Source organism: Zea mays, chromosome 5, assembly GCF_902167145.1.
Source record: "Zea mays cultivar B73 chromosome 5, Zm-B73-REFERENCE-NAM-5.0, whole genome shotgun sequence".
Lineage (NCBI taxonomy): Eukaryota > Viridiplantae > Streptophyta > Magnoliopsida > Poales > Poaceae > Zea > Zea mays.
This window is the reverse complement of record NC_050100.1, coordinates 75,488,450-75,559,013: the sequence shown is the minus strand read 5'-3', so window position 1 is coordinate 75,559,013 and position 70,564 is coordinate 75,488,450. Positions and strand designations below refer to the sequence as shown.

Genomic DNA, 70,564 nt, shown 5'->3' with positions numbered 1-70,564 from the left:
GAGAAGGCCCGGCGTGGTTGTCCCTGAAGATATAAGAGCCGATGTGAATGCTGCCCCTGATTCCTCGAATCGCCCTTCTTCGTCAGTCGTTCCTGAGAAAGACACTGGAAAATAAAGAAACAGTTCGCGTGCTCTGAGCACGCAGTTAGCATGATCAAGTACTCGTTAGAGGTTATCGGCTTATCATTCGAATGACGTCATCACTTTCTTATTGTATCCGAATTTTGAATTTGTGGTAACGCTACACGATGATTATGAAGTTTGTTTGCGGGATATGGAGATCATCCCTTGAACTGCATAAGCGCGAGTATGCTATACCGGTTTAAGCCGTCAATGACTTTTAGCCGGTAACTCCGTTAGTTGGGTATAGTGGTCACCCTAGGTAAAGTAAGCGTGAGCATGTTGCACCGCCTTAAGTCGTTGTCGACTTAAGTCGATTGCTCCGTTTGTAGGGCATAGTGGTCACCCCGAGTTAAGTAAGCGTGAGCATGTTGCACCGCCTTAAGTCGTTGCCGACTTAAGTCGATTGCTCCGTTTGTAGGGCATAGTGGTCACCCCGAGTTAAGTAAGCGTGAGCATGTTGCACCGCCTTAAGTCGTTGCCGACTTAAGTCGATTGCTCCGTTTGTAGGGCATAGTGGTCACCCCGAGTTAAGTAAGCGTGAGCAAGTTGCACCGCCTTAAGTCGTTGCCGACTTAAGTCGATTGCTCCGTTTGTAGGGCATAGTGGTCACCCCGAGTTAAGTAAGCGTGAGCATGTTGCACCGCCTTAAGTCGTTGCCGACTTAAGTCGATTGCTCCGTTTGCAGGGCATAGTGGTCACCCCGAGTTAAGTAAGCGTGAGCATGTTGCACCGCCTTAAGTCGTTGCCGACTTAAGTCGATTGCTCCGTTTGTAGGGCATAGTGGTCACCCCGAGTTAAGTAAGCGTGAGCATGTTGCACCGCCTTAAGTCGTTGCCGACTTAAGTCGATTGCTCCGTTTGCAGGGCATAGTGGTCACCCCGAGTTAAGTAAGAATGCAAGTCAATCATAAATGAGCCAAGTATCTTTGAAATCTCTCTTTATTGATGACGTATTTCCATTATACAGAATACATGGTCGTCCTGGCTGTTTTGAGATACAGCTAGGGGTAAAACTTTCGGAGGTGCTCTATGTTCCAGGAGTTCCCAACTTCTGTGCCATCCATCTGGGTGAGGCGGTATGATCCGGGACGAGTGACCTCTGCTACTATGAAAGGTCCTTCCCATAAGGGTGATAACTTGTGCCGTCCCTCCCCCGTTAGAATTCGGCGGAGGACGAGGTCTCCCATCGAAAAGAAACGTTGCCGCACAGCTTTGTCGTGGTAGCGCCTTAGAGTCTGCTGGTATCGTGCTGATTGAACCACTGCATTCAGTCGTTCTTCCTCAAGTACGTCAATATCCTCCAGCCTAGTGGCTTCGGCTTCTGCTATGCTTTCGAAGATCAATCTTGGCGCCCCAAACTTGAGATCAGCGGGTAGCACTGCCTCCGACCCATAGACCATGAAGAAAGGAGTGTTCCCATGCAGGGCCCGGCTAGGTTGAGTTCTCAAGCTCCAAACAACATAAGGCAATTCTCTTATCCATTTTCCTGCGAATTTTTCATTTTTATCAAAGACTCTTTTTCTAAGTGCCTCCAATATCATTCCGTTGGCTCGCTCAACCTACCCGTGGGCTCTCGGATGGGCTACAGATGCATACTTGATCTGAATGCTTTTTTGCTCGCAGAAGTCAAAGAATTCTGAAATGGTGAAGTTGGATCCCAAGTCAGTGATGATACTGTTTGGTATCCCAAATCTAAATATTATGCTTTGTATGAATTCCACGGCTTTAGCAGAGGTTAAAGAGGCAATGGGCTGGAACTCTATCCATTTAGTGAATTTGTCAATTGCCACCAATACATGGGTGTATCCTCCTTGAGCTTTCTTGAAAGGTCCAATCATATCCAATCCCCAGCATGCGAAAGGCCAGGTTACTGGTATGGTTTGTAGCTGCTGTGCTGGCATGTGCTGTTGCTTTGACAGGTATTGGCAAGCTTCGCATCTCTGAACTAACTCGGCTGCATCATTCTTCGCCGTCGGCCAATAGAATCCTGACCTGAAAACCTTCCCGACTAATGTTCTGGATGCTGCGTGTACTCCACACTGCCCTGCATGGACTTCCTCCAGAAGTTGCTTCCCGGTGGACGGGAGAACGCACTTCATGAGGACGCCTGACGCGCCCCTCCTGTATAATACCTCCCCAATGAGTGTATAGTGAGCTGATTGTCTGGCAATGCGCTCTGCCGAGTTCTTGTCATCTGGTTCTTCTTCATTCTTTATATACTTAATAATCGGTTGCCTCCAGTCATCAGAGTCTGACTCGGGTTGATCTATGATAATGCACTCTTCTATTTGATCCGTCGAGATGCTCGGCTGGAGAATTTCTTGCACGAAGACCCCGGGCGGGACTTGAGTCCGATCGGATCCGAGCTTGGACAGTACATCAGCCGCCGTGTTCCGATCTCTTTCTATATGATGAAACTCCAGACCTTCGAATTTATCTTCTAGCTTTCGGACGGCGGCGCAGTATCTTCCCATTGAATCACTTGAACAATCCCATTCCTTGTTTATCTGACTGATGACTACCAGAGAATCTCCGTACACCATCAGTCTCTTGACACCCAGTGATATGGCGATGTTTAATCCGTGTATCAAAGCTTCATACTCGGCTGCATTGTTAGAGGCCGGGAATAGCAACTGGAGAGCATACTTGAGGTGCTCGCCTCCAGGTGCAGTGAAGAGAATTCCTGCTCCTGCTCCCTGCAGCTTCAGCGAGCCATCAAAATACATTCGCCATACTTCTGCGGTTTCTGGATTATCCGGCACTTGCTGTTCTGTCCACTCTGATACGAAATCGACCAGTGCTTGAGTTTTGATGGCAGTGCGAGGTCGGAACTCGATATCATGGGATCCCAACTCGCAAGCCCACTTGGCTATTCGACCAATGGCTTCCTTGTTGTGAAGAATGTCCCCTATTGGAAAACCAGTAACTACTATGACTTTGTGATCGTCAAAGTAGTGGCGCAGCTTGCGGGCAGTTAGAAGTACTGCATATAATAGCTTCTGAACTTGAGGATACTTTTTCTTCGATGGGCCTAGAACCACACTGATGAAGTAGACAGGATGTTGTAACGGGTAGGCATGCCCTTCTTCCACTCGCTCGACTACCAACGCAGTGCTTACCACGTGAGTCGTGCAAGAGATATATAGCAGCAAATCTTCAGCCGGCTGAGTCGGCGTAGCTCGCCGGGGCGGTTTCAATACTGGCGGTGTTGTCAGGAATTTCTTCAGTGCGTCTAGAGCTTCTTGTGCCTCTGAAGTCCATTGAAACTTATCCACCTTCTTCAGCAGTTTATAAAATGGCAGACCTTTTTCTCCCAGCCTGGATATGAATCTGCTCAGGGCTGCCATACATCCAGTGAGTCGCTGAACCTTCTTTTGCGATCGAGGAGCTTCCATCTTCATGATAGCTTCAATCTTATCTGGATTAGCTTCAATTCCCCGGTGGCTGACAATAAATCCGAGTAACTTTCCTGCTGGTACCCTGAAGACGCATTTCTCAGGATTGAGCTTCCATCTATATCTTCTCAGGCTGTTGAAAACCAGCTGTAAGTCTTCGATGAAGTTTTCCGGATTCTCCGTTTTAATCACCACGTCGTCTACGTAAGCCTCCACACGCTTGCCCCAGTGATCGGCTAAGCATGTTTGAATAGCTCTCTGATAAGTCGCTCCAGCGTTTTTGAGGCCGAACGGCATGGAGGTATAACAGAAAGCACCAAACGGGGTGATGAACGCCGTTTTTTCCTCGTCTTCTTTTGCCAAACTAATCTGATGATACCCGGAATAGCAATCTAAGAAAGACAGCATCGAACATCCAGCGGTGGAATCCACCACCTGATCTATCCTCGGGAGCCCGAAGGGATCCTTCGGACAGTGTTTGTTGAGATCAGTATAGTCGACGCACATGCGCCAATCCACTTTATTCTTTTTTAGTACAAGAACAGGGTTGGCTAACCACTCGGGGTGTAATACTTCTCTAATAAATCCAGCCGCGACCAAGCGGGCTAACTCGGCACGAATGGCCTCTCTCTTGTCGGGCGTGAAACGACGCAGCTTTTGCCGGATCGGCCTCGCCTGAGGATAGACTTTCAATTTGTGCTCGGCCAACTCCCTCGGGACTCCCGGCATATCCGCAGGTTGCCATGCGAATACGTCTCGGTTATCTTGCAGGAACTGGACGAGCGCGCTTTCCTATTTGTCATTTAAACTGGAGCTGATGATGGCCGCCTTGCGCTCATCAGCAAACCCCAAGTTGATCCGCTTGGTGTCTTCAGTCGGCCGCATAGAGGTCGCGGCCTGAGCTTCGTTTGCCGGCACGGCGAGGTCTTCTTCAGGCTTAGAGTTCGCCGGTGTAGAAGGAACCGTTGACGGTTTGGTGGTGAGGGCTGCTTGGATGGCCACTCGGAAACATTCTGCGGCGCCTTGGAAGTCGGCGCGTACAGTTATGATTCCTTGCGGTCCTGGCATCTTCAGTATCATGTACGTATAGTGTGGGATGGCCATGAATTTGGCCAGCCCCGGCCTCCCGATGATGGCGTTGTACCCGCAGTCGAAGTTCGCCACCTCGAATCTCAGGAACTCGGTTCTGTAGTTATCCGGAGTCCCGAAGGTGACCGGCATGTAGATGTGGCCCAGCGGGTATTCCCCTTCCGTCGGCACGATGCCGAAGAAAGGAGTGTCTGACTCGTGGAGCTCTTTGAGGTGAACTCCCAAGCCTTGGAGCGTACGGGGGAAGGTGACGTTGATGCTGCTCCCCCCGTCCACTAGCACCTTCTTCACCCGGCTCTCTCGGATCACCGGATCGACGAGGAGCGGGTATTTGCCCGGGTGGTCGAAGTTGAGCCATTGATCCTCCCGAGTGAACGTGATTGGGTGCTCCGACCACCGGTACGGGGCGGGAGGGCCGGTGGTCGCCACCAGTATCTGGCGGTCGTTGAGCTTTTGTTGTCTCTTGTTCTCCTGCGACCCATGCCCGCCGAAGATGACGTTGACCTCCCTGTCAACGCGCGGGAAAGCTCCTCCTCCCCCCTCCTCCGGCTGATGGGGCTGTCGTGGTTCATCTGGTCCTCCCCTCGGCAGAGGAGGCGGTAGAGGTTGGAAGGGTCGGCCATGCCCGACGGAGTGCTTGAAATCCCGGCAGTTGCGGAGAGTGTGGCGCATGTCCTTGTGGTACGGGCACTGGGCGTCGAGGATGTCGTCCAGCGTGCGTTCGCCTCCACGAGGTCCTCCTCGGGCGCGAGAGGCGGGTGGTCCGGCGGCGTGTACCTCTTCGCGAGGCCTCTTCTCCCAGCGCTTGTCGGGCGGCTGGTTCGCGTCGCGTCGTGGTGCTGCCGGTGCGGGCTTTGCTCCTCCGATGAGGTCCTGGGCCCGCTCGTCAGAGGTGATGTAGAGGTCGGCTTCCCGGAACAGCTCCTCGGAGGTAGTCGGCGCCTTTTGCAGTATGGCTCGGACGAAAGCCGAGTCGTTAGATCCTCTGTAGAAGTCCTCGATCACGGCCGCCTCCGTGACCTCGGGGATGCGGTTTCTCATGGTCTGGAACCTTTTAAGGTATGACCGGAGAGTCTCATCCCCCCGGCGCTTGATGGATTTGAGGTCCCATGGTTGCGCTGGCTTGTCGGAGAGAGATTGGAAGTTGGCGGTGAAACGTCGACTGAAGTCTCCCCAGTCATCGATGCAGTGTCGGGGTAGATGTCGTAGCCACTGCAGCGCGTCTTGCCCGAGGACGATGGGCAGATACGCAGTCATGACGTCTTCGGATGCCCCGGCAGCCCGAGCAGCGGTGGTGTAGACGGCTAACCAACCCCCTGGATCCTGCTTAGGTTCATATTTGTCGACATTGGATACCTTGAAGTTGGGAGGCCATTGGATGGCCCTAAGGCGCGGAGTAAGGGCGGATACTCCGCACGTGTCCTCCAGTCGTCGAGGATGTCGTCTGTCCCGGGGAGGGGAGTGGCGGTGGTGGTTCCTCGACCGTCCCCGGGTGGTTCCACCAGTTGAAGCTGTTGCCGACTCAGTTCGGGTGGCCTGGCTTTGAGTCGGGAAGCCATGATCTCGGTCATACTCCTCCCGTCGGCGAATTTCGTTCTCGTGCCGCCGTTCGCGCGAAGCATTGATAGAGCTTCGCGCGTCTCGGCGACTGTTGATGGCGTGTCGCAAATCGTTCGGCGGGTGAGCGAGCGGTAGAAGATGGTTGGCTGCTTGAGTGAACAGGCGTCGGTATCCCTCGGCGTCGGGAGTCCGAGGAAGTCCGTCAGCTATCCGGGCTAGAACGCCTCCGACTTCGCTCGGCGTGTTCATAGCTCGGGCGAAGTCAGGGTTCAAGTTGCGCCCGAAGAGCGGATTCTCGCGTCGTTGCCTTGCATCTTGCTCGGCTTGCTCCTGAGTCCGACGGCGGTCTCGTCGTCGGGAGTTCCTTCGTTCCCTGAAGACGCGTTCTTCCGGAGTTTCTCCTATCTCTGAGACCTCGTCTCGCGAGACAGGCTGCTCCGGATCCCGTTCTCCAGCTGCGTGATGTCGTCGAACGTTCCTGCGTCGGTTCCTTCGTCGGCGGGATTCTCGCTGAGGCGGTTCTTCTCCAGGCGCGGTCGGTTCATCGTCGGAGACGGCGGGCGACTCTGCTCTCCCAATGAAGAGGACGTCGGGGTAGAACGGTATTGCTGCCGCGGCGACTTTCTTTCCGTTCTCCTTTGAGGTCGGAGGAACGGGAAGAACGACTTGCCTCTCCCTGATCTCCTTCTTTCTCACGACCCGTGACCATTCTTTCGTCGGGGAAGTAGACAGCGGAGTCTTCCGGGTCAGCGAGCTTCTAGCTCCAGCCTCCCCGGAGATGATCTTTTTCCGAAGAGCCGGAGGTAGCGTCTTTCCAGCATTTTCGGAGTTTGTTTGAGGAGACTTCTGTTCCGGCAGATCCGCGAGGCAGTGTAGAATTCCCTCTTCGTCCGCCACGGATGAGATTGTCCCGAAGCAGAATATGGATCCCGGACGCACGGTGATCTTGCTGTGGAAGGTGACGGCCATTGAGCTAGCTTGGATCGTCGACACACCCCCTACCTGGCGCGCCAGCTGTCGGTGTTTTGGGTCCGACCGCACACCGGGGGTTGCCCCTCAAGGTGTTTTTAGGAGTAGGACGGTGTCAACGACTGTAGCAAAATGGTTCGTGCCGATCGCACGAGGGACAATGGACAAGATTTGCAGGTTCGGGCTGCTTAGCAGTGCGTAACACCCTACGTCCTGGTGAGTATACGAGCGTGGTTACAAGAGGGTTCTCTGGATAGAGGGCGCAGAGAGTTTATGTGGGTGGCTAAGTAGAACAGGGTCGATCGATCTGAAGGGGTGCCCCCTAGGCCTTATATACTCGACCGTGGGGCAGTACACGTGAATATGATAACAACAAGTAGCTAAAAGATAGTGAACCTCTTTAGTTTATCCCTACGTACCCATCGCCGACTTATCCTCGCACGGCTCTGTTGCCTGGGGGCTTCAGCGCGGGAAAGTCGGGTCTCTGTTGCGATTCATTCGTCCGGCGTTGTGGGCCGCCTGGGTTTGCACTAATCAGTCTCACGTCTCTTTTGTTGGTTGTCTTTTCCTAGGCCCACGAAAGAATGACCTTACGAATTATCGGGCCCTTGGGCCTTTCGTGAGGCCTTTTACCTCTTTAGTGGACCCAGGGGATATCTATCCCCCACAGGGATATTCTAGTGCAAAAAAAATGGAAAAAGAAATATCTTCTAAGATTTTTTTTCCAGCCGATCCTATCCCCACCGTCACCTTGATATTTTTTCTATCAAAGACGTACAATCTCTCTTCCATCCTGTGCAGCCGTATTCTTGGAAAAAAAATTACAAAATTTTTCCCACGCGCTGTTCTCTCTCCTCTTCTCCTCTGATTTTTCTCCAGGCGTCTTTATCTCTAGCCGCCGCTCGTCCATGGACCATGGAGAAACAAAAATCCGGCCGCCGCTCGTGGATGAAGATCTCACCGCCCTCGCCTGATTTTTCCTCCCAGCTGTGCTCATCTTCTACAGCCACCGCGTCCCTATCCTTATATCCTGCGCGCGATCTTCTCTTGCTTCTTCCTACCTGGCTCGCCGGCGCCCATCCTTGTTCCTCCACTGCTCGCGCCGTGGACGGGAGCTCGCCCCAGCGGTCGTTTCTGCCTCGGCTCGACGTTCCTTCGTCCCCAGCTCGGCGCCCAAGCTCCACCTTCCTCCTTCTCCCTCCCCAGTTTCTCCTTTCTGCTCGGCGTCGGATTTCTGCGCGCTCCTGTTCTGCTCACCCGGCCAGAGTTCCCGGTCGCGCGTCCTGGTGTCTGTTCACGTCCGTCGCTCTGCCCCCAATTTGGATTTCCCTCCTTGGCACTCGGTCTTGCCCCTTGCTTTCCCCGATGCTCCCCTGACGTGAGCCCAGTGCCTAGCCCCAACTCCCCGCCGAGTTCCCTGCGCGCTCGGCCGAAGCTCTGCTCCCCTGCTCCTCTGCGTTGCGCTCCTTGTGCTTGCGCAGCTGAACGCCGTGCCGGGTACTGCGCAGTGTTTTGTCCGATGTCGAGCTTAGCTCGGCCCCATCGCGCCGTCGATCCCGCTTGAGCCCTTCACGTTCATCGAAGCTCCCTGGCTCGACTTTCGCATCCTGCTCATCTTTGCGTCGCGCGCGTAGCGTAGCGTTCCGTTGTTTCTGCGCGTGCTGCTGCGAAGCTCCCTGTTCAGTCTCTTCCGTCGCGTTGTTATGCGCGCAAAGTTTTCTGCTCACGACTGTGGTCGTGTTCATCGAATTCGCCAACGCTTTGTTGCCGATTTGACTGTCGTCGTTCCGCGCGTCAGCAAGAAATTCCAAAAATCGGGTGAAGATGAAGCTTGCAGCGCGATATTCCCCAAGTGCTCGACAAATTGCCTGGATCGGAAAATCGCTACTGATCTCGCGGATTCGAGTCAGCCGTTGAAACAGTAAGCTGATAATTTATTCAGAATAGTTCGATCGTTGGATGAATTAATGTGTTAGTGCGAGGCTCATTAGGGTGCTCGATAAATTGCGTAAGTCACGAAACTCTCGTTGTCGGCGTTTCGAGACAGGGGGTCCCTAAGCCGACGAGTGAGTGTGCTGCGTGCCCCAGCCCAGATGGGTCGAGCGCGTGGGCGAGCGCGAAGGGGGGAGAGGCGAGGTGGCCGGAGTCGGGCGTGAGAGAGGTGGAAGTCCCGCGGCCTTCGTGTTCGTCCCGCGCCCAGGTCGGGTGCGCTTGCAGTAGGGGGGTTACAAGCGTCCACGCGGGTGAGGGAAGCGAGCGGCCCCAAGAGAGCGCCTGTCTCGTCCTCGTCCCCGCGCGGCCAACCTTCTCTAAGAAGGCCCTGGTCCTTCCTTTTATAGTCGCAAGGAGAGGATCCAGGTGTACAATGGGGGGTGTAGCAGAGCGCTACGTGTCTAGCGGAGAGAGAGCTAGTGCTCTAGGTACATGCCAATGTGGCAGCCGGAGAGGTCTTGGCACCTTGCTGGCGTGATGTCGTGGCTGTCGGAGGAGCGACGGAGCCTGGCGGAGGGACAGCTGTTGGAGCGGTCGAGTCCTTGCTGACGTCGCCCTGCTTCCGTAAGAGAGCTGAGGGCCGCCGTCGTCACAGAGCTCGTGGAGCGCCATCATTGCCCATCCGGCGGAGCTGGCCGGATGGGACGCCGGTCTTGTCCTCCGTGACCCGAGTCCATTCGGGGTAGGATGATGATGGCGCTTCCTGTTGACGTGGCGGGCCTGTGCCCTAGGCAGGGCGACGTGGGGGCTCCTCCGTAGCCGAGGTCGAGTCTGTCTTCCGTTGCCGAGGCCGAGCCCGAGCCCCCGGGTCGGGCGAGGCGGAGATCGTTTGGCCGAGGCCAGGGCGGAGTCCGAGCCCTGGGGTCGGGCGAGGCGGAGTTTCGTCGTCTTCCGGGTCTTAGCCCGAGTCCGAGCCCTGGGGTCGGGCGGAGCGGAGTTTCGTCGTCTTCCGGGTCTTAGCCCGAGTCCGAGCCCTGGGGTCGGGCGGAGCGGAGTTCGCCGTCTTCCGGGTCTTAGCCCGAGTCCGAGCCCTGGGGTCGGGCGGAGCGGAGTTCACCGTCTTCCGGGTCTTAGCCCGAGTCCGAGCCCTGGGGTCGGGCGGAGCGGAGTTCGCCGTCTTCCGGGTCTTAGCCCGAGTCCGAGCCCTGGGGTTGGGCGGAGCGGAGTTCGCCGTCTTCCGGGTCTTAGCCCGAGTCCGAGCCCTAGGGTCGGGCGGAGCGGAGTTCGCCGTCTTCCGGGTCTTAGCCTGAGTCCGAGCCCTGGGGTCGGGCGGAGCGGAGTTCGCTATGGCGCCTTTGGCAAGGCCTGACTGCCTGTCAGACTCACTCTGTCGAGTGGCACTGCAGTCGGAGTGGCGCAGGCAGCGCTGTCCTTCTGTCAGACTGGTCAGTAGAGCGGTGGAGTGACGGCGGTCACTTCGGCTCTGCCGGGGGGCGCGTGTCAGGATAAAGGTGTCAGGCCACCTTTGCGTTAAATGCTCCTGCAACTTGGTCAGTCGGTGTGGCGATTTAGTCAGGGTTGCTTCTGAGCGAAGCCAAGGCCTCAGGCGAGCCGGAGGTGTGTCCGCCGTAAAAAGGGGGGCCTCGGGCGAGACGGAAGTCTCTCGAGGTCGGCTGCCCTTGGCCGAGGCTAGGCTCGGGTGAAGCGTGATCGAGTCACTCGTGTGGACTGATCCCTGACTTAATCGTACCCATCAGGCCTTTGCAGCTTTATGCTGATGGGGGTTACCAGCTGAGAATTAGGCGTCTTGAGGGTACCCCTAATTATGGTCCCCGACAGTAGCCCCCGAGCCTCGAAGGGAGTGTTAGCACTCGCTTGGAGGCTTTCGTCGCACTTTTTTGCAAGGGGACCAGCCTTTCTCGGTTGCATTTTGTTCCGGTGGGTGCGCGCGAGCGCAGCCGCCGGGTGTAGCCCCCGAGGCCTCGGAGGAGTGGTTACAATCCTTCGAGGTCTTAATGCCTTGCGTAATGCTTCGGCTGGTCTGGTTGTTCCCTCATGCGAACTGGCCGTAGCCCGGGTGCACGGTCGGGGCCCAAGCTCTCGGGATGGTATGTTGACGCTGTCAACGGTTTGGCCGGAGCCGGGTTTGCGAGAGCAGCCCCCGAGCCTCCGCACAGGGCGAGAGGACGATCAGGGACAGACTCGACTTTTTACATACGCCCCTACGTCGCCTTTCCGCAAGGAGGAGGGGGGGAGTGCGCCATGTTACCCTCGATGGGCACCGAACATGGTGTCTCTGGTGAGCTGCAAGCGGGTAATCCGAGTGGACGTCCGTGCCCCGTTCGTTGGGGGTCGGCTAGGGGCCCAGAGGCACGCCCAAAAGTACCTGCGGGTGATTTGCCGGACCCAGTCCCCTGGCGACGGGGTCCGAGGGCTCGATGCCTCCCTCCGATGGGATTCCGTTACAAGATCGTTCCCGCTGGTCTCGGAAATGTCCTAGGGTACCTCGGGAGCGCAGCCCGAGCCTCGGTTATGTATCGAACGTACCCCTGGTCATCCCTCGCTCGGTGTCTGAGGCGACTGTGAACCCTTCGGGGGCCAGCCTTCGAACCCCTGATCAGTAATGTGCGCGGAGCCCGAGTAGCCTGAGGCGGCCATGGAACCCTTCGGGGGGCTGGCCTTCGAACCCCTGACCAGTAGTGGGTGTCGGGCCCACGCGATCTGTGGCGACTGTTGAACCCTTCGGAGGGCCAGTCTTCGAACCTCTGATCAGTAAGGGGGGGCTCGGAGCCCGGTTCCTTCGCGGAGAAGGATCCTTTTCGGGGTATCCCCCTTTCCCGGTCCCTGTTGCAAGAGATAGAGAAAGAGGAAAAAAGGAAAAGGATACGAAATCGAACGACGTGGCGTACCTTTTTTGACGCGGTTATTGCGGCGAAGGCGAAGCGTCGTCCGCTTCTCCTGCCAGAATCGCCGCCTGTCGCGCCGCGGAGTTAATGCGACGGGGCGAGTGGTTGGCGGGGCGGCCGCTATGCGTGCGCGAGCCGTTCGAGGAACGGATCACGGGTGCACCGTCTTCACGCCGTGGGAGGAGGCTCTCTTGCTGTCCCAGGACGGGACGTGAGCCTGGCTGACGACGTGACTGCTGCGCCCGCCCGCCTGCCACTGCCATTACTGCCGACCCACTTTCGGCCGTGTTGACCGTCGTGCCAGGCTGGCGCCGCTGGGTCGTGCGCTGGTCGCCTCGAGTCGTGGCATAGGCTCCGCAACCGAAGAGGCGCGACGGTGGCACAAGTGGCGGTGCGGTTGCTTGCATGCAGCAACTGGCGCGCCGGTTGCTTGACGCGTGGGCCTGGGCCTCCAAACTGGCGTGTCAGAAGTCGGAGAAGCGCGTCCACCTGGCGCGGTTGCATGCCGCCTGCATGGCTGCCCGCCCCTTCCGCCCGTTGGTCTGGGCAAAAGTGGGGGTCGCTTGTAACCGCTGGGCGGTTGTGCGCACCACGCGCGGCGGTTTGGCTTCTTCTGCCCTGAGCCGGTTTGCATGACATGCGGGACCCAGCCCCCGAGTCGCAGGGGAGGGCCTTGGAGCGTGTTGGAGAAGACTCAGCCCGTGGCGTCTGGGGGCGCACGTAGGGAGAGTCGCCTTTAAAAGGAGGGAGACTCCTTTCAGAAGGCGACCATGTCTTCTTCCTCCCTTATGCGTCGCGTCTTTCCATCTTCCGAGCCCCCGGATGGGGGGTATCCGCCGCCTTTCCCCCTCCTCGTTGGAGGAACGCAACTCCATGGGAGTTGGTACCTCTCAGCCATCGTTCGGCTTCAAGGATTTTCATCATGCAGCCCGGCTGCACCCCTCCACCGGCGGTCACCCGAGATGGCGACCTCCGGCTTGATGGTGGGGGAAAGCGAGCCGGGCTGCGGCCTCTGCCCCTCCCTTAGCCTCAAGGATTTTCATCACCAGGGCTGGGGAGGGGAGTGCGCCGAGTTGAGGTCGGCCCCCGCGTGGGCGGCGGCCCGCTCCTTCACTCAGTGATGGGGGGGAGGAGCGGTTGTTGACCGTGGCGCTGGCAGCTGCAGCGTGCCCGGTCTTTAGACGCGAGTGGCTTCGGAGCCGCTCGCGGCGCCGGCGTCCGCCACGGCAGCTGGAAGAGGTTCTTCCGCCGACGCGACAGCCGGGGCCGGCCACGGACTGACCTCCAACTCTACGGCCTTCTGCCCGTCCTTGCCTCACGAGTTTTGGCGTGGGCGGGGGCCTCCTGGCAGCAGCATCCGCCCTGAGGTCAGTGCTGCCGCTGTTCGACCCCCCGGAGCAGAAGTCGTCGTCGTCGCCGCTGCTGGAGCGGGTGACGGCGCGCCGTTCGTCGGCCTTCCGTTGCTCCGCAGGCCTTCCCCCTCGGAGTGGGGTTGTTCGTACCTGCGGAGGGGGAACCGGAGTTCCGTTTGTAATGGCACTTCGAATGCCAGTGTTTTTTGTTCATTGTGGCTGTCGAGGCCTGAACATGTATGTAATTTTGGCACGGAGCCGTGTTTTTTCCTCATTTTTGAGCACTAAGTCTCGCCTGTTGATTATCTGAACCGCTTTACCAAGCATGAGTCGCCCCGTGTCAAGGTGACGAGTGAGGTATCTCTATCCCGGAGGCGTAGGAATCTCTCGGCTCGATCGGCCTTGTTGTCTGGGGCTCCTCTAGCTTAGTTAAAGAGACCCCTCGGCCGCTCTTCGATGAGCCGAGGCCAGGGGTAGCGATATCAGTATGAACAGAGGCGGAGTTGGCTCGAGAATGGGAACCTGGTTGGCCGGAGCCTAGCCGGGTTGTCCGTCAGCGGAGCCGACGCCGGAGTCGATCAGCCGAGGCCTCGGGTCGGGCTGGCGCCCTTGGAAGCCGGTTGGCCGAGGCCCCAGGGGTAACCGGCCGAGCCGCCTGCTCGGGCCGGATTCCCAGAGAAGTCCTTGATCGCGTCGCCGTCCGAGGCTGGGTCGGACTTTGCTGAAGACGTCGTCGATGCCGGGGGTGCTACAGCTCCCTTCGGCGTGAAGACCCGAGCCTGCAGGATCAGATCGTCTTGTAGTGTGTGCCTTCTGTGGCCGCCGAGGCCAGAAAACACACCCTCGTCGTGCTTGCGAAGCTGCGTCTTTTTTCCTCTTGTTTCGAGCATCTGGACTCTCTGTCGGTAACAGGGATGTTTGTGTGAGCGAGAGTTGCTTCTCGCGGAAGGGACGAGTGAAGTATCCGTATCCCAGAGGCGTGGGAATCCCTCGGCTCGGTCGGCCTTGCCGCTTACGCGTACTTTCACCCGTCCATGTGGCCCTGTCCCCGACTTAGTCGAGAAAGCTTGAAGGACTGCTTCGGCAGGAGAGCTTCCGAACGTGAAGACTTGTTCGGTCCACGGAGTCGCTTTATCCGAACGCGAGTTACTTATCGCAGAAGGTGATGAGTGAGGTATCCGTATCCCGGAGGCGTAGGAGTCCCTCGGCTCGGTCAGCCTTGGCTGCTTACGTGTACTCCGTCGTTTCCAGGATCCGCTTTCCGAAGTAGTCAAGAAGCACGAAAGAAATCCTGCTAAAAAGAGATCCTTTTTCGAGGAAAAATTCGACGCAGAGGGGGTCTCCCCCCTTTTAGCCCCCGAGGGAGGGTCGGGCTTTGCCGAGGCTAGGCCGACCCTTCCTTGACGACTAAACTTTGCGTAGGTGCGAGGTATATGAACAACTTGGAAACATCTTAAGGGTAGAAGCGACGTAGCTGTTTGATGTTCCAAGCGTTGCCGTAGATCTCGCCTTGATTGTTGGCCAGCTTGTATGTTCCGGGCTTCAGAACTTTGGCGATGACGAATGGCCCCTCCCAGGGGGGCGTGAGTTTGTGCCTTCCCCGGGCGTCTTGTTGCAGCCGAAGCACCAGATCGCCCACCTGGAGGTCTCGGGACCGGACCCCTCGGGCGTGGTAGCGTCGCAGGGACTGCTGGTACCGCGCCGAGTGTAGTAAGGCCCTGTCCCGAGCCTCCTCCAGCTGGTCCAGCGATTCTTCTCGGCTAGCTTGGTTGCTTTGATCGGTGTAGGCCCTCGTCCTCGGGGAGACGTATTCTAGGTCAGTGGGCAAGATAGCCTCGGCCCCGTAGGCCAGGAAGAACGGCGTGAAACCCGTGGCATGACTCGGCGTCGTCCTTAGGCTCCAGATCACCGAGGGGAGTTCCTTCATCCACCGCTTGCAGAACTTGTTGAGGTCGTTGTAGATCCGAGGCTTGAGCCCTTGTAGAATCATGCCGTTGGCACGCTCTACTTGCCCATTCGACATGGGATGAGCCACGGCAGCCCAGTCCACCCGGATGTGGTGATCCTCGCAAAAATCCAGGAATTTTTTGCCGGTGAACTGGGTACCGTTGTTGGTGATGATGGAGTTTGGGACCCCGAAGCGATGGATGATGTTGGTGAAGAACGCCACCGCCTGCTCGGACCTGATGTTGTTCAGGGGTCGGACCTCGATCCACTTGGAGAATTTGTCGATGGCGACCAGCAGGTGCGTGTAGCCCCCGGGCGCCTTCTGCAAGGGACCGACGAGGTCCAGACCCCATACAGCGAAGGGCCAGGTGATGGGTATCGTCTGCAGAGCCTGAGCGGGCAGGTGGGTCTGCTTCGCATAGAATTGGCACCCTTCGCAGGTGCGGACAATTCTAGTGGCGTCAGCCACCGCCGTTGGCCAGTAGAAGCCTTGCCGGAAAGCATTCCCGACAAGGGCTCGAGGCGCTGCATGATGGCCGCAAGCCCCCGAGTGTATTTCTCGCAGGAGTTCCTGACCTTCGGCGATGGAGACGCAGCGCTGGAGGATGCCCGAGGGGCTCCGGTGGTAGAGCTCCTCCTCGTCGCCCAGCAAGACGAACGACTTGGCGTGTCGTGCTACCCGCCGAGCCTCGACTTGGTCGGGGGGTAGCTCTCCTCGACGGAGATATTGCAGGTACGGGGCCTGCCAATCTCGATCAGGCGTGGCCCCGCTCTGCTCTTCCTCGACGTCCAGTGCCTCGGGCTCGGGGGCCGAGGGTACCTCGGGCTGAGCCGAGGGTACCTCGGGCCGAGTCGAGGGTGCCTCGGGCCGAGTCGAGGGTGCCTCGGGCTCGGGCGCGTCGTCGATCTTGACGGAGGGTCGATGTAGATCCCGGGAGAAGACGTCCGGGGGGGACCGTCGTTCGCCCCGAGGCTATTTTAGCCAGCTCGTCTGCGGTTTCGTTGTAGCGCCGAGCGATGTGGTTGAGCTCGAGCCCGAAGAACTTGTCTTCCATGCGCCGAACCTCGTCGCAGTAGGCCTCCATCTTCGGGTCGCGGCAGTGGGAGTTCTTCATGACTTGGTCGATGACGAGCTGCGAATCACCGCGGGCATCGAGGCGTCTGACCCCTAGCTCGATGGCGATCCGCAACCCGTTGACCAGAGCTTCGTACTCGGCCACATTGTTGGACGCCGGGAAATGGAGGCGCAGCACGTAGCGCAGGTGCTTTCCAAGGGGCGAGATGAAGAGCAGGCCCGCGCCGGCTCCTGTCTTCATCAGCGACCCGTCGAAAAACATGGTCCAGAGCTCCGGTTGGATCGGAGCCGTCGGCAACTGGGTGTCGACCCACTCGGCCACGAAGTCCGCCAACACCTGGGACTTGATGGCCTTCTGAGGGGCGAACGAGATCGTTTCGCCCATGATTTCCACCGCCCACTTTGCGATCCTGCCCGAGGCCTCTCGGCACTGGATGATCTCCCCCAGGGGGAAGGATGACACCACATTTACCGGATGAGACTCGAAGTAGTGTCGTAACTTCCGCCTTGTCAGGATCACAGCATACAGCAGCTTCTGAATTTGTGGGTAGCAGATCTTGGTCTCGGACAGTACCTCGCTGACGAAGTAGACTGGCCTCTGAACGGACAGTGCATGCCCTTCCTCTTGCCTCTCGACCATAATCGCGGCGCTAACCACCTGAGTGGTCGCGGCGACGTAGACCAAGAGGGCTTCTCCATCCGCCGGGGGCACCAAGACAGGCGCCTTTGTAAGGAGCGCCTTCAGGTTCCCGAGGGCTTCCTCGGCCTCAGGGGTCCAAGCGAAACACTCAGTCTTCCTTAAGAGGCGGTACAGAGGCAGACCTCTTTCGCCGAGGCGTGAGATGAAGCGGCTCAGGGCCGCGAGGCATCCCATGACCCTCTGTACGCCTTTTAAGTCCTTGATGGGTCCCATGCTGGTGATGGCCGCGATCTTCTCCGGGTTGGCTTCGATGCCTCGCTCGGAGACGATGAACCCCAGGAGCATGCCCCGGGGCACCCCGAAGACACACTTCTCAGGATTGAGCTTGACTCCTTTCGCCTTGAGACATCGGAATGTCACTTCAAGGTCGGAGAGGAGGTCGGAAGCCTTCCTTGTCTTGACTACGATGTCATCGACGTAGGCCTCGACGGTGCGACCGATGTGTTCGCCGAACACATGGTTCATGCACCGCTGGTACGTCGCGCCCGCATTCCTCAAACCGAACGGCATGGTGACATAGCAGTACATGCCGAACGACGTGATGAAAGAAGTCGCGAGCTGGTCGGACTCTTTCATCCGGATCTGGTGATACCCTGAGTAGGCATCGAGGAAGGACAGGGTTTTGCACCCAGCGGTGGAATCCACGATTTGATCGATGCGAGGCAGGGGGTAGGGAACCTTCGGACATGCTTTGTTGAGACCAGTGTAGTCTACACACATCCGCCATTTCCCCCCTTTCTTCCTCACAAGCACAGGGTTGGCAAGCCATTCGGGATGGAATACCTCTTTGATGAACCCTGCTGCCATTAGCTTGTGGATCTCTTCGCCAATCACTCTGCGCTTCTCCTCGTCGAATCGGCGTAGAGGCTGCCTGACGGGTCGGGCTCCGGCCCGAATATCCAGCGAGTGCTCGGCGACATCCCTCGGTATGCCGGGCATGTCCGAGGGACTCCACGCAAAGACGTCGGCGTTTGCGCGGAGAAAGTCGACGAGCACTGCTTCCTATTTGGGGTCGTGCCCGGAACCGATCCGGACCTGCTTGGTGGTGTCGCCACTGGGGTCGAGTGGGACGGCCTTAACCGTCTCCGCTGGCTCGAAGTTGCCGGCATGGCGCTTCACGTCTGGCACCTCCTTGGAGGGGTTCTCCAGGTCGGCGATGAGGGCCTCGGACTCGGCGAGGGCCTCGGCGTACTCCACGCACTCCACGTCGCATTCGAACGCGTGTTTGTACGTGGGGCCAACGGTGATGACCCCGTTGGGGCCCGGCATCTTGAGCTTCAGGTAGGTGTAGTTGGGGACGGCCATGAACTTCGCGTAGCATGGCCTCCCGAGTACGGCGTGGTAGGTTCCTCGGAACCCGACCACCTCGAACGTCAGGGTCTCCCTTCGGAAGTTGGAGGGCGTCCCGAAGCAGACGGGGAGGTCGAGTCGTCCGAGGGGCTGGACGCGCTTCCCAGGGATGATCCGGTGGAAAGGCGCAGCACCTGCTCGGACGGAGGACAGATCGACGCGCAGGAGCTTGAGGGTCTCGGCGTAGATGATGTTGAGGCAGCTGCCCCCATCCATCAGGACCTTGGTGAGCCTGACGTTGCCGATGACGGGGTCGACGACGAGCGGGTATTTTCCCGGGCTCGGCACGTGGTCGGGGTGGTCGGCCCGGTCGAAGGTGATGGGCTTGTCGGACCAGTCTAGGTAGACTGGCGCCGCCACCTTCACCGAGCAGACCTCCCGGCGCTCTTGCTTGCGATGCCGAGCCGAGGCATTCGCCGCATGCCCACCGTAGATCATGAAGCAGTCGCGGACCTCGGGGAACTCTCCTGCTTGGTGATCTTCGTTTTTGTCGTCGTCGCGGGCCCTGCCACCCTCGGCGGGTGGCCCGGTCCTGTAGAAGTGATGCCGAAGCATGATGCACTCCTCGAGGGTGTGCTTGGCGGGCCCCTGATGGTAGGGGCACGGCTCCTTGAGCATCTTGTCGAAGAGGTTAGCACCTCCGGGGGCTTCCGAGGGTTCTTGTACTCGGCGGTGGCGACAAGGTCCGCGTCAGCGGCGTCGCGTTTCGATTGCGACTTCCTCTTGCCCTTCTTCTTGGCGCCGCGCGGAGCAGACGCCTCGGGAGCTTCTTCCGATGGGCGGCCCTGGGGCTGCTTGTCCTTTCGGAAGATAGCCTCGACCGCCTCCTGGCCAGAGGCGAACTTGGTGGCGATGTCCATCAGCTCGCTCGCCCTGGTGGGGGTCTTGCGACCCAGCTTGCTCACCAGGTCGCGGCAAGTGGTGCCGGCGAGGAACGCGCCGATGACATCCGAGTCGGTGATGTTGGGCAGCTCGGTGCGCTGCTTTGAGAATCGCCGGACGTAGTCCCGGAGAGACTCCCCCGGCTGTTGCCGGCAGCTTCGAAGGTCCCAGGAATTCCCTGGGCGCACGTATGTGCCCTGGAAATTGCCGGCGAAGGCTTGGACCAAGTCGTCCCAGTTGGAGATCTGCCCCGGATGCAGGTGCTCCAACCAGGCGCGAGCAGTGTCAGAGAGGAACAGGGGGAGGTTACGGATGATGAGGTTGTCGTCGTTCGTCCCACCCAGTTGGCAGGCCAGGCGGTAGTCCGCGAGCCACAGTTCCGGTCTCGTTTCCCCCGAGTACTTCACGATAGTAGTCGGGGGTCGGAACCGGGTCGGGAACGGCGCCCGTCGGATGGCCCGACTGAAGGCCTGCGGACCGGGTGGTTCGGGCGAGGGACTCCGATCCTCCCTGCTGTCGTAGCGTCCCCCACGCCTGGGGTGGTAGCCTCGGCGCACCCTTTCGTTGAGGTGGGCCCGACGGTCGCGTCGATGGTGCTCGTTGCCGAGGTGGCCCGGGGCCGCAGGCGCGGTGTTACGCGTGCGCCCGGTGTAGACCGAGGCTTCCCGCATGAATCGGGAAGTCGCGGCATGAGGTTCCGAGGGATATCCCTGTCTTCGGGAGGCAGTGCTCTCGGCCCGTCGGGCCGCAGCGCCTTCCAGAAGATTCTTGAGCTCTCCCTGGATTCGCCGACCCTCGGTGGTTGATGGCTCCGGCATCGCGCGGAGGAGCATCGCTGCGGCTGCCAGGTTCTGACCCACCCCGCTGGATGCGGGCGGCGGCCTGACCCTGACATCGCTGGCGACGCGGCGCTGGAGACCTTGGGGCAGGTGACGTATTTCTCCGGCCGGGGGTTGGCCCGCCCATGCCTGCCCGCCGTCCCGACGGATCGGCTCAAGCGCTCCTGTTTCCTCGTTGAGCCTGGCCTGCGCCTCGCGGACTTGCTCGAGTTGTGGGTCGTAACCCCCCGCCGGAACAGGGACCACAGCTAGCTCCCGTGGGATGTCGGCGCGAGGCACCGGCCTAGGAAGATCACCGTCCTCCGGCATGCCGAGACGGTTGCCTTCGGAGGGATCCCCTAGCTCGACGTGGAAACATTCGCGGCTTGGGCCGCAGCTCTCGTCGCCAAGGCTGCGGCTTCCGTCGGAACAGTCGGAGAGGCAGTAGTCACATGCGGTCATGAAGTCCCGCATGGCACTGGGGTTGCCAAGTCCGGAGAAATCCCAACAGATGCTGGGATCGTCATCTTCCTCGGACCCGGAGGGCCCGTAGGTTGAGACGTCCGTCAACCGGTCCCAAGGCGACCGCATACGAAACCCCAGTGGGGTTGCACTCGCCTCAATGAGAGCGCCCGCCAAAGCGAGGTCGTTTGGCGGGTTGAGGCCGAGTCGAAATGACGTAAGATGGGAGTTAGTCGGTACCTTTTGGTCGACGAGGAGCGACGTAGTCACATCGGGGACTGGTTGCACCGTCGTCCCAGGTACGAGGGCGACGTCCTGCAGGCCTTCCGCGAGCGCGCTGGCGTCGTCTCCTTGCTCGGGATCAGCGTGTCGCGGGGAGACGGCGCTTGCCTTCGTCTCGAACGCGAGGTCGACGTCCGGCGTGCCTTCCGTCGGGGCGTCGGGGGCGTCGATTCGCTCGACGGCCAACGAAGCGCGGCCTCCCGCTTGGCCTTGATGGCCCCGCCTCCTCCTCCGTTGGCGGGGGAGAGAACGGAGTGAGCTCGAATGTTGTTCTTCCACCACGTGGGGAAGGTGTCGTCGATTCCGCCGCCGGCAGGCGGGTTGTCGGCCGCCATTGTCGTTGTCACGCGGCGGTGGAAGAAGTATCATGTCGTAGCTGCCGTCGAAGGACATGAACTCGAGAGTCCCGAAACGAAGCACCGTCCCGGGCCGGAGAGGTTGCTGGAGACTGCCCATCTGGAGCTTGACGGGGAGCTGTTCGTCAGCACGCTGCAGGCCCCTACCTGGCGCGCCAACTGTCGGCGTTTCGAGACAGGGGGGTCCCTAAGCCGACGAGTGAGTGTGCTGCGTGCCCCAGCCCAGATGGGTCGAGCGCGTGGGCGAGCGCGAAGGGGGGAGAGGCGAGGTGGCCGGAGTCGGGCGTGAGAGAGGTGGAAGTCCCGCGGCCTTCGTGTTCGTCCCGCAGGTCGGGTGCGCTTGCAGTAGGGGGGTTACAAGCGTCCACGCGGGTGAGGGAAGCGAGCGGCCCCAAGAGAGCGCCTGTCTCGTCCTCGTCCCCACGCGGCCAACCTTCTCTAAGAAGGCCCTGGTCCTTCCTTTTATAGTCGCAAGGAGAGGATCCAGGTGTACAATGGGGGGTGTAGCAGAGCGCTACGTGTCTAGCGGAGAGAGAGCTAGTGCCCTAGGTACATGCCAATGTGGCAGCCGGAGAGGTCTTGGCACCTTGCTGGCGTGATGTCGTGGTTGTCGGAGGAGCGACGGAGCCTGGCGGAGGGACAGCAGTTGGAGCGGTCGAGTCCTTGCTGACGTCGCCCTGCTTCCGTAAGAGAGCTGAGGGCCGCCGTCGTCACAGAGCTCGTGGAGCGCCATCATTGCCCATCCGGCGGAGCTGGCCGGATGGGACGCCGGTCTTGTCCTCCGTGACCCGAGTCGATTCGGGGTAGGATGATGATGGCGCTTCCTGTTGACGTGGCGGGCCTGTGCCCTAGGCAGGGCGACGTGGGGGCTCCTCCGAAGCCGAGGTCGAGTCTGTCTTCCGTTGCCGAGGCCGAGCCCGAGCCCCCGGGTCGGGCGAGGCGGAGATCGTTTGGCCGAGGCCAGGGCGGAGTCCGAGCCCTGGGGTCGGGCGAGGAGGAGTTTCGTCGTCTTCCGGGTCTTAGCCCGAGTCCGAGCCCTGGGGTCGGGCGGAGCGGAGTTTCGTCGTCTTCCGGGTCTTAGCCCGAGTCCGAGCCCTAGGGTCGGGCGGAGCGGAGTTCGCCGTCTTCCGGGTCTTAGCCCGAGTCCGAGCCCTGGGGTCGGGCGGAGCGGAGTTCGCCGTCTTCCGGGTCTTAGCCCGAGTCCGAGCCCTAGGGTCGGGCGGAGCGGAGTTCGCCGTCTTCCGGGTCTTAGCCCGAGTCCGAGCCCTGGGGTTGGGCGGAGCGGAGTTCGCCGTCTTCCGGGTCTTAGCCCGAGTCCGAGCCCTAGGGTCGGGCGGAGCGGAGTTCGTCGTCTTCCGGGTCTTAGCCCGAGTCCGAGCCCTGGGGTCGGGCGGAGCGGAGTTCGCTATGGCGCCTTTGGCAAGGCCTGACTGCCTGTCAGACTCACTCTGTCGAGTGGCACTGCAGTCGGAGTGGCGCAGGCGGCGCTGTCCTTCTGTCAGACTGGTCAGTAGAGCGGTGGAGTGACGGCGGTCACTTCGGCTCTGCCGGGGGGCGCGTGTCAGGATAAAGGTGTCAGGCCACCTTTGCGTTAAATGCTCCTGCAACTTGGTCAGTCGGTGTGGCGATTTAGTCAGGGTTGCTTCTGAGCGAAGCCAAGGCCTCGGGCGAGCCGGAGGTGTGTCCGCCGTAAAAAGGGGGGCCTCGGGCGAGACGGAAGTCTCTCGAGGTCGGCTGCCCTTGGCCGAGGCTAGGCTCGGGTGAAGCGTGATCGAGTCACTCGTGTGGACTGATCCCTGACTTAATCGTACCCATCAGGCCTTTGCAGCTTTATGCTGATGGGGGTTACCAGCTGAGAATTAGGCGTCTTGAGGGTACCCCTAATTATGGTCCCCGACACTCGTCGACTTCGCCGTTCTTGCGATTATCGAGCCAGGTTCAGTTATAGCGAGTTATTCGCTATTCCGGTCACTTAGCTGAATTAGTGGACTGAGTAGAATTTTGGTAGGCATGTGTAATGATAAAATATTTTAATCACTTATAAAGACGTATAGTTTGTACAACGCCTCGCCGCTAGATGTTTAAATTCGCCATCGCGTAGCACTATTTAGGGTTTTTGATATTCCTGTCTATATGTATTCATATGCATAATGCATTTCATTCAGGTGCGATAATTAATCATGTGATGCGGAAGATGACTCAAGTCGACCCCAAGCGCGGGCTAATCTGCAGGATGAAGCTGATGGACCAACCTGAAGATGGTTAAATCAAGCAAGTGCTCGATCGAGGGATACTCGTCAAGTGGTCGTCGCCTAACAACACTAACCTAGTGTTACCCAGGCAAGCCCCGGTGCATGCAACCCCTTCCTTGTGTTTTTAGATAATTTTTGCACACTTTAAGTCTAGTGAAATGTGCATTAAGTTTATAGAAGTTGCTTGGGAACCCTTTGATGCATTGCCTTCCTTGAAATCCATACCTTTATAGATACTTCTGGTGAAGTATCAAAATATGATTTACAAAAATGCTCAGCTCTGCTCAGATCTTGTGGATAGAGGTTGTCTTTTGCGTTAAGGCCTTGCTCAGGGGTTATCCTGAGGAAAGATGGCTTCTACCTGCAAGAATATTTTCATTGAGAGTGTGGTGGGATCTTACTGCAAAGTTCCCTGTGATGCTCTTTTCATCCTAAGGAACACAAACAATCCTAAGGGTGGAAATACTTAAATCGGGACTTGGGCTAGGAACAGGTGATGTTCTACCCAGGTTGATTAAGGATTAAATGCGTATGTAGGCGTGCTGATCGAGGACCCTTTAACTAGTCACATGCCTCGTCATGGGTAAGCTTTGCCTCGGGTAGACTAAGGCCAGAATAAGATAACACGGAATGGGCGTGGAGCGGTGGCGAGAGTAGCGTGTACCCTCCGTGGCAAGAGGCTGGACGGTGGTGTATCTGTGCTCTCGGTTCGCGTGAACCAGATCTGGTCTTAAGAACCCCGGTGGCGGGTTGACATATGCAAGGGCTAAGTGCTACATATGTCGTGTGATCGGAGATCCTCAGCTGAGTATAATCGATTCGGATCGCCGTACCTTCGCGGTTATGAAGACTTGGTCACTTCCCTATAACCTAAGTCAGGATGTGAACCTCAAGAATAAAAATGATGTTGTATTGATGAGATGGTGAAATTAGACCAGATGCAAACAGAGTCTATTAATATTTAATCTGGCGTTAAAACATTGAAAGTAAGGATTCACTTTAGTAAGTTATTTCTGCAAAAAGTATCTAAGTTGATTCTTGCTAAAGCCTCTCCTTGATTCCCAAATCCAGCATATCCTTGAGAGTCTTTTCTTTAGTCGGGTAAGTCTTGCTGAGTAATTCCATACTCAGGGTTTTATTCACTGTTGTTTTTCAGGTTATAGTTTTGTGCTGCTGTTGATGGTGTTAAGTGCCGGTGGGCTCGGCCTTCTTATATAAGTATACCCCGTCTTTATCTTCTTATTTAGGATGGTCACTTGAGCTAGCATATATTTCAAAACTATAAATAATTTATAACAGTTCAAAGTTTCTTTCTTGAATCACTGTAGTAATCACTCCGATCATGTAAGAAGTAAAATTTTTGTAACTTGTAAAATTTGGTAATAAGATTTCCGCTGCAAAATATTGGTGTGTGTGATTTGTGTTTACTTAATCCCGAGGTTCTGGTTGTAAGTGGTTTATCCGATGTCCTTGGGCAATCGGACGGATCCTGTTAAGTTATCTGGTGCACATGCATAGTTGTCTGAGGTCTTTGAGACAAGGACAGGTGCATGTGGGCCCAATAACTTGGGAGGTTCTGCCACAGGTCATTAATTTCTAAGGCCTTTCTGATTTTCCTAAGGTTTGGGCAGAAATGGCTTTTAATGGATATCTATACTAAATTTTTCAATACTGGGGTTCTCACTATTTTTAAACAGTGTTTAAATGGGGTTTGAACATCTACAAATTTTCTTGGGTTCGGCACAGGAGCATAACTAATTTCCTTAATTAAACAAGGTTTGGTCAGTTTCTAAATTTAATTTTAAACTCTAAAAATTAGAACAGAAAGCATAGGGTTCAATATTTTTAATTGATAGTTCATAATATTTAGAATTTAGCAAAATTGGTTTGACAACTTTTGGTTAAGTATTCATCAAGTTATGAATTTTCTAAGTTCTCTATTTATTAAAAAGGATTAAACAGAAATGATTAAATGGAAAACTACTTTGCAACGGGGTCCCTGGCGGGTGTTCTAAGTTTTCCTTACAGACTAGTCCCTGGGCTACTATTCAATTGAGTCACTGACATCTCAGAAAACCCCCTGGATTCTTCTAATCCTAACCCGAGGTCCTTCCCCCAAATTAAACAGTACCCGCGGCGGAAGAAAGGGCGGAGGGGCTTACCGGCGGCGAGACTGCTACGGTGAGGTGGCCGAGGGTGTAGGGGAGGTTCTGAGGGTCACGGCGATGTGCGGGTCGCCGTCAGGGATGGTCGGAGTTGGCCGGTCCGCGTGCGCAGGCGGGGGAGCTCGTCGGCGGCGAGGAGTCCGGCCTATCCAGGGCACAATTGACCAATCAAACGGGTCAGAGAGCTTCACCAGGGATCAAGGAAGGTGTGTGCGCGAGGAATTGAAGAATGGCTCACCGGAGTGCCCAGTCTACGCGCGCAGGCGGGCGGCCGAAGTCTGGTGAGGTCGATCTTCGCCTTCCGGTGAAGTTCTGCCAGGTCCGAGGGCTTGGAAAGCTTCACGGGCCAATGGCTAAGCTAATCGAAGCGCTGGCGCGACTTGGGGGTGACTGGAGTGGGCTGGCCACGGTGGCCGAAGCTCTGGCGGCAATGGCGGGCGGAAAGGAGCTCGCTGGAGCTAAGGAGGGGTGTCTGGCCGGCGATGGTGAGCATGGGTTGAAGTGAGGCGCGCCCGAGGAGGCTTTATAGGCGCGGGCGAGCACGACCGAGGGCGGGGCTCTGACAAGCGCTCGGGGCGTGCGCGGCGAACGCCAGTGCGCGCTCTGGCGTCTGGCACATCGTCGAGCACGAGGCAGCGCAGAGAGAGGTCGAGTTCAAGCGTGGATTGGCCCCAAATCTTTGAGATTATGGCCATGATCCCGTTGAGAGATCTCTTCCTCTCATGTTCCTTTGTCGTTTGTGTGTGGAGGCTAGCAGGTTTGGCTGACTGGATTAAGAGATAGAGAGGGGAGAAATCTGGTTTGTCTCACTGCCGCACACAGGGAGAAGATCTCTGGTTTGACGTGTCCATGGCACGTGTCCCGATGCCATCTTCTGGCACAAGACAGAGAGGTTAGTTATGCACGTGTTTGTCAATGGGGCCATTAGGATTTGAGTTAGGGATCAAGGTGATCACGCTTGATCTTTGGCTCAAGGTCTGAAATTCAGAATTCTGAATTTCAGAATTCCCTAATGAAATCCCACTTGAGAGGCTTGTTTAGGGTTTTATTTAAATTGTTTTGGCCAAGATTCCATAATCTTTGTTGTTGCTTATTTAGTATACTTTAATGTTTATAATTGGCCCAAGCCATGATTCTATATTCTTCACACTCTTTTGCCCTTTCTCTTGAATTTTGTTTATAGGGCTCAATTAGGGTTTTTATTGGGGTTGCACATTTTGCCTTTTTGAAAAACCCATTTGTTTTGAACATGATACTTTTAAGTATAAGCTTAGTGGATCTTTTATTCTTAAGTCAATTTGATGCTCATGCTCAATTTGGTTCACATAAGATGATGGTTCTTGGGTTAGCACTTGAGAGAAACCCTAGGTGACACTGGGTGTCACAGCCTTCCCCCCTTAAAGGAATCTCGTCCCGAGATTCGGGTCAGAGTCCTCCAGGGGTGAAGCGAAGGATGAGACTTATAGGAAGTGGGTGCTTATTGTTATTATTAGGGCAAAGTGATCTTCGAATGTCATTCTCTTTACAACTTCAGAAGGAAGTCCTTTTTAAATTTTGTTCCATGATTACTTCATTCTGATTTAAGATCATATTTCTGAATTTTAGATTCGAAGGGTAGGAGGAGGGGTTGGGTGTGATTACGTACCAGTTTCCTTAGGTAGGCAATCGGGAAAGTTGGATCTCAAGAATTCCTCAGTCTCCCAAGTAGCTTCTTCCTCTGAGTGATTACTCCACTGGACCTTGTACATTTTGATCGATTTAGCCCGAGTTGATCTTTCTTTGCAATCCAGAATCTTGGAAGGGTACTCTTGGTATGATAGATCTGGCTCTATCTCCAATTCTGGCTCTGCTATGATCTCGGTCGGCAATCGAACACACTTCTTCAGCTGAGATACATGGAACACACTGTGAATGGCAGACATTTTTGAAGGTAACTTCAGCTTATATGCCACGGGTCCACAGGCTTCTATGATCTCATAAGGTCCAATGTAACAAGGGGCTAGCTTGCCTTTGATTCCAAACCTCTACAGTTCCTAGGTGGGTGATACCTTGAGATACATGAAATCTCCCACATTGAACTGGAGAGGTTTCCTTCTTTTATCATGGTAACTCTTCTGCCTGGCCTAAGCAGCTTCTAGATTTTTCCTGATTAGTTTGACCTTCCTTTCGGCTTCAGTCACTAAGTCAGGTCCGAAAACTTCTCTTTCTTCAGGCTGAGACCAATTGAGTGGTGTCCTGCACCTTCTTCCATAGAGAGCTTCGAAAGGTGCCATCCTTAGGCTGGATTGATAACTGTTGTTATAAGCAAACTCTGCCAAGGAGAGGTGCTTATCCCAGTTCTTGCCACAATCGATTGCACAAGCTCTCAGCATATCCTCCAGAATTTGGTTTACCCTTTCCGTCTGACCATCAGTCTGTGGGTGGTAAGCTGAACTTCTGATTAGCTTGGTTCCCAAAGACTCCTGCAGTTGTTCCCAAAATCTGGCAACAAATTGGGCTCCTAGGTCAGAAACAATGGTCTGAGGTAATCCGTGCAATCACACGATCCGATCAATGTACAACTCTGCATACTTTTGAGCCTTATCAGTGGTGTGCACAGGGAAAAAATGTGCCACTTTCGTCAGTCGGTCCACAATAACCCAAATCGAATCATGATGACGAGAGGTGTTGGGTAGACCCACGATGAAATCCATGCTGATGTCATCCCATTTCCACGAAGGTATAGATAGGGGTTGCAAAGCTCCAGCTGATTTCAAGTGGCTTGCCTTTATCCTCTGACAGGTGTCACATTCCGATACATACTGGGCTATCTCCCTCTTCATTCTGGTCCACCAATACAAAGGCTTCAGATCATGGTACATTTTGGTGCTTCCCGGATGCATAGAGAATTTGGAGAGATGAGCCTCGTCCAAGATTTTCTTCTTGAGGTCCTTGTTTTTATGAATCACCAATCTGCTTTTGAACCATAATACACCCTTTTCATCTTGGCGGAAACACTTATACTTCTCAACCTTCTGATGGAGATTCTCCTTGATAATCTGCACTCCCTTGTCACTGAGCTGGGCTATGATGATCTGGTCTTGCAAAGCTGGCTCGACAGAAATGTGAGACAAAGCACCAGAAGGAATCACTTCTATTTGCATCTTGCTCAACTCATCACACAAGGTGTTAATGCGAGAATCCATCAGAATACAATTGCATTGCAACTTCCGACTCAAGGCATCTGCTACCATATTGGCTTTCCCTGGGTGATAATGTACCTCCAGGTCATAATCCTTGATTAGCTCTAGCCATCTTCTCTGCCTCATGTTGAGATCAGCCTGAGTAAAGATGTACTTAAGGCTCTTATGATCAGTGAAGATGTTGCAGTGGGTTCCCATTAAATAGTGCCTCCACATTTTTAATGCATGAACCACTGCTGCCAACTCGAGGTCATGAGTGGGATAATTTTGCTCATGAGGCCTGAGTGCTCTTGAGGCGTAAGCAATGACTCAGTTGTCTTGCATTAAGACACAACCTAGTCCAGTGCCAGAGGCATCACAATACACATCAAAAGGCTTGCTGTTGTCGGGTTGCGCTAATACTGGTGCTGTGGTCAGATGCTTCCTTAATGCATGGAAGACATCTTCGCACTTCTGACTCCAAACAAACTTGGCTTCTTTCTTCAGTAGCTCAGTTATAGGCTTTGCAATTCGAGAGAAATCCGGAATAAATCTTCGGTAATAACCAACTAATCCCAGAAAACTCCGAATCTGACGGACAGTCGTTGGTGGCTTCCAGTTCATCACCTCTTGCACCTTATCAGGATCAACAGCTATTCCTACCTTAGAGATAGTGTGACCCAAGAATTTGATTTCCTTTAGCCAAAAATCACACTTGGACAACTTGGCATAAAGGTGGTGCTCTCGCAGACGTTGAAGCACTACATGCAAATGCCCAACATGTTCTTCTTCGTTCTTAGAGTACACCAAGATATCATCGATGAACACCACTACGAATTTGTCCAATTCAGGCATGAAAACAGAATTCATCAGATACATGAAATATGCTGGTGCATTAGTCAGCCCGAAAGACATCACCAAAAATTCATATAACCCATATCTGGTTGAGAATGCCGTCTTCGGAATATCGCTTGCTCGTATCTTGATCTGATGGTAGCCGGAGCGAAGGTCTATTTTGGAAAACACCTTGGCCCCGACCAACTGGTCAAAAAGGACATCAATACGAGGCAACGGATACTTGTTCTTGATAGTTACCACATTAAGAGGGCGGTAATCTATACACAGCCTCAAGCTTTCATCCTTCTTCTTCACAAACAGTGCTGGACATCCCCAAGGCGAAGTACTTGGGCAAATAAATCCCTTATCCAGCAACTCCTGCAATTGCTTCTTCAATTCTGCCAACTCAGCGGGTGGCATTCGGTAGGGCCTCTTGGAAATTGGTGCCGTTCCCGGTTGCAACTCGATGGCAAATTCAATATCCCAGTCGGGTGGCATTCCTGGCAATTCATCAGGAAAGACATCTGCATACTCACAGACCACTGGGATTTTCTTCAGTGGTAACTCCGTCATAGAGAAAGCACATGACTGAGTAGAACCCTGACTGGGCAGAATCAAGGTGAAGTTCCCACAGAACGGAGAATTGATTTCCACGGTACGGCTGGCTACATCAAGCACAACTTGGTGCAGGGTCATCCAATTAGCTCCCAGAATAATGTCCACATTTTCCAACCCCAAAACAAGAAGGGTGGTTTTGACAATGTGGCTTCCCAGTTGAATAGGCACACTTTGGTTTAATTGATTAGTTGAAATTTTACCCCCAGGTGTGACTATCATAAATGACCCTTTTGAATGAGAGAATGGCAGTTCACATTTAGCACTGAACTTTTGGCTAATGAAACTATGAGATGCACCAGAATCAAACAGAATTAAAGCAGGTTGATTATAAACTAAAAAGATACCGGTCATGATAGGAGCTCCCTCAGGTACTTCCTCCAGAGTAGTGAAGTTGAGCTTCCCTTGCCTGACTTGTACCTTCTGCTTTCTTCCCTTGTCTTGACTTGGTGCTGACATCTGCCTTTGCTGGTTCCTGGGACAACTCTTGGCATAGTGGCCCACATTGCCACAAGTGAAACATTTGTTCCCATTGCCCTGGCGGAACTGCTGCTGCGAAGGCTGATTGTTCCTTGGAGCGGGAGCTGGAAAGCGGTTGGGTGCCGGCTGCTGCTGCTGAGGTGGCCTGATCACCCATCTGCCTGCCTGCTGCTGAAAACCCCTGCTCTGATTGTGAGAAACAATCCTGAACCTCTGGGCCTGAGCTGATGGTGCTGCCATTGGTGCCTTTCTCTTCTTCTCTGCCCGGTGAGCTACAATGCAATCCTCCTGGGAGATGGCCAGGTTGACCAACTCATTGAAGCTGTCAGCCTGGACAGTGTTGAGTCGTTCCCGCAGCTTGGTGTTAAGACCCCTGCGAAAGCGGTCTCTCTTCTTCTCATCAGAATCAGCATGGTAACCTGCATACTGGCATAAGTCATTGAAGGCCTGCGCATACTGCAGTACCGTGTGGGTTCCTTGATTAAGTGCCAGAAACTCATTCAACTTGCGATCAAGAATGCCAGCTGGGATGTGGTGCCCTCTGAAAGAAGTCTTGAATTCCTCCCAAGACACTTCACGATCAGCGGGGAGCATAGCACGGAAGTGGTCCCACCAAGTTTGAGCAGGGCCGCGAAGCTGCTGCGCGGCGAAGCAAGCCTTGGCTTCGTCAGGGCAGTCTCCCGTGAGGAGGGGAAACTTGGACTCAACAACGTGGAGCCATACGTCGGCGTCCAACGGATCCTCTGCCTTGGTGAACAAGGGTGGCTGCGTGCTCAGGAACTCCTGGTAGGTTGCCGCTGCCGGAGGTCGCTGATGCTGGCCTCCACCATGCTGCTGAGGGTGGGGCTGGCGCTGCAAGAGCTGTCGCAGAATCTCATTCTGCTAGGCCATCAGCTCCTGCACTGTGGGAACTGGAGGAGGTGGCGGGGGAACCTGCTCGTTATGCCCGCGACGCTGCCTAGCTGCCATCTGAAAACATAGATTGCCGCCATTGTTATCCCAACTCGCAATTTCGAGTGGCAAGATACTATCTCATATGGAAGAAAAAATGCCATAATCATAATATTAGGTTCGAAATGAAGATAACGTGGTTACAAACATCCCACAGATTTCAAAAGTTCAAGGGTTACATCAATCATGGGAAAGTACTCGTAAGCCTAGTCCAAAATCTGACATTAACTAAGCTCACATAGGTTTCTATCCGCCTAAAAGTGTGGAAGTGACTGATCAACCATGAGCGGCGGAAGCGACACTGGATATGGGTGAGGGAGGCATCGCGGAGGTAGTCCCATTGGCACCAGGGGCTGGTCCTAGCTCCTCGGGAGCCTCTTCTCCCTCGCTTCCGGCTTCATTGGCCTCCATTTCCAAGTGGTGCATGTCCAGGTGGTCATTTGCTTCTTCGAGTTCCCTCTGCACATCGTGGAGCTGGTTCTCCAAGACATCAATAGTGTTGTCTCGGATCTCCACCTGCTGCTCCAAGGTGGTAATGCGCTGGCTCAGCCTTTCCACCTGCAGATCCTTCTCCACCAACTCGGAGGATAAATCGACCACAAAATCTTCTCGGCTATCGAGAGTGAGCTTGGTGGTTTGAGCGATGTTAGCAAGGTGTGCCATAGCGTTGCTCTGAAGGGCCTGAAGGCGGTACAACGCACTCATGCACTGAACGGTGACCCTCCCAACCAAGTCAGGATACATTGCCCACACATCCTTCACATGGCTCACACGGTTACACCACATGGGGTCATCCTTCTTCTCAGCATGGAAGAGTCCCAAGGGGTGCATCACCATCTCCAGGGGATGGTAGCCACAGAAAGTCGTCAGAGTATTCATGGATGCCGCTTCAGTGGTGTCGTCCGTCCTGAATCCAACTGTCTCGGAATCAAGAGAACGCCAACCCAGCTGAAGGGGATGAGCCTCCAAAGTCAGCCAGACCCGACAACGAGGTACCTGATGCTCCTCATACATCTGCACCGTGTACAAAGGGGGCGTAGGGTAACCGGCGGAGTTGAGCACTTCCCACAAGATGGAAGGAAAGCCATCGTGAGAAAGGAAGTTAGAACTGAAACGGGTGTCTCCTCCACTGGTGGGGGTGGGTGAATTCATCTGCGGAAGGGTATCAAAGGTAAAGATTATGGTGGAAGGAAAAAAAGCCCGGATGGTTTTTAAAGGAAGTGGGTTAGCTCAAGTTTTAATTCCCTTTTGTGTTCATAATGCATGCATGCTGGAAGTAACGTCTCCTCTCTAGATAATAGGGTGCTCTTAGGGCATCCTTAAAAGTCTAAGTACTGGCCCACGGGGCCTACTTAATTAGCCACCTATTTCTCCCTCTATGCCTAAGGCCTTTCGTCCTAGGTCTAGCGGTCTAGTCCTGACGATCTGTAGCAGTTTCTAGGCAAGTTTTAAATTTTGAAAATGAGATTCATGGTTTATTGTCCTTTTCTGTGGTGGAATTTGCTCCGATACCAGCTGTGGCAGAACCGCCCGAATTATTCCATCTTAAGTGCCTAACTCACGCCTCAGGGGCCGCAACACACTTAAATCAGAATAACCCGTCAGTCTCTCAGATCTAGTCTGATAGAGCCACTTAACCAGGATCAAATTCCACAATCTCACTCGAAGGTGAGTCACAGAAGAAATACAATAAAACAGGAAACCTTAAATTAAGTACTGAATTATTACATAGATCGAAGTTTTTTGAGTAGCAAATAAGAGTTCACGAAATAAAATGCAGCGGATAATCGATGTCGTCGGTATCGAGGAAATGGGCAAGGCCTAGCCCACTATTCCTCGTGCTCCTCTCCTGCCGGAGCAACATCCCACTCGACCGTCCAACCCGGTGGCAGGGTGGTAGGCCAAGTCACACCATCAACCATATCCTGAATCGTACTTGCAAAAATTATGCCACAAGCAAGGCTGAGTATACTAATACTCAGCTAGACTTAACCGGTGTGAGGAATCTACTCCTCTACCTCTAGACTATGCAGCTGTTTGGCTGAGGGGTTTGGTTTGCCAAAAGCACTAGCTGTTTCTAAAGTCAATTTTTAGCTTTTCAAATTCTAGCATCATTATCTTAGCTAGGTTTGCTCCTTCTAAGCATACATGGTGACAAGCATTTAGTTCAATCAACAAATTGTCTCATGTAACCTCATTTCACTTCTTACTCGATGTAGTACAAGGGGTCAAGCAGTATCATTAGCTGCGAGAAGCAGACAATTCGAATCGAGTTTTTATCCTTGCAAGGTAAACCTAAACACACGACATGTCAGGGTACTTCGTCCCCACACATGCCAACCGTCCCCATCGATTCCCCGTTCATGTCCATGCCTCACCGCCTTGGCATACAATGCTCCACTGACCCCGGTTGCCGTCGTGCAGTGACGCACTTGTACCCACCATAGCTAGCATGGGAGACCCAGTCTCAGGTCGCATGAGGGATAAAGTCTGCGCCTGGATTCACTCAGGTACTAGGTTTACCGGTTACCATATTTCCCGACATGTGCTTAGTACGTTCAAAAGCTTGACTCAGGTATCCACACATTAATCCTTAATTCCTTTTTCCCGTCTCATGGACAAGGCATCCTCCCTGGATCCAAGTCCATAGACTAACATAGATCCCGTTATCAAGATGAATACAATCAATTCCTGACCTCGTGCGAGTGCTAGAAAAATCACTCAACTTCTACCGAGATCCTGATTAGCAAGCAGCTACTCGACCTAGCATACTAGTATTCATCTCAAAAAGGAATCCTAAGTTCATGCAACTAGAGTTTTCAAGCAACTCCTACACTTAAGTGCACATTACAATCCTACAAGCATTAAGTGTAGTAAAGTAGCATATAATAATACGGTTATGCATATAAACCGGGGCTTGCGTTCAATAGCTGGGGCTGCGGGGAGATCCTCGATAGCAGCCTCGGGAGCTTGCTCTTGGTCCTCCTCTTGGACAGTTCCTTGCTCGGGGATGAGCACGTACTCTCTGTCGGCGAGATTACAATCTAATGAATGCAATGCGTAAGATATATGCATGATATGATATGTGCTTTAGTAATTTAAACTTTTGATGGTGTATGATCTATTCGAGTTAGATAGAGCTAAGTCTTGCTTATACGAGACTTTTGGGTGGTATACTTGGTAAATTGGATCAAACTTAGCTAAGTTAAGTGGTAGGTTTATTTTTGGGGTTCCACTGAATTCTTTTTTAAAGTCTTTAGTGAGAATTGTCAAGAACTCAAGTTGGACTTATTGGAGCGAGGTTTATTTCTCCTTTCTTTTTCTTTATTCTCTTTAAGTTTTTGGAGTGGGTTTGAACTACAAGTCACCTTAATAAATTTCCAAAAACTCTGCAAAAATTACAGTGGCTTATTACCGGTGTATAATTGTCTGTCTCAAAATTTGGGGTTCAAAAAGTGAATAGTTTTCTCTGGAAAAAATTGCCAAATTTTAGAGCAGAAGGGGTGATTTGAACTACAACTATCATTTAATAGTAGGTAATTCTCTAGGACTTATTTTTGCTGGAATTTAGATGTTATAATATGACTTGGTACAAATTTCTAGCCATTAATATTTATTAGTTATTTTACTAGGATTTTCTAAAGTTTCTAGCCAAAGGGGTGCTTCCTACTACCACTATATTTGAAAAATGTCAAACAACAGATTTCTGATTTTTCCTAGCTTCTACTTTGCGCAAGAGCAATCATTCTGAAGTTTGACATCTTTTTGCTTAAGGTAAAGGGGTGGTATGCATTAATTGGATTAAATGACCTTTCTTATAAAATATTAGCAATAGGTGTTATTTTGCATCTTTCCAATGGGTTTGTATTTTTCTCTGGTGGCCTATCTCATTATTGGCCTAGCAAAATTTTATTTGCCCATTATTGCATTATTGTGGGTTACTCATGATTTAATTGAACTATGGCTCATTATAGGTTCTATTTATTTACCCTACTTAAAATGATGGGCTGGGGTGTTCATTATTTTTGCAGTGGGGTTTTGGTGGTTACAAGTCCACTGGATTTTTATTATCAATTTTGGGTCTGGTTTTGTAATTCTAATAATTGATTTCTAGTTGGAATAATGCTAATTAAAACATTTCACTTTGAATCTGATCTAGACGAGAGGTTCCTTTATTTTTCCTAGGTTCTTTGTTACTTAAGCAAACTAGAAAAAATAATTTCATCTACTGGTCATTAATTTCTAAGGCCTTTCTGATTTTCCTAAGCTTTGGGCAAAAATGGCTTTTAATGGATATGTATACTAAATTTTTCAATACTGGGGTTCTCACTATTTTTAAACAGTGTTTAAATGGGGTTTGAACATCTACAAATTTTCTTGGGTTCAGCACAGGAGCATAACTAATTTTCCTTAATTAAACAAGGTTTGGTCAGTTTCTGAATTTAATTTTAAACTCTAAAAATTAGAACAGAAAGCATAGGGTTCAGTATTTTTAATTAATAGTTTATAATATTTAGAATTTAGCAAAATTGGTTTGACAACTTTTGGTTAAGTATTCATCAAGTTATGAATTTTCTAAGTTCTCTGTTTATTAAAAAGGATTAAACAGAAATGATTAAATGGAAAACTACTTTGCAACGGGGTCCCTGGCGGGTGTTCTAAGTTTTCCTTACAGACTAGTCCCTGGGCTACTATTCAATTGAGTCACTGACATCTCAGAAAACCCCCTGGATTCTTCTAATCCTAACCCGGGGTCCTTCCTCCAAATTAAACAGTACCCGCGGCGGAAGAAAGGGCGGAGGGGCTTACCGACGGCGAGACTGCTCCGGTGAGGTGGCCGAGGGTGTAGGGGAGGTTCTAAGGGTCACGACGATGTGCGGGTCGCCGTCAGGGATGGTCGGAGTTGGCCGGTCCACGTGCGTTGGCGGGGGAGCTCGTCGGCGGCGAGGAGTCCGGCCTATCCAGGGCATAATTGACCAATCAAACGGGTCAGAGAGCTTCACCAGGGATCAAGGAAGGTGTGTGCGCGAGGAATTGAAGAATGGCTCACCAGAGTGCCCAGTCTACGCGCGCAGGCGGGCGGCCGAAGTCCGGTGAGGTCGATCTTCGCCTTCCGGTGAAGTTCTGCTAGGTCCAAGGGCTTGGAAAGCTTCACGGGCCAATGGCGAAGCTAACCGAAGCGCTGGCGCGACTTGGGGGTGACTGGAGTGGGCTGGCCACGATGGCCGAAGCTCTGGCGGCAATGGCGGGCGGAAAGGAGCTCACCGGAGCTAAGGAGGGGTGTCTGGCCGGCGATGGTGAGCACGGGGTGAAGTGAGGCGCGCCCGAGGAGGCTTTATAGGCGTGGGCGAGCAAGGCCGAGGGCGGGGCTTTGACAAGCGCTCGGGGCGTGCGCGGCGAATGCCAGTGCGCGCTCTGGCGTCTGGCACAGCGTCGAGCACGAGGCAGCGCAGAGAGAGGTCGGGTTCAAGCGCGGATTGGCCCCAAATCTTTGAGATTATGGCCATGATCCCGTTGAGAGATCTCTTCCTCTCAGGTTCTTTTGTTGTTTGTGTGTGGAGGCTAGCAGGTTTGGTTGACTGGATTAAGAGATAGAAAGGGGAAAAATCTGGTTTGTCTCACTGCCGCACACAGGGAGAAGATCTCTGGTTTGACGTGTCCATGGCACGCGTCCCGATGCCATCTTCTGGCACAAGACAGAGAGGTTAGTTATGCACGTTTTTGTCAATGGTGCCATTAGGATTTGGGTTAGGGATCAAGGTGAACACGCTTGATCTTTGGCTCAAGGTCTGAAATTCAGAATTCTGAATTTCAGAATTCCCTAATGAAATCCCACTTGAGAGGCTTGTTTAGGGTTTTATTTAAATTGTTTTGGCCAAGCTTCCATAATCTTTGTTGTTGCTTATTTAGTATACTTTAATGTTTATAATTGGCCCTAGCCATGATTCTATATTCTTCACACTCTTTTGCCCTTTCTCTTGAATTTTGTTTATAGGGCTCAATTAGGGTTTTTATTGGGGTTGCACATTTTGCCTTTTTGAAAAACCCATTTGTTTTGAACATGATACTTTTAAGTATAAGCTTAGTGGATCCTTTATTCTTAAGTCAATTTGATGCTCATGCTCAATTTGGTTCACATAAGATGATGGTTCTTGGGTTAGCACTTGAGAGAAACTCTAGGTGACACTGGGTGTCACACCCAGCCACTAAGAAGAGAAAACTAGGTACTGCAGTGGGGGAACTAGGGGTCTTCGATAGTTTTGCTGTGGAGTTGATGGGGACGTGCGCAGCCCTCGAGGGAGGGATGTCTTCGCCCGAGCTCCGGGAGTCTTCAGCGCGGATGTTGGAGGTTACCGGGGGTCGATGGCCCAAGAATGTTCCGATCCCCTGCGCGGCTAGCAAAGACTTCTTTATGTCTCGCATGGCTCATGACTTGAAATTTTTTCCTTACGGACGGAATATTGCTGTTGTTGTGTCGGCAGTGATGGACAAGGACCGTCAAGACGCTGCGCAGAAGCGCCAGGCATTCGTCAGGATCGCGGATCCTATGCGTGAGGCGAAGAGGGCACGGGGGAGCACGAAGGCTGCTGCCTCTGGCAGTAGCAAGCTGGTGCCGGCTGCGAAACTAGTCGCCCCCGGACACAGCAAGGCGTCAGCGAGTGCGAAGGCTGCCGCCACTGGTGGGAGCAAGCCACCCCCGGGCGGACCCGCGAAAGGACGAGAGCTGCCTTCGCCGGGGCGACGTGTTGTCGACTTCGGCACGAACATCAGTGTCGAGGATTATTTTGTTGGTAAGTTTTTTTAACTAGGTATTTGACCGGTGATATGGTGCAGGGTCGGGTGAGGGGCAATTGGTTGTTGTCCTGCCTTCGGTGGCAACCACGTCGCCAACGGTGGTGGTTGGGGCGAAGGGTGCCGCGCGGGACCCGTGGGCCGCTTTCTGCGTGAGCGGCGAGATTCTATCGGCCACTGCCGCTAAGGACGTGGTGGGCTCCATGTCCCAGCGACTGTGGGAAGCATCGCAGCAGCTGTCGCAGCAGCTGAAGCAAGTAAGTTGTGTTGGACTTCGATGTTTGTTGTTTCCATGAGGATTTGGGTCTCATGGGTTTGTGTCAGGCGGCCGACTTCGCCGACCGCGTCGCGTCGGGTGTCTTGACTGCGGACGTGGCTGCAGAGGTCGAGAGTCACTGGGTGCAGCATGTGGATGCTGTCCGGGAGAAGTCGGCTGCGGAAAGCAAAAACCGCAGGCTGGTGGAGAAAGTGGCCACCATGGAGGCCGAGAAGACGGACCTCTGGCGCCAGCTGGCAGAGGAGAGGAGGGAGGCGAAATAGGCCATCGCTGAAGCACAGGCTGTGCGAGCGGAGGCCAAAGTGGCGCGGGCGGAGAGCAGTCTCGCCAGCCAATGCGCCGAGGAGCTGGAGGTGAGGTTCAATGCCCTGCGTAGCTGCGTGGACAAGGCCGAGGCCTCGACACGCTCGGAAGTCGAGCGGACGCACTCGCAGTTCATGGACGTGTACCGCGAGCTGGGTGTGCAGACTGCTGACTTCGAAGTACCCGACCAAGAAGCAGGCCTTCGCTTCCTCGAATGGTTGCAGGAGAAGCTACTGGTGCTCCCGACCATTGTGACGGGTTTCATGTCCTTCGCCTCCCTCGTCACCTGCGAGGGGGCCATGAATGCATTGTCCCGCGAGGGGTGCAGGCACTATGAGGTCTTCGACCAAGCAGACGAGAACTTTGAACGTGAAATCTTCAAGGCCGAAGACCCTGTGGTGAAGCAGTCAGCGGGGGCACTCTTCGATAGGATGTGGGGTCCGCACGGTCAGGAGGCAGTCAGGGAGCGGTCCGACCGGGCGATAGAGCAGGTAAAGGCTATTTTTTGTGTGGTTATATGTGTGGGTATGTGTGGTTTTGCTGAATGAGTGTGCTGTTGCTGCAGATGGCGCATGCCGAAGACGTCGAGGACCTTGGTGGTCTGGACGGCGCGCCGCCCGAGGCTGCGGAGGTCAATCCGGTGCCTCCCTCGGATGCCGGTGAAGGCTCCTCGGCTGTACCCGTGCCCACTGCGGCCGGTGAAGACCCTGCATCAGCCCCTGCGCCGACGGGCGAAGATGCCTTGAGGGTGGTGGCCGAGCCAGCAGCCAAAGACCCCACAGCCGCGACCGGGCCTTCGCAGGTGGCTGAATAGGTGTTGAGGAGTTTGTAAATTTTGTCTGTGTGATACTGAACCTCGGTTGCTGCGCAGGTTCTGGGGTTTGGGCCTGCGCACGCAACCGCTACTAACAATGCTATTTTTGTGGCGGCTTCGACCGTGGCTGCTGATGACGATTCGTTTGGCTCTGTGTCTAAGTGTTTTGAGTGTGATGATTCTGGGAGTTCGATTGTGTGGACAGAGGAGTCTTCAGATGAGGACTTGGATTATTTTGCAGCATTGGATGTGGCTGCGGCGGAGACTTCTCCACGTGTGATGGGTGCTGAGGATCTTCCGGGTGCGAGTACTAGGTGTAGGCGGCGAAGGGTGGTGGCGAAGCAGAGAGTGAGTGAATTGTCGCGAAGTGGTAGGCGTCATCATGGTGAGATGGAGGGTGGTCGTCTTCGTGTGGACGGGACTGGCAAACGGGAATTGTTGTCCTCGCTGGCTGGGGCGAGTGTAGGTGAGGGGGAGCTGCGAAATCTTTTTAAGGGTGAGGAATTGAGGATAATGCCGTTCAACTATAGGGAGATGGGTATCATCCCGAAGGTTGAGCCAATGTAATGTGTGATGCCCTCGCTGTGTGTATGTAACCATAATTTGTATGATGAGGCTGCGCGCCTTCATTGATCCGGTCGTGCCCGTAGGCGACTTGTGCACGGGGTCTTTTGGGAACGACTTCGATCTTCACGTACTCGTTGTGTTGTTTCGGCTGCGCCCATAAGCGACTTTTGCACAGAGTTCGGCTGCACCCTTAGGCGACTTTTGCACGAAGTCTTTTGGAAAAGTCTTCGATTTTGCGCACTTATTGTGCTAGTCCGGCTGCACCCGTAGGCGACTTTTGCACGGAGGGTCCGGCTGCACCCTTAGGAGGCTTTTGCACGGAGAGTCTTTTGGAGAAGACTTCGATTTTGCGCACTTATTGTGCTAGTCCGGCTGCACCCGTAGGCGACTTTTGCACGGAGGGTCCGGCTGCACCCTTAGGCGACTTTTGCACGGAGAGTCTTTTGGAGAATACTTCGATTTTGCGCACTTATTGTTCTAGTCCGGCTGCACCCGTAGGCGACTTTTGCACGGAGGGTCTGGCTGCACCCTTAGGCGACTTTTGCACGGAGAGTCTTTTGGAGAAGACTTCGATTTTGCACACTTATTGTGCTGGTCCGGCTGCAACCGTAGGCGACTTTTGCGCGGAGTGTCTTTGACAAAGACTTTGATTATCGCACTTGTGCTGTTCCGGCTGCTCCCTTAGGCGACTTTTGCGCGGAGTGTCGCACGCGAGGGTAGTCAGCGCTGCCCCTCGCGGTGACTTTGGTGTGGTCGAATGCCGAAGACCGTCGATGCGGTCTTTTTCGACATATTGTGTCTTAGTTTTTGCGGAGGATTTTTGCGGGTATATTGCATGGCTCCGCCTCATTAAAAACCTCACCCCTCGGGAGGAAAAGAGTGCGGGCCGGGACGAAAATGTTTGGTGAATTACAAGGGCGTGTTGGCCCACTACAAAAAAATGGTTTTGTATGACAAAAGTAAAGTGTCATGTTTAGTACAAAATTGGTCATAAAAAGCATCTTATGACGAAAATGCTGCGTCATAAGGGTCGTCATATAACGACCGTCACATTATGTACCTTGTGACGACTTTTCAGAGTACTGTCACATAATGTCATTACCTTTTGTGACGGCTGCGTTAGTCCGTCACATATTGCTGCTATATATGACAGTGTTATCTGTCACATTTTTTCCAGTCAACGCGTCAACTAATGTTGGGATCGTCACTTATGGCGGTGTTATCTGTCGCAGATTTGTGTATTTTTTTACAATCCAGGATCGTCATATATTAGTCTGTGGATAATGTGACAACTTGGTTTTGTTTAGTTTAATATGACACCCACATACAGTGACGACACACTGAGCTCTCATGATAGCTCACAGAATCATAATACACAGAAAAGCCATCATACACAACATTCTCATCACAAGTCATACACAATTCCAGCACACTAGTTCTTCCACAACAGAGGTTCAAACATACAAAAGTTCCACCACAAAGGTTTGAAGCATTCAAACAGATTGTTGTGGGTTCAAACATACAAAAGTTCCACCACAAAGGTTTGAAGCATTCAAACAGATTGCACGTAGTTCTGACAAAGTTCTAACCACAGATATGTTCTAGAAAGGTAGAAAAACCTTAAGCAAAGGCATCATCCTCAGACTTGGTATGCATCCCTACCTCTATCTTTCTGAAGTTTCAGGACAGCTCGTAGCAGTGCATTGGTCTCTTCAAACTTGGTATGCATCCCCTTCACTTCCTCTTGGGTCTGGCGCAGCAAACTTTGGTTTTCTTCAAGTGCGGCTTGTTGAGCTTGTAGTTGTGCTTGCAACTCTTCCTGCTTCCTAGCAGCTTCCTCTCTTTCAGCTTGGAGTTTTTCCTCAAACTGAGCTTGCATGCGTGCTTGTGCAGCTAGCGATGTGGACCGACCAGTCTTGGACGTTGTAGGGACACCAATGTTTGGAAGGAAGGTGGATGAGCGGCTGATCTGGCTGAGACTATCAGCAACAATCTTGGAGGGTGACTTTTGTGCTTCTCCTTCTTCTAGCTCTCTTTCCTTCTCTGCAACCATTTGCTCCTACATAAAATGAATGTACTTAGTAACAAGGCCATACAAAAGTATTGAACCAGGCATTTACTTGAGTGTAGTACATGTAACTTACATATATCTCATTTGCAAGCGGAGTACGACCATTTCGGGGACTATTCATACATTCCCCAAAGAAATCAACAACATCCGGCTCCATGTTGTTGTACTTAGTCCTCTGCGGCATATAAAAACTTGGGATATAAGATTTGCCATGAAATATTGGTACATGCCAACAGCAATACAACATAACAAATAATGACTGACAGTTTAAGAAAAAGAACACATGAACATGCATCAATGCTGCCTAGACAGGTCAAGACTAATAACATGGCCTAAAGAAACCCTAGTACTGATGATGACCATGTTTGATGACATAGCAATTGTCCTGCTGTTTTCTATTTTAGATGGTCACCATAAAAGAATTGGAGCATAAGCACCTATTGATTATACCTCATTTAGCACAGCGCAAATATTATGAACATGGGAGCTCATCTCAGAAATCAGATGGCCAATCTTAGAATTAGCTACTCAATCAACACCAAAGAGATATTGCACTTATTCATTTCATGACATATCACAGCTTTCCTATTGGCATAAACCTCACATCTGATGAAATGAATAGCCAATAACACTCCAAAATGTAAGTCCTTCAGACCAAAGAGATATTGCACTTATTCATTTCATGACTTATTAGCTCATTTCAGAAGTAATTGGAGCACATGGTAACTTTACATTTCAGTAGCACATGGTAATTATTATGCTACATATTTCCCATCTTTGAAGCTAGTTTTAGAAAAGACATAGTATACATACCAGGTTGTAATGATGGGCTATATAGGACCTAGCTCCAGTCCTTTGGTGAAGCTACACGTTGCCTCGGTTTGCTTTGTTCTTAGCAGATTTTTCCTACAGCACAAATGCAATACAGATTTTTCATTCACATGCACAGTTTGCATTACATATTAGTTTGCATTGCATAGTAACAAAAGCAGAAAATGTAGTTATTGACCTGATTCTTTGGGTCACACCAATACTCTACCAGCCCAGTCCAATCCTCTTTATTCATTTTAGGTGGAGGTTGCATGGCCAACAACTGTTCTTTTGTAAGTGACTCGTCGAAGTACTTCCTTTTCAGGTTATACATCGTCTGCCTCACTCCCCTCTTTATGATATCTGTGCATGCATCTTTGCTTGGTCCCTCATTCTTAACATCGACATCCAACCTTGACTAAAGCCACACAAACGATTTATTAGAAACAGTTATATCACATGTGAGTAGATTAATGCTAAAAATTATTATGAGGAGTTAAATAGTTGTCTCACAGTGACTTTGTCAAGCACTTTTCGTACTTTTGCCTGCCCCACGACATTGTCATAAAGCTTCCAAGATTTGTAGATAGGTAGGTTGTCTCTAAGGGCAACACCAGTTTCCGATGCCAGCTTCCAAGATTTGTAGATAGGTAGCTTGAAGTGGGACCTCCGGTCTTTTCTTCCCTTCAGCCTCGTGGATAGCCAACCGGTTTCCCCTATTAAGCATCTTCTCTAAGCCATGACCCATGGTTTTCTTGCGGACATTCTTTTTGGGCGCTACATTGGCAAATAATAATAAAATTGTGTTATTATAGCAGTAACAAATGTAGATATTAAATGAACAAACCAATGCTTAGAACATTTATTGTTTACCTAAAAGGGCTGGAACTAAGTCACCAACTGGTTCTCCTTCATTCGGATTACCCTCTGAAGTAGCAACATCAAATTGCTTAGCTGACTCAATGATGGCATTGCTTTGCCTAGAGCTGTGCCCACCTGGTGAGTTGTCCGTAGGAACTATTTTGTTAACACTAGTTGTGGGACTAGGTTGATGAGATACGATAGCAGTGGCTGCAGGAGTACTATGGTGAGGTTTTGCACTAGGAGAAGACATGGCTGCACTAGCCCTAGTGAATCTAGGAGGACTATGGTGAGGGTTTGCACCAGGAGAAGACATGGCTGCACTAGCCCTAGTGAATCTAGGAGGACTATGGTGAGGGTTTGCACCAGGAGAAGACATGGCTGCACTAGCCCTAGTGAATCTAGGAGGACTATGCATGGTGTGTCTAGTAGGTCCAGGCATTGTGTTTCGAACTGGTGAAGACATTGCTTGAGTGGACCTGGTCATTTTTGGAGGAAAAGACACTGGGTTTGTAGTTTCAGTGGTCTCAGTAGTTGTTGTACTGGCCTGGACCTGTTGTTGGGTACTACTGGAAATGGCATTTCTTTTAGGGGTGGCTTTCGAAGTGGTCTTAGGAGGCAAGGGATGTCTTGGCTTAGGTGGCGGGCAGCCTCCAGGCGAAGGCATGACTGCACTTTGCCTTGTCAATCTGACTGGTGTGCGTGGTGGCTGCTGGTTGGCAGCCGGCATTGTTCCTGCCTTTTGCTTCTTTTGGTGAGGGCAAGTTCCTGGAACCATCTATGTCGCCTATCAAGAGGAAAAATGTAGGTGAGTAATTATGAAAGAATTATATGTTTTATTAGGTACAATGGAGTATATGTATGAAATAGGCAGGCCATGACCATGTGAATTTAGTTAGCAATGCATCTCACCTCAGTATTGACCTCATTATTGAGGTCATCATCATAGTCATCATCAGTGTCAGATTGGTTTTCAATGTCAGAGCATGGATCGTAATCATTGTCAGAATCTATAGCCTTCCCTCTTCCCTCTTTCTTTTTTTGGTGAAATAACATCTCTAACAGTCTGTGCTAAGACATCAATGCCCAAAAATCTAAAAACTTGCTGAACATGCTTTACAGTCTCGTCCCTTGCCACCTCATACTTGGTTTTTCCCATTTCTTCTATTACTTATTACAGAGAAACGTAGAAAGAGCAGAAACTGAATCCAGTTTCTGTACATGAGTTGAAGAAACAACTAACGCATCAATATTTTGGTTAATGGTAGAAAGAAGACAAAACTACAAACACGCTAGAAAGAACACATATATAAATGCTAGAACGAGATGCACTACCAGTAAACCACAAGGTACAATACCAGATTCCTGATGCCAGTAAAAGAGGTCGGGGGCTGCGGGCCTGCATCTATCGGCGAGGAAGCCTTGGTGGTGGCCGGTGAGGCAGCCTTCGTCGCGGTCTGCACGGATCTGTGGAGCTAGGCAGGACTCCCTGTGCGGAGGCATATCCGTGGAGGTCCGAGATGCCGGCTCATTGATGTCCGGCCCGTGGATCTTCGACTCCAGTGGCGGAGCTAGGTTGAGGGGAGTGAGGAGGACATGGCAGCGTGGTGGGCGTGAGTGGCGGCGCTAGGTTTAGGGGAGGGAGAGGACTGGACTTGTCGTGGTGAGCAGCCGAGAGGATAAGGTAGGGCAGGAGTCATGTTGAGGCCGTATGTCAGTGACTCAGTGGGAGAAAACAGAGCTGGCCATCTTGGGTCCTGACAGGAGGGGTCGTATGTCAGTGATAGAATTAGTCCCTGCAGAAGCAATGACGCCCGACGCCGGCCCTGCAGAAGCAACGACGCGCTCCCTTGTCGCCGACCTCGGGTAGCTTTGTCCGTAGCCGCCCTCCCACTCCTCCACCTACAGCCTCGCCATGCACGCCACCTCCGGCCATCTGCTCCTTCGACAAGCACCCCAGCTGTAGCCTAGCCAGTTGTGGCCATTGTTTTAGGTAAGCAAGCTGTCAAAAGTGTTTTGTCGATTTCTATCCATCTCGATTTCTAAAATTTTGTCACGTATGTTTCTCCAGGATGAGATGGACAGAAGCTGGGTATACAACAGTGTGCCATTTAGTGAACCATACATGCTTGGTGTTGAACAATTCATGGCACATGTCAAAAGTAGATTTAGTGCACATGAGAAAATCAAGTGTCCATGTAGAAAATGCCTGAACCATATAGAAAAAAGTCAAGATGAGGTACAGGAGGATATCGAAATCAATGGTATTTCTAGGTGCTATACAAGGTGGGTTTACCATGGAGAGGGAGATATTGATGTTCAAGAAGATGATGACGACACACTCGCTGTTGGTTATGAATATATGTCATGGGATGGAAATAACCATGCTCCACTTGATGATGAAGGACAAGCTAAAGATGTCATTTTAGATGATAGTGAACGGGGAGTTCAAGGTTTGATTCAAGATCTGTACACCGCAGCAAGCCATGGTGTCGGTGGCAACTTATATCAGCAAATCATGGAAGAGGCAAAGCGTGAACTTTATCCAGGTTGCACCGAGGAGTCTAGGCTAAGTTTCATTATTAAACTACTGCATATAAAAGTGTACAATCGGATACCAAATTCTAGGTTTGATGCAATCCTTGAGTTGCTTTCGTCATCTTTGAAGAATGTGACCGGCCTCCCTAAGAACTATAATGAACTGAAATCTCTACTTCGGAAGCTTGGTTTTGGTTATGAATCTATTCATGTGTGCAAGTATGATTGTGCTCTATTTTGGAAAGATCATGAAGAGGATGACCATTGCCCAATTTGTGGGTACACAAGATGGAAAGTGAACAAGGAGGGCAGAAAGGAAGTGCCTCACAAGGTCCTCCGTTACTTTCCAATAATTTCCACGCCTCCAAAGGCTCTTTATCTCAAAGCAGCGAGCACAGTATGCAAGATGGCACAAGGAAAAGAGGGTACCGGTTGAGAATGAAATGAGACATCCTGCTGATGGAGAAGCTTGGAAAGAATTTGATGATAGTTTCAAGTCTTTTGCAGATGATCCCCGCAGTTTGAGGTTAGCCATTGCTACTGATGGATTTAACCCATTTGGTCAGATGACCAATTCATATAGCATATGGCCAGTGATAGTGGTTCCATACAATTTTGCACCTTGGATGTGTATAGACCAACCCAATTACATGCTTTCTTTACTAATTCTAGGCAAAAAATCATCGGGCAAAGATTTCCATGTGTTCATGCAACCTTTGATAGCAGACATGATGACTCTTTGGAATGGTGTCTCTACTTATGATGCATATGAAGGCAAAAACTTCACCCTGCGTGCAGCGATTCTATGGGGAATCAATGACTATCCTGCATTAGGTATCATGTCAGGCAGAACCACTAAGGGTTACTTCGCATGTGTGCACTGTGATGAGAATCCATGCTCTGAATGTCTGACAAAAAAATTGGATTCATAGGACATAGACGGTTCCTCCCAAGCGACCATGCTTGGAGGAAAAATAGATCTTTCAATGGCCACCATGAAAATAGAGAACCACCAAGGAAATTTAGTGCAGATGAGGTTATGGCAATATTGGATGAAGTTTGCTATGTTCCTGGCAAGAATCCAGATAAGCCGAGATCAAGAAAACGACGTCGTGATGGAGAACCCGTATGGCATCTGAAGGTTAGCTTGTATGATTTGCCATATTGGTCAAAATTGAAGCTACAATACAACCTTGATGTTATGCATATAGAGAAAAACATATGTGAAAATATTTTGTCAACTCTACTCAATATTCCAAACAAGACAAAGGACACAATTGCTGCTAGAGTAGATTTGGAAGAAAGAGGTATAAGAAAAGAGCTTCATTTGCTAGATGACAGTGGTAATGCATCCTCAAAGCCCAAAGCTTGTTACGTTCTAACACCAGAAGCAAAGAAGAAGTTCTTGCAATTTGTGAGCAATGTTAAGTTTCCAGATGGCTATGCCTCCAATATATCAAGATGTGTTAATATGGAGGGAGGAGGATCAATGCATGGGCTAAAAACACATGACTGTCATATACTACTGCAACGTATTTTACCAGTTGGCCTTCGTGGTTTGGTGAGAAAAGATGTATATGAAGTAATTGCTGAATTGGGTAGGTTTTTTAGACAACTTTGCTCAAAAACTCTAAAGGTTGATGCACTACAACAGATGAAGGAAGATATTGTGCTTATCCTTTGCAAGCTAGAGAAAATTTATCCTCCTGCATTCTTCGATGTTATGGTTCACCTAGCATTACACTTACCTGATGAGGCACTCCTTAGAGGACCGGTGCAGTATGGATGGATGTATCCCATTGAGAGAAGATTGGGCACCTTTAAGTGTTTCATCCGCAATAAAGCAAGACCTGAAGGATCTATTGCAGAGGCATACACTGCCTATGAGTGTATGACCCAGTGCTCAACATACTTCAGTGACATCATTAATAGGTTCACTAGGCCAGAAAGAAACTTGGATGGAGACATCTCAACCAATGGTTACTCTATTTTTGGTCATGGTATTAGCCTCTTGGGTGCTTCAAAACTTCATTATGAAGATAAAGACTATGACTCTATGGTTTGGTTTGTACTACATAACTGTGGCGCAACTGCCCGAATTATTCCAACTTAAGTGCCTAAGTCCCACCTTAGAGGCTAGACCACACTTAAATGGGAATAACCCGTCAATCCCTCGGATCTAGTCCGACGAGGCCACTGACAAGATCAAGTACCACAATCTCACTCGATGGTGAGTCACAGAGCAAATACAATAAAACGTAAAACCATACATTAAGGAGTATTAAGTTATTACAACATCATCGGAGTTTTTGCAAAAGTAGTCATCATTGTTCGTAGTGCAGCGGAATAAAACTGACGATAGATAAATGGAGGGATGGAGAAGCCTGTCCCATCACTCCTCATGCTCCTCCTCGGCCGAGGCAGGGTCCCACTCGACAGTCCAACCCGGTGGCAAGATGGACGGCCAAGTCACTCCAGCAACCATGTCCTCCAGAGAACCTGTGAAAATTATGCCACAAGCAAGGCTGAGTATACTAATACTCAGCTAGACTTACCCGGTGTGAGGAGTCTACTCCTCTACCTCTAGACATGCAGCTGTTTGGCTGTGGGGTTTGGTTACCAAAAGCACTAGCTGAGTTTCTAAATCAAGTTTTAACTTTACCAATTTAAGTGTGACTCTCTTAAGGCTAAATGTGGACTATCTACTCATATATAGTAGCAAACATTTTTAGCAATCAACATCTTGTATCAACTCATCATATTTCCACTTGTTACTCAATGTAGCAGCATGGATCAAGCAATCTAATTAGCTGCGAGAAGCAGACGATTCGAATCGAGTTTTTAAACCTTGCAAGGTAAACCTAAACACACGACGTGTAGGGGCACTCCGTCCCCACACACATCAAACGTCCCCATCGATTCCCCGTCAGCAGATCAGGGCTCACCGCCTTGGCGTACAATGCCTCATTGACCCCGACTGCCGTCGTGCAGTGACCGCACTTGTACCCACCATAACCGGAATGGGAGACCACGTCTCAGGTCGCGTGAGGGGTAAAGTCTACTGCCAGGTTCAATCAGGTACTAGGCTTACCGATTTACCATATTTCTCGATATGTGCTTAGTACGTTCAAACGCTTGACTCACGGTACCACACCTTAATCCTTATTCCAATTTTTATCACGTGGACAACCAATCCCCATGGATTGTTGTCCACAACCAGCATCATTATGAGAAGAAAGTGGATACAACCAATTTCCTGACCTCGCGCGAGTGCTAGAAAAATCACTCGACTTCTACCAAGATCCTAATTAATAAAGCAGCTACTCGACCTAGCATACTAGTATCCATCACAAAAAGGATTCCTGAGATCATGCAACTAGGGTTTAAAACAACTCCTACACCTAAGTGCACAATCAATCCTACAATCATTAAGTGTAGTAAATTAGCATAAATAACAGGTTATGCATAAACCGGGGCTTGCCTTCCAAAGCTGTGGCAGGCAGATCCTCTGGTGCAGGCTCTGGTGCTGGATCCGGGGCTACCTCCTGAGCAGCTCCTTGCTCCGGCACGAGGACGTACTCTCCGTCAGCGAGGTTACAGTCTATCAAAATGCAATGAATATGTATGTCATGATTATGCAGGATTTAAGAACATTATGCTAATGGAAGAAAAACTAAGTTAATGAGTAACTTAGGGTTTCTTGGTCATACGTGACTTTTAGTGGTTTATGCTTATCACTCTAGGTTTAGGTTTTGTTAAGGATAAGCATAGTGGATTGGTATTCCCTTTATATATTTTAGTGGACAGTTTACAAAGGGTTTTAGGATGACACTAATTTCCATTATTCATTTTCCTTTCTTTATTTTCTATTTATGAATTCTAGTGGAGGTTTGAACTACAACAGTGGTTTAACTTTTTCCAAAAATTCTATAAAAATTACAGTGGGTTGCCATTGGTCACTACAGCCCATTCTAGGAATTTGAGGTTCAAAATAAAAAGGCTATGCTTTAGACAAAAATAACAAAAGTTGTGTAAATGGGCCACTTTGTACTACAACTCTTAACTAGGGGTGGGTTCTGTCCTAAGGGTTATTTTTGTTGTCACCTAATAGTAATAACAAGCTTTTGTGCCAAAAATCACACAAAGTTAATTGATGGTTATTTAGTTGTGAGTTTCTAAAGTTTAATGCCAAAAAGGCACTTTCTACTGCCTTGTTATTTGGAAAATGTCAAACAGCAAATTTCATATTTTTCCTATGTTCTTCATAACAAAACATTAACTATCCCAAGGGTTGGGGTGTTTTCACCTTGGGGTTATTTTTGTAGGGTTTTTCTAATTTTCCTTATTTTCTTAAAATAAAAGGTATCCTATTTATTTTATACTAAACCAGGGTATAATCAATTTTTCTAGTAAACTACACTGAATAAGTATAATAACAAAAATATGGGGGCTCCCTGGTTCTTTATTTAAATCACCTTTCCTATTTCCTTTAACCTTAAGCATAATGTAAATTAAATGGCAAACTCTACCTTAATGGGGTGTACAGAGAGGTTTATCATTTTTAAACAGGTTAGTAGGTGGTCATGTACTTCTCCAAATTTTCTTAACCTCAGTTAAATAGTGCAACTATTTTTCTTCCTATTATTTAGCTTTTGGCCAAAATAATAATTAAATCAGAACCCTAAAGTTTTATGTAGCACATAGGGGTTTTATATTTTTCTTCAGTAGTTTATATTATTTAAGATCTGACAAAATTGGTTTGACTCAATTTGGATGAATAAAACAGAAGATATGAAGTATTCAAGTGTTGTTTAAATTTTAAATCGGATTTAATTAAAGGTTTCCTAGAAAACCACTTTGCACCGAAGTCCTCGGGTTATTTCTAAACTAACTCTCTCAGTTATACCCCCGCGCTACTATTCATCCGAGTCACTGACATTGCGCAAAACCCCCTAGCTTTCTCTTCTTCTCCCCCGCGGTCCCTCCCTAGGTTTAAACAGTACCCGCAAGAAAGAAAAGGACGACGCGGCTTACCGGCGGTGAGAGAGGTCCGGCGAGGGGCGGCGTTGGCTCCGGGAGGTCCTGGCGGTCACAACGATGTACGGCTTGACGGCGGGGGTGGCCGGAATCGTCCGGTCCACGCGCGCAGGCGGGTGCTCTCGTCGGCGGCGGGTGCTCTCGTCGGCGGCGGGTGTTCCGGCCAAACCACGGCGACCTAGTCCAATCCAATGGCACGGTGAGCTTCACGGGGTGACGTAGAGGCTGTGTGCACAAGGAATCGAAGAATGGAGCAGAGGATTACCCGGTCTATGCTCGCCGGCGGTCGGGTGGAGTCCGACGACCGTGGGCTGGCCTCTCCAGCAAAGCAAACTCCGATTCCTCGCTCGGGGAGCTTCACCGAGGTGTGCTCAAACTTCTCCGAGGGCTGGACGGGGTTGGGAATTGTCCGGTTGGCCGGTCTATGGTGGCAGGGGGATCGGGCGGCCGCGGACACGCCGTGCACGGGCAACGCCGGTGGGTTTGAGCTCCGGCGAGGTCGAGCGCGTGCGGAGGGGTACGGTCAAGGTCCCTGGGCGTTTTATAGGCGCGGGCGCGGGCCATGGCGCCGGCTTGGCTTTGGCGCGACGCGGGGCACGCGGGGGCGCGCGCGGGCGTGCTCTGGCGAGCTCAGAGCGCGTCGAACACGTGGCTCTTTGCTTCTGCCCGTGTTTTTCCCTCTGCTGAGCGACCAAAACGTACGAATCTTGCCTTAGAGCCTGTGAGAGATCTCTTCCCTGCACCTAGAGCTACCTAGTTCATGTGAGTTCCAAGGGTAGATGTGGTCGGGTTAGAGAGATATGGGGGTGGGAAGTCGGCTATGTCAGATATGTCCAAACCGAGGCAAAAATGGTGCCAGGTCGTGTCAAACGTCTTAGGGTAGGTGTCAACTTTTTCCAGGGCATTCTAGGGTTAATTTGGCGCCACTTTGTCAATTGGGTCGAAGTGTTTTTAAGTTTGAATGAGGGTGAACATGTGTGATCTTTGGCCAAAGGTTAATTTTGGACTTAGGCATTTTCTGATTTTTCTCTTGTGCTCAAACCTTTGGTGAACCTTTTGGGGTTTTTCTGAAATCTTTTTGGGGTTACTTTCTTACTATTATTTGTAGGTTATTAAGTGTACTACAACTTTTATATTTGGCCCAAGCCATGATCATAAGGTTTTCATGACCCTTTGGTCATACTTACATCTAGGGTTCCCATTGTCCAAAGGGGTTTGCTTTAGGGTTTTAGGCAATTCTCCCCTTTAGATGTGCATGACAAGTTAGGGTATGATATCCAAGATGGGTTGCACTTGCTTAGGACCTTGAATTCTAAGTTTGATGCACTTTGTTCAAACTAATCCACATGTGATAGTAGGTTTAAATGGTGTAGCCCTGGGTGGACACCCTGAGTAACACCTGGGGTGTTACAATAACTGTGAAGAGGTTGATGAATACAAAGAGTAAGTAATTGCTCTAATGCAATTACAGCCAACTTTATCCAATACTTGTGTCAGAAAAACCTAATTATCTTCATCCTTTACAGCATATACAGGGCACAATTAGAACAACAAGAGGTCAATGATGTTGAAAAAATGATGTCAACACAATTCGCTGCATGGTTCGAGAATCATGTGTGTGCAACTTCTACAACATGACTAAATAATTTATGATACACTACATTCTGAAACTCATTAATTCTATATGTTTTCATCCTGCAGATTACTAGATTGAAATATGAAGGCACAACACATGTTGATGAAGACTTGTACTCACTAGCATGCCGGCCGGATCGGAGAGTGCGTTCATACACAGCCTGTATAATCAATGGTGTACGGTTCCACACTCTGGCTCGTGACGAACATAGGAATACACAAAACTCCACCATCAAAAGTGCAGGTACTCACGGTGATGACACAATTGACTTCTATGGGACAATCACAGACATTATTGAGTTGAGTTACAGTAAGAACAGCAAAGGGCGTAGAACTGTTATCTTATTACGGTGTGAATGGTACAATCTAGAGGGAAGGACATACCAAATGAAAGATGATGGTTATTTCAAGAGCATAAACAACCAAGGTCGATGGTATAAAAATGATCCTTTCATTACAGCCACAGATGCTTCACAAGTATTTTTCTTGGAAGATACAAAGTTAGGTGCATGTTGGCAAGTGGTACAAGAATTTGGCCACCGACATATATTTGATGTTGAAGAGACCGACACAAACGAACCGATCCATGAACAAGTACAGATGAGATGTCAGGAGGCATACCAAGAGGAGCATACTTCATTGAGAGATGGTGCAGTGGGAGACATTCATCCTGATTTGGATTTGTTGCACATGGATAATGAACCAGGCAGCCCTATTAGTAGAAACCTCGTCAAAAACATCCGTCGACAGAAACATACAACTCAAGGTGATAACACACACGGCGATGAAGAAGATGAAGATGACACCTACCTTCAGTACCATAGTCCAGAAGAAGGCAATACTTCAGGAGAAGACGGTGATGATGACTAACCTTAGCATTTGTAGAGACTTGTGAACCATGAACTTTTTCTATTAGTGATTCTGTTGTGTATTTCAATTATGCTACTACATTTGTATCTGAATTCTGAATTTGTAAGACCTTATATGCAATGACTCTGTTTTCAGTGCATACTAGATGTATGATGCAAGTTACAGTGCCCAGAATTGATTCACATGCAGGCCACAAAAATGTATAGAATCTGTTATGGAATGTATAGAATCTGTCACAAAATGTATAGAATTCTGTCATGGAATGTATAGAATCTATCACAAAATGTATAGGCTGGAAGAAACATGCAGGCCGCAAAAATTTCATCGCACACAAGTAAATCATCATAAGCAATAGATATCTTTATTTCCAACATACATCACAAAGACACAGATTACACAAGAGATGTCCAAGAGCACGAAGGCCCATATTTCCTACGAAGTACACATACATCCACCACAATAGGTTCAATACAACTTGTTCTTCAATAGTACTATAACTTCAACACAAAAGCCAATACTTCATCAACATTGCCTACTTCAACACAAAAGCTACAACCAAGAAGATGGCAAACACCAGGAGTACTGTTACATTCACACATCCACACACGAGACAAATCAAGCTTCCCATGCCATCTCTGTTCTTGCTAACCATTTCCGTCACCTTGTTCAGATTTTGCTCTAAGCTGTCAATTTTTCCCACGAGCTCAGGAACCTTGGTTGTCGAACCTGCTGCAATGGTGGAGGGTGCTGACGGTAGATATCCATTATCCTGAAGGAACACCAAATATTCTTCCTCGAACCAAAACCTATCACATGTCCCATGCATCCAAATTTCAGCAAAGTCAACCACTGCAAACAAGAATGAAATTTGGGCAATGCAAATTATTCAACCACTTCACTGACATTTCTACGGTTCTTCCTAGGACACTTGAAAAATCTCTTTCCAATGTTATTGGAGTATGTGGTATTAGCAGCAAACACCCTCACATCCTTGCGGTCTGGGCACATTATCAATGGCAACCCGGTCACATCATCGATCGGCGCCTCCAGATCGACGCTAATGGGCACAGTTCCTGCAGCAACAACATCAAGGGGTCTGGGTTCTACGACATCCCTAGCTGTGCTTCACCGCCGAGAGCACGCAGTTGATGACCAGGCCTGCGACATGACCCCTAATTGATGCACATGGGAATGATTAGCAACTCTGATTCCAATTGAAAGATGAACCAGGAAGTGAAAACACCTCTGCAGTATTGCATTTTACCACCGAGATAACAGGGAAATCCAATTCTACAAAAAGCTTTGAGCGGGTGTACTGTGCAGTAGAATATAAATTGCTTGCATCCTCTGGTCCGACAATTTCCTTAGCTGTTAGACGTCCAGATTTTGCCACAAACTCTATAGCATCACTGCCAGAAGAGATTAGGTAGTGTGCAGCAGCTAATGTTCCATGCCCACAGAGTCCACTCTACACAATTAATAAAGTCAAATAATATTTCTCCAATAGCATCATATCAAGAGTATATATATTAATAAAAGGCTGCTTCTACAAAAGTACTAGAAAGCAATTATGTTTCATGAAAAGAGCAATGTAATACATGATTATGGTGAATACATGATACAACTTAGATAGAACAAGGAAATATAGCATTATTGTGTAAGTGATCTCAAATTTTAAATTATTCAAGTGCCAAGAAAAGAAAGCCTCACTATTGTCTGAAGGGGATAAATGACCATAGTGAGAAAATTTCTTCAGTAGTTACAAGCAACTAACGGGTTATCAGAAGTTGCATGGGAACATAATGTTATAATAAACATCTTTGAAAGAAGCAAATAAACATATGCACATCCATAACATTTTATAAAGGCCACCCTTTGCATAAAAAGGATTATAATTCCTAATCACAATGAAATTCAGCACATGTGACATGACACTAAAGTGAATCATTAATATTGCACAATAGCATCCTATACCCATCCTAAAGACCTAAACTAATCGGGCAACATAAAAAAGCATAGTTTTACTCTAGCATGTTGTTGACTCCGAGTTGGTTCACCAAACAGGAAAGAAGCTAGATAGTTCAATGTAGTGCCCACCACGAGCAAGTGGGGAGTAGGAGCACGCCACCTACCAACCTGATTTAGTCGCGGCGGTCACTGGAGATCCGCGCTCCTCCGGGCGGCCTGGCAGCGGAGCTCGCGTTGCCTCCGCCCAGGCTACCGCTCCGTCACCTGGGGAGATGGGGAGCCAGCTACGCCCAGAGCCTGCCCAACGCCGGCCGTGCACAACCCAGACGCCACCAGCCGCACGACGCTCGCCCACCGCTCGCCGTCCTCCGCACCGCCAGAGGCCGCCCTCCACTCGTTTCCGTCTTCGGTGGTGTGGGGGAGATGGGAAAGTGAATGTGGTCAACAGAAAGGGGTACGGTCCTTTTTTTTGGAAAATAACATAAAGTGATGCCGCCAAATCATCACATAAAGGCACATCTAAGCGTCATAAAAGTAAAACCGTCTACCGGTTCCTGGCGCCTGACAATATATGACGAATCTTTGTACCCTTATGTGACAACAAAAACACTATCGTCATAAAATCTTCATGGCCTCATGAAATTATGACGACTCAAAAAATTCCATCATATTATGTGACATTATATGACGATAACTGACCTTGTCATTAGGTATTTTGTCATAAAAGAACAAATTTCTTGTAGTGGCCCTGAGGATTCAAACAAAAATTTGCGGAGATTATCGATATTCCAGGAATGCTACAGGTCTTCGCTAGATTGCGTTGTTAGCCTGTACGCGCTGGGGGACGACTTCGTCTTGACGATGAATGGACCTTCCCACTTTGGCTCCAGCTTACCCCGTGACCCTGTCCGGGTTGTTCGAACGAGTACGAGGTCCCATTCGTTGAATTCTCTTGGGACGACTGCGTGGCCATGCCAGGCCTTCGTTTGAGCTTGGTATTTGTTGAGGGCCTGCAGGGCGAAGACACGGTCTCCGTCGATGAGGTCTTTGGAGGTTGGTTCGTCTACGTCGGGGACGACTGAAGCGCTTGTCCGTGGTGACCCATGTTTGATTTCCTGCAGGGTCATGGCCTCCGATCCGTATAGCAGGCGAAAGGGAGTGAATCCGGTCGTCCGACACTTGGTCGTGTTCAGCGCCCAGACTGCTTCAGGTAGCAGGTCGGCCCATTTACCCTTCTTGTCGTCGAGAAGCATTTTCTTGATGGCCGTGAAAATCTTGCCATTGGCACGCTCCACGATGCCGTTGGATTGTGGGTGATATACTGAGGCGAAGGCAAGATTGGTGCCAATGGAGAAGCAGAAGTCCCTGAAGTCTTGGCTGTCAAACTGTTTGCCATTGTCAACTGTGAGCTCGGACGGGACTCTGAATCGGCAAAAAATGTTTTGCCAGAAGAATTTCTGGGCAGTCTTCGATGTTATCGTGGATACTGCCCTTGCCTCGACCCACTTGGTAAAATACTCGACGGCGACGAAGGTGAACTTGAGGTTCCCTTGGGCCGTGGGTAGTGGCCCGACGATGTCCAGGCCCCAGCGTTGAAGGGGCCACGTGTGGGCGATTAGCTTTGTGAATTGCGAAGGGTTTCCCGAGCGGGGAGAAAACTTCTGGCAGGCTTCGCATGACCTCGTGACTCGATTCGCGGTGCAGATCATAGTGGGCCATAGAAGCCTTGATGGATCACCTTGGCAGCGAGGGCCCTAGGCCCCGCGTGAGAGCCGCAAGTTCCGCTGTGGACTTCGCGCAGGATCTGGACGCCTTCGGTCTCGGTGACGCATTTAAGCATGGGTTGACTGACCCCCTTCTTGTAAAGCTGACCCTCAATGAGTGCGAAGTCCCGGCTTCGGTGCTTGAGGCGCTTGGCCTCGTTGATGTCGCTTGGATGGTAATATCCCTGCAGGAACAGGGTGATCGGTGCCCGCCAATCTTTGGTCATGATAAGGTTGACTATGCGGTGGCCCTCGGTGTCGTTGGTTATTTGTAGGCCCTCTGGACTGCGGACGGCTGGCGTGCCGATGACATGGTAGAACACGTCAGAGGGCAAGGCCTCGCCTCTGGTGGCCGCCTTGGCCAACGTGTCGGCCTCCTCGTTCTTGGCTCGGTCCACGTGCTGCAAGGTAAAGCCCTTGAATTGTCTCTCAAGACTTCGGACAGCCGTGAGATACTGCATAAGTGTGGGGTCCTTTGCAGCATAATCTTTTTCGACCTGGCCGGCAACCACTTTGAGTCTGTTTTGATTATGCAGGTAGTGACACCAAGTGCCCGTAGCTTGCGAAGGCCAAGGATGATAGCCTTGTACTCTGCTACATTATTGGTGCATCTGTCGGACTCCAAAGCAAAGCTGAGACGTGCTGCATATTTGTGTTTGACCCCTGTGGGTGATGTGATGACTACAGCTGCGCCTGCCCCCGCATGGCACCATGCGCCGTCGCAGTGGATGGTCCACACCTTCTCTACAGGCGTGTCCGGCTACGTTATTGGCCCTGTCCAGTCAACGATGAAGTCTGCTAGGACTTGTGACTTGATGGCTGTCCTGGGCTCGAAGGTGATATGGTAGCCGCAGAGCTCGGCTGCCCATTTGGTGATCCGGACAGACACCTCCGGATTTCTGAATAATTCGCCGAGTCCCTTGTCCGCGGTGACCCGCACCTTGAACGCTTCGAAATAGTGGTGCAACTTGCGTGATGCCATAACGACTGCGTAGGAAATTTTTTCTAATTCCGTCATGTTGCATTTGGAAGTCGTGAGGACTTCGGAGACATAATAAACTGGACACTGCCGATTTGTGCCCTCTCTGTCCTGCTCTTGGACCAACGCTATGCTGACTGCGTGTGGCGAAGCTGTGATGTAGAGCAACAGAGGTAGCGAGGGGTTGGGGCTTGTAAGGGTTGCCAGCTCTGACAGGTGCTGCTTTAGTGATGCGAAGGCCGCCGCTTGCTCTGGTCCCCATGCAAAGTCCTTTGCATCGCGTAGCGTTTTGAGGAAAGGTAGGCTTCGCTCTGCGGACTTGGAAATGAATCTATTGAGGGCGGCCAATCTGCCTGTCAGATGTTGGACGTCTCTGGCTGACTGCGGAGGCGTCATGTTGATGATAGCCTGGATCTTGGTCGGGTTGGCTTCGATCCCGCGGTGCGACCTTGGCCGAATCCCACGTGGGCGTCCAGGTTGGATGAGGACGTGGGACGGGGCGACCTTGTCGTAGGCCTTCGTCTTGCAGTGTAGAGGACAAAGGGTGGAACCCACCGGTCGTTTCGCCTCCGTTAGTGCAGCGAGATTGACGAGGGCCTGGAGCGAAGGGTAGCGTCTTCGCCTTCGCCCCAACACCCGTCTTAGTCTTGCCTGATGTGCACAAGCCCTTCTCGGTGTATTGCGACGCTTGCTACACTGGTTTGGGATGTGTATTGATGCAAGAGGGGAGAGTTGTGGCTTACTCATCTCGATAGCTGAAGGTTCATGAGAAGAATTATCCAATCCATGACCTAGAGTTGGCAGCTGTGGTTCATGCACTGAAGACATGGATGCACTATCTGTATGGGCAGAAATGTGATGTCTACACAGACCACAAGAGTCTGAAGTACATATTCACCCAGTCAGAGCTGAATATGAGACAAAGAAGATGGTTAGAATTGATCAAAGACTATGAATTGGAAATCCACTACCATCCGGGCAAAGCGAACATGGTGGCAGATGCTTTAAGCAGGAAAAGTCAAGTCAATATGATAGTCGCTCATCTGATGCCTTATGAGTTGGCCAAAGAATTTGACACATTGAGTCTTGGATTCCTTAAGGAGTAACAGTTGAGTTGGAACCCACCTTAGAGCGGGAAATCAAGGAAGCACAAAAGAATGATGAGAAGATTAATAAAATCCGGCAATTGATTCTAGAAGGGAGAGGCAAAGACTTTCGAGAAGATGCGGAAGGTGTGGTATGGTTCAAAGACCGTCTGTGTGTTCCCAATGTCTAGTCTATTCAGGAGTTGATCCTCAAGGTAGCTCATGAGACAGCTTATTCCATACACCCTAGAAGTGAGAAGATGTATCAGGATCTGAAGAAGAAATTTTGGTGGTATGGAATGAAAAGGGAGATCGCAGAGCATGTGGCCATATGTGATAGTTGTCAGATGATCAAGGCAGAGCATCAGAAGCCAGCTGGATTGTTGCAGCCGTTGCGAATCCCTCAGTGGAAATGGGATGAAATCGGGATGGACTTCATAATCAGATTGCCTCGCACTCGAACCGGCTACGATTCCATTTGGAATGGACTTCATAGTCAGATTCCAAGTCAACCCACTTTATACCTGTCAATACTAGCTACAGCAGTGCAATACTGGCGGAGCTATACATGTCCTAGATTGTTTGTCTTCACTGTGTGCCAAAGAAGATAGTGTCAGATAGAGGAACACAGTTCACCTCTCATTTCTGGCAGCAGTTGCATGAAGCCTTGGGTACACATCTGAATTTCAGTTCAGCTATCATCCGCAGACAGACGGTCAGACTAAAAGAACTAATCAAATCCTCGAAGATATGTTGAGAGCCTGTGCGCTGCAAGATCAGTCCAGATGGGACAAGAGGTTACCTTATGTAGAATTCTCCTATAACAATAGTTACCAGGCCAGCTTGAAGATGTCACCATTTCAGGCGCTTTATGGAAGGAGTTGTAGAACTCCGTTGCAATGGGATCAGCCTTGAGAAAAGCAAGTGTTTGGGCCTGATATTTTGCTCGAAGCTGAAGAGAACATCAAGATGGTTCGGGAGAATCTAAAGATAGCGCAATCAAGGCAGCAAAGTTATGCAGACACAAGAAGGAGAGAGTTGAGTTTTGAAGTCGCATATTTTATCTACCTGAAGGTATCACCTATCAGAGGAGTCAGAAGTTCGGAGTCAAGGGCAAGCTAGCACCACGATATGTTGGTCCGTATCAGATTCTCATGAAGCACAGAGAAGTGTCCTATTGAAAGTCGCCTAGAGAGGGGTGAATAGGCGTAATCTGAAATTTACAACTTTAAACACACACTACAAGCCGGGATTAGCTTAGAATTAAATTCAAGTCGGAAAGAGAGGGAAACAAATGAACCAAGAAATAAGGCGAGTGAACACGGTGATTTGTTTTACCGAGGTTTGGTTCCAAAGAACCTAGTCCCCGTTGAGGAGGTCACAAAGACCGGGTCTATTTCAACCCTTCCCCTCTCTCAAACGGTCACTTAGACCGAGTGAGCCTTCTTCCTTAATCTCACGGGTCACTAAGACCCCGCAAGGACCACCACACACTTGGTGTCTCTTTCTTCACTTACAAAGCACTTGAGAATAAGAATGAGAAAAGAAGAAAGGCAATCTAAGAGGTAAGAGCTCAAAAGAACACAAAATCTCTCTCTCACAAGTCACTAAGTGTTTGAGATGAATTTGGGACTTGGAGAGGCTTTGATCTTTTGAATTGTGTCTCGGAGTAAATGCTAGAGCTCTTGTATTGAATGTGATACTCAGAAATCTTGGATGCTTCAAGTTGTGGTGATTGGGGGGTATTTATAGCCCTCAACCACCAAGGTAGCCGTTGGGGAGGCTGCTGGCGATGGGCACACCGGACAGGTATTGTGCACTGTCCGGTGCGCCGCCACATCACCCAACTGTTAGGGTTCGGAGCCGAGTCGACCGTTGGGGCTTTATCCTCTTGCTGCTTCAGATTTGTATGGGAATGGTGCACCGGACACTATCCGGTGGCACACTGGACAGTCCGGTGCGCCAGACCACATCACACTCAATTCTTTGGTCCTGTTCAATTTGGTCCCTAACTTCAATCTTTTATTGGTTTGTGTTGCACCTTATGCACCTGTAATACATGAGTTCTAGAGCAAACTAGTTAGTCCATATTGAAAGGATCACGATGCCCAAGAGGGGGGGGGGGGTGAATTGGGCTTTTCTAAAAATCAACACTAATTAAAAGCTAAACAAGAGCTAAGCAAGGGCCCAACTTCACCCCAACAACTAGCACTAAGATAATAATACTAGAAATACAATAATGCTAAGACAATACTTCAAATACTTGCTAAACAAATACACAATGTAAAGTGCTTGAATTAAGTGCGGAATGTAAAGCAAGGTTTAGAAGACTCCTCCAATTTTTTCCGAGGTATCAAAGAGTCGGCACTCTCCACTAGTCCTCGTTAGAGCACCCGCGCAAGGGTATCGCTCCCCCTTGGTCCTCGCAAGAACCAAGTGCTCACTACGAGATGATCCTTTGCCACTCCGGCGCGATGGATCCCTCAAGACCGCTTACAAACTTGAGTCGGGTCACCAACAGGATCTTCACGGTGATCACCGAGCTCCCAACGCCACCAAGCCATCTAGGTGATGCCGATCACCAAGAGTAACAAGTCGTAGACTTTCGCTTGACCAAGAAAAGCCTAATGCAAGTGGTGTGTGCTCTAGGTGGCTCTCGCTAGCGCTAATGAGGAACAAATGCGGGATTAAGATTCTCTAATCTCCTCACTAGGCTTTTGGTGCATGCAATGCTCTAGCAATGTGCTGGAATAAATGTGGGGTGCAAGACATTGAATATGGTGGGTGGAGGGGGTATAAATAGCCCTCACCCACCAACTAGCCGTTACAGGAATTTCACTGCGCACGGGCGCACCGGACAGTCCGGTGCGCCACCGGTGCGCCAACGGTGCGCCAACGGTCGTTTCCAACGGCTAGTTTTGATAGTTAGCCGTTGGACTCATGGCACACCGGACAGTGAACAGTCACTGTCCGGTGCACACCAGACAGTCCGGTGCACTGTCCGGTGCACTGTCCGGTGCGCCACTATAATTCATTTCTGAAACAGTCGCTTGGGTTTTGCTGCAAGGGGAGACCTTCCCCTGGGCTGGCCTGGCCCACCTGGCAGATGGTGCACCGAACAGTCCGGTGCACACCAGACAGTCCGGTGCCCAGGGCCAGAAACCCTACCTCTTGTTTTTCTGTTGATTTTCAAATCGGTTTTCGTTCTAACTTGTGAGTGAGTTCTAGAGTGACACCTAGCACTGTATGTGAGTGTGATTGTGCACCAACACTACACTAGAACTCTCTTGGTCAAACTACTAATCGACATCCCCTCTTTATAGTACGACTAAAATAGAATAAAAGACCTAACTAAATCACGAGTGTCCACATCTCCTTGACACTCGGACTCCGTAGTCCTTCACCTTTTGTTTCGTCTTTTTAGCCGTCGCTTCGAGTTCTTATCTCCGGGATTGTTTTCACCGTTGTAGCACTTCTACCTGTAATGCGACCTAACTTACCATTTGTCTCTGCAAAACACACGTTAGTCACATATAACAATACGTTGTCATTAATCACTAAAACCAACCAGGGGCCTAGATGCTTTCAATCTCCCCCTTTTTGGTGATTGATGACAACCCTACAAGATTTGTGAGAGTAGTTTGTTTTGAAGTTTCTGTCAATAGAAAGAATGGTTAGTTATACTCAGTAATCTTTGACAGAAAGAATGTGTACCGTAAAGATAAGAATGAGCGCATACACATCGTAAGATTATTGTTCATATAAAAGTGAAATTAAATCAAAGAAACAAGAACTAGAAGACTGGTGATAAAATATAAGGTGAAAACATAATACACACAGTCAATCATAAGCATCGAGAGTATATATAGAGTTTGTGAGCCAAAAGCACCAAGCTAGTACAGAGAGTAACAAGCACATATATTACAACAAAATGACTCTCTACTAGCTCCCTAACTCCCCCTAGCTCTCACAACTCATATCTCTCCCCCTTTGGCGTCAAACACCAAAAGGGAACCCGAACCTACACATCTGAAGGAGGCGGTGGGGGCGCATCCTGTCGCGGTCGAGACAGCATAGCGAACGCCGGCTAGGGGTCAGAGTCAGTATCGGATCCAGGATCTACTGTAGAAGCTGGAGCTGGTACTGACTCGGACTGAGGCCGCGCTGCAGAAGCTGCCGGAACTGAAGTGGTCACAGATACTGCCACAGCAGTAGTGGTAACAGTAGAAGCTGGTGGCACTGGCGGCTGAGGGCAGACAGAGCTGAGAACCGGTGACGTGAAAGCCAGAGTGACCGGCCGGAGCGGAGAGGAAGAAGGACCAACATAAGGAAGAGGGGGTCCTGACTAAATCACTGGCACAACAGGAGCCTGAAGCGGAGGAGGTGGTGCAGACTGAACCGGGGGAACCGAGACACCAGAATGCTGTAGCATAAGAGCCATGAATGCCCTGCTCTCAGCCTGATCCTAGAGAAGCTGCTGCTGAAAGGAATCCTGCCTATCCTGTATGGTCTGAAACATCGAGAGCATCCTCTCGGATAACTGCTGATGGGTTGCTGCCTGGCGGGTCTACTCGGCTGCCAAGTGAGCCTGCTGCTGAGTGAGTGTCTGAAGAATCGAAGCAAGTGCGGGGTCAATAGCAGGAGGGGCAGCAGGGGTAGCACTAGAACTCCCAGCCTCATGATCATGTGAGCGTGGAGGCATAGGAGGCAGAGGCAGAGGTGGAATCCCAAAATCATCATCATCATCATCATCATCATCATCATCATCATCAACTGCTGCATCCTGAGCTTCGAACTAATGAAGAGCAGCATCCTCGGCCTGAGTGTCAAAAACTGGAGCAGAAGCTGGCACAGGATCCTCAGGCGCTAGACGGTAGGATCCAAAAACAAGGCGTGAGGCCTCAAGTGTGCCCTGGAACTGTGGAGGCTGAATCAGCTGAGCAAAAATGTGGCACAAGTAGTGAGCATATGGCAGCTGACGACGAGCACGCATACCATCCAATACGGTGTCCTCAATCTCACAAATAAGGAAGTCAACAACGTCAAACTCAGAGTGAGAGACCAGGGCACCAAGGAGCCAGAGCTAGATATGTGTGGTAGCCTCCCTGTATCCCATCCTCGGCAGAAGAGTCCGTATCATAAGCTGAAATAAGAACTTGGCTGCTGTAGTGAAATATGTCGGTGAACGTCGCGACCCATCTGAGAAGGGCGGGCATAACAGAGCCGCGACGTGAGCTGTACCCGGAGCCACACCGCCGTGAGGGCGACGAGGAGGGTCAGAGGTGCCGTAGCATAAGCTGTGAAGTCGAGTCGACGACTCGTGAAAACCAAAGAGCTGGCAAATCTGGCTGGCAGTAATAGTGATATCCTCTCGCTCAAAACGAAACCTCATCCAGTGATGATCTAGGTCTATCCATACAGTCGCGTAGAAAACTCGGACCCACTCCTCAACATACCTGCCGCTGGTAGTCAAAAGAGTCAGAAGGCCAGGCAGATATGTGAGGTGCACCTCAGAGTCAGCACCGACGACAAGCAGAAAAGCTGGAAGATCCAAAAGCCGGTGCACTCGCAGAGCAATCTGTACAGACATCTGTGCCCTGAAGAAGGATTCCTGAATCCTGGTGCTGAAAAGGTCAACTGCAGTAGGGTCCCTCTGAGCCGGTAACCAAGACTCCACGGGTACGTATCTGAACCGACGTACCCGTGCCGCTGTAGCACGCTGAAGGTCAAACAACCTAGGATCTGCAGCCAGAGGTCGCACCTCAGTCTCATCGCGCTCCCGGAAGCGAGCAGGTGGGATAGGTGGAGCGGAAGCAGGAGCGGGAGGAGGAGCAGTGGAAGCTGGTGTAGTGGAGGTGGTGGATGGTGCAATAGGGGTGACAGGAGCAGGCAAAGTGGGAGGTGGAGTTGAAGCTGAAACAGTGGTGGTAGTGGAGGAGTGAGGCCGGGAGGCGAGACGACGAACACGGTACGCAATCTGATCTGAAGGAGTTTGAGGCTGATCTCTAAGCCCGGCCTGCGCAGCGGCTGCTGCTGCTGCTGCCGCTGCATGGGCTGCTCTGTCCATGCGCCGCTTCTTGCGGCCTTCCTGCTGCTCCAAGTGTACTGTCTTGCCCTTGACCTGCCTGAAGGGGCGATGAGGATCCTCATCATCGCCTCCCCCTGGCGCCGACACATTCTTCGTGCGCGGCATCCTGACCTGACGACTGCAAATGAGAGAGAGAGGCTAAGCACAGGTTGATAATATCCGATAGAATATCAAAGGAGGAGATGTCTACCTGGAAACTCACACGACAGGTGGAAATCTAGGCAGGACAGGAGACGGCTCACGGGCAGGCAAGGTCACTGAAATGACAGAAGAGGTGAGCACGTATTAGTCACATAGTCATAAGTATATGAAATGTGAATAAATACATACACAGAGAAATATGGCATAGAGAATAAGAGATAAGGCGATTGAGGAGTCAAACGACGTGAAAACGGCGTTTGAACGATAAATAGAGCCATATGAGGTTTGGAATTTGAATTGAGGCACGAAATGACATGGAATTGAGCCGATACTTCACGAATAGGTTTATATAGGTGAAATGGAGTGAAGTGTGTGCTTGGTTTGAATTTAGGCGAAGAAAATGAGATTTGGGCACTCGGCTCAGAAACGATCTCTCGAAACGGGGAATTTGGTGAAATTAAAGCCTAGAACATCGGATGGGCGTGAAATTTGGCGAATATGTTACTGGAGGTATTGGCAAGGTGCCTGAAAAATTTGGGTTCAATTGGAGCATTTTTGGCTGGTTTGGGCATTTCACCGAGCATGTGGTGTGCGAGGATTTAGGGTTACGGTGAAACGGCTGTTTAAGGCTGTGAAACCCTCCCTAAGGAACTGAGAACCTACAAGAATGTTCAAGGCACACAGGGGAACACATACCACAACTTGGTTTCACAGGATTTCACAAGAATTTGAAATTGACACACAGGGGTGGAAGAGGGGGGCTTTACTGGTGGCAGGAGCACAGAGAGAAAGGGGGAAAGAGAGAGAAGGGGATTCTCACCAGAGATGGAAGGGGAGATGCACTTGGACACCGCCGGTGAAGAGATCGCCGGAGAGGAGGGGTGGTCGCCGGGAGGAAGAGATCGCTAGAGACCGAGAGAGAGGGGCAGAGAACAGAGAAGTGAAATGCCAGGCCTCGGGCGCGAGAGGGAAAAGGTTTTTCAAAAACCGGATATGGGCGCACCGGACAGTCTACAGTAGCTGTCCGGTGAACCACCGGACAACGCACAGAAAAATGGATTTTGAGCGCGCGGCTGCCGGGGCACCGGACATTGCACAGTGCAGTGTCCGGTGCACACCGGACTGTCTGGTGAGCCCAGACAGAGGGAAAATTTGGAATTTTTTGAATTTTTCTATCTAGTTCCCAACCAAACCAAATCCCAACTTATAATCACGCAAAATAACACTTGTTGGGACAGGTATTGGCACCCTCATATATTTTCTCATAATTTTCAAAATATTTTGCCATATGCTAGATATTTTTTAGAGAAAATAGGCAAATGGTGAAATTTGCATTTTGGCCTTGCACTAGGGGTTTTCATGAGTGATTTGAGTTTTGAATACTACCCCTAAGTGCAGTACCTCATGCATATTTCAAGAACCAACAATTGCATAAGAAGTAAGAATTTAAGTGCTAAAAGCTTAAAACTAAGACTTGTCAAGTTTGATCCGAGTTAAGCTTTTTCACTCGCTTTGTTGGCGGTTATCTCAACTAGGTTAGACAAGCCCTAGATGCAATACAAGAAATTTAAACATGCAATGCAAGCTTGACAACACCATTTGACATCTTACATAAAATTTCTGAGATCAAGAATATTTAGTTCATTCCTCAACATGCAAAAGCGGGTCTTATCAAGAGGCTTAGTGAAAATATCCGCTAATTGATCTTCCGACCTCACTCCTTCTAAAATGATATCTCCTTTAGCAACATGATCTCTAAGGAAGTGATGACGGATATCAATGTGCTTGGTGCGAGAGTGTTGTACAGGATTATTAGCAATTTTAACAGCACTCTCATTATCACACAACAAAGGTACCTTTTCTAGAACTACGCCATAGTCTAGAAGAGTTTGTATCATATACAAAATTTGTGTGCAACACGCACCTGCGGCAATGTATTCCGCTTCGGCAGTTGACAAGGCAACACTATTTTGCTTTTTGGATGTCCATGAAACTAGTGATCTACCAAGCAGATGGCATCCCCCAGAAGTACTTTTCCTATCAATTTTGCAACCGGCATAGTCCGAATCGGAATAGCCAATTAGATCAAAAGTAGCTCCTTTGGGATACCACAGACCAACGCTTGTGGTGTGCCTGAGATACCTAAGAATTCTCTTAACAACGCGAAGATGAGCTTTCTTAGGATTAGATTGAAATCTAGCACACATGCAGACACTAAACATAATATCGGGCCTAGATGTGGTAAGGTATAATAAACTACCAATCATAGAACGGTAGAGAGTTTGATTAACTGGGTTACCTCCCTCATCTAAGTCGAGATGTCCCTTTGTTGGCATGGGGGTCTTGATTGGTTTGCACTTCTCCATGTTGAACCTTTTCAACAAGTCTTTAGTATACTTCTCTTGTGAGAGAAAGTTACCATCTTTCATTTGCTTGACTTGAAAGCCGAGGAAGTACGTTAGCTCACCAATCATTGACATCTCGAACTCCTTCGACATCAACTCACCAAATTCCTTGCAATGATAGTCATTTGTCGAGCCAAAGATTATATCATTAACATATACTTGACAAATGAAAATATCACCGTTATGTTTCTTTGTGAATAGAGTTGTGTCGACGGTCCCGATCTTGAAGCCCTTTTCGATGAGGAAGTCGCGAAGACGCTCATACCAAGCCCTTGGAGCTTGCTTTAGCCCATATAGCGCCTTGGACAACCTGTAAGCATGGTTAGGATATCCAGGGTCTTCAAATCTAGGTGGTTGCTCAACATATACAAGTTCATTTATGAAGCCATTTAAAAATGCACTTTTTACATCCATTTGATAAAGTTTTATATCATAGCATGATGCATATGCAAGTAGGATACGGATGGCTTCCAGTCGAGCAACCGGTGCAAAGGTCTCTCCAAAATCTAAACCTTCAACTTGAGAGAAACCCTTTGCAACAAGTCTTGCCTTGTTCCTTACAATCACACCTTGATCATCTTGTTTGTTTCTGAACACCCACTTTGTTCCAATGATTCTTGCATCTTGTGGGGGCTTCTCTAGGGTCCAAACTTCGTTACGGGTGAAGTTGTTAAGTTCTTCATGCATGGCATTCACCCAGTCCGGATCCTGTAGCGCCTCATCTATACAAGTAGGCTATCCACAAGAAACAAAGGAGTGATGTTCAATAAAAGAAGCATGTCTATGTGATCGAGTAATAACCCCTTGTGAAGGACTCCCGATGATTTGGTTTTGAGGATGAGCTTGAAGTAGTGATGAGTTTCTCCTGTCAACCACTTGGGAAGAAGATCCTGGAGCATCAACATCTTCGGCTTGTACCCTTGCTTGTTCATGAGAGACAAATGTATCTTCATTTGCATGCCTCTCATCTTTTTCATCATCTTGTGGTACATTTGATGAAGAAGGCCTGTCAATGTTTTGCACCTCTTCTTCATCTTCTTTTGGTTTGATAGCTCCAATTGGCATGTTCTTCATTGCTTCCCTAAGTGGCTCATCACCTACATCATCAAGATTTTCAAGTGCTCCTTGGGAGCCATTAGTCTCATCAAATTCCACATCATATGTTTCTTCTACCACGCCAGTGGCATGGTTGAATACTCGATATGCTTTGGACTTTAATGAATAACCCAAAAGAAAACCAATATCACAACGTCTTTGAAACTTCCCTAGGTGATGGCGTTTCTTGTAGATGTAGCATTTGCACCCAAACACCCGGAAGAAGGAGACGTCTGGCTTTTTCCCATTTAGTAGTTCATAGGGAGTCTTCGCAAGTAGCCGGTGAGGAAATAGCCTGTTTGATGCATAACATGCAGTGTTGACAGCTTCGGCCCAAAACCTCTCTGGTGTGTTATACTCATCAATCATTGTTCTTGCAAGTGTGATCAAGGTCCTGTTTTTCCTTTCAACAACTCCATTCTGTTGAGGTGTGTATGTTGCAGATACTTCATGCTTGATCCCAATTTCATCACAGTACTCATGAATGTTGGTGTTGTCAAATTCTTTGCCATTATCACTTCTAATCTTCTTGATCTTGCAATCAAATTCATTTTGTGCTTTCTTGGCAAACTTCTTGAATATAGATGCAACTTCAGATTTGTCATGGAGAAAGAACACCCAAGTGTATCTTGAGAAGTCATCAACAATCACTAGACAGTAGAGGTTGCCACCGGCACTTACATAATTTGTAGGTCCAAATAAATCCATATGAAGTAGTTCCAGTGGCGTTGATGTTGACATGAAAGCTTTAGTATGATGTGTATTAGCAACTTGCTTTCCAGCTTGACATGCACTACATGGCTTGTC

General features: G+C 50.5%; 2 protein-coding genes across 3 annotated transcripts; both read right to left on the bottom strand.

Moving 5' to 3' along the window:
- Window positions 1–41,774: 41,774 nt before the first annotated feature.
- Window positions 41,775–45,875, bottom strand: LOC103626560 (uncharacterized). 2 transcript variants are annotated; one of them, XR_002262305.1, is made up of 7 exons: window positions 45,512–45,875; window positions 44,166–44,940; window positions 43,806–44,069; window positions 43,492–43,710; window positions 43,296–43,388; window positions 42,556–42,657; window positions 41,784–42,470 (listed from the first exon to the last, which is right to left on the bottom strand). XR_002262305.1 is itself a non-coding variant. In XM_020538411.3 (2 exons), the coding sequence occupies exons 1-2, from the start codon at window positions 42,664–42,666 to the stop codon at window positions 42,051–42,053; spliced, it is 531 nt and encodes a 176-aa protein (XP_020394000.1). In that variant the 5' UTR covers window positions 42,667–42,701; the 3' UTR covers window positions 41,775–42,050. The 2 variants fall into 2 exon arrangements, 1 of the variants encoding a protein (XP_020394000.1); XM_020538411.3 differs by lacking the exons at window positions 43,296–43,388; window positions 43,492–43,710; window positions 43,806–44,069; window positions 44,166–44,940; window positions 45,512–45,875 and having other exon boundaries at window positions 41,775–42,470; window positions 42,556–42,701.
- Window positions 45,876–54,660: 8,785 nt separating this feature from the next.
- Window positions 54,661–66,095, bottom strand: LOC103628284 (uncharacterized). The gene is made up of 4 exons (XM_023300144.1): window positions 65,994–66,095; window positions 55,550–55,701; window positions 55,145–55,356; window positions 54,661–55,082 (listed from the first exon to the last, which is right to left on the bottom strand). Exons 1-4 carry the CDS (start codon window positions 66,093–66,095, stop codon window positions 54,766–54,768), a joined length of 783 nt encoding a protein of 260 aa, XP_023155912.1. The 3' UTR covers window positions 54,661–54,765.
- Window positions 66,096–70,564: the final 4,469 nt, after the last annotated feature.

Excerpts from the sequence above, each read along its gene's own strand:
- LOC103626560 (XM_020538411.3), bottom strand. The coding sequence starts at position 42,666 with ATGCCGCAGAGGACTAAGTACAACAACATGGAGCCGGATGTTGTTGAT. Across the intron at positions 42,471-42,555 it reads CGCTTGCAAATGAGATATAT|GAGCAAATGGTTGCAGAGAA; the intron begins GTAAGTTACATG and ends CATTTTATGTAG.
- LOC103628284 (XM_023300144.1), bottom strand. The coding sequence starts at position 66,095 with ATGGACAGAGCAGCCCATGCAGCGGCAGCAGCAGCAGCAGCCGCTGCG. Across the intron at positions 55,702-65,993 it reads CAGATCAGATTGCGTACCGT|AGTGGACTCTGTGGGCATGG; the intron begins GTTCGTCGTCTC and ends TTAATTGTGTAG. Across the intron at positions 55,357-55,549 it reads AATTTATATTCTACTGCACA|CACAGCTAGGGATGTCGTAG; the intron begins GTACACCCGCTC and ends TCGGCGGTGAAG.